General features: G+C 38.2%; 1 protein-coding gene and 1 pseudogene across 1 annotated transcript; both read left to right on the forward strand.

Moving 5' to 3' along the window:
- Positions 1–36,689: 36,689 nt before the first annotated feature.
- On the forward strand, positions 36,690–37,292 carry LOC145121873 (F-box/kelch-repeat protein At3g06240-like). The gene has a single exon (XM_079057561.1). It carries the CDS (start codon positions 36,690–36,692, stop codon positions 37,290–37,292), a length of 603 nt encoding a protein of 200 aa, XP_078913687.1.
- Positions 37,293–37,944: 652 nt separating this feature from the next.
- On the forward strand, positions 37,945–39,604 carry LOC145121874 (uncharacterized; annotated as a pseudogene).
- Positions 39,605–72,089: the final 32,485 nt, after the last annotated feature.

Here is a 72,089-nt window from a genome sequence, read left to right on the forward strand (position 1 = left end):
CCACGTGTATGCCTTCCTCGCTAACCACGTGACTGAGGAATGTTACTTTCCTGATCCAGAATTCGCACTTTGAAAACTTTGCATAGAGTTTCTCCGCCCGCAGTGTTACCAACACCTGTCTCAAGTGCTGTTTATGATCTTCCTCACTCCGAGAGTAGACAAGTATATCGCCAATGAACACGATTACAAACGTTTCTAGGAAAGGGCGGCACACCCGATTCATCAGGTCCATGAATACCGCGGGTGCGTTGGTTAGACGAAAGGGCATTACTACAAACTCGTAGTGTCCGTAACGAGTTCGGAATGCTATTTTGGGAACATCATTCTCATGAACTCGCAACTGATGATACCCTGATCTTAGGTCTATTTTTGAGAAGTAACTGGCTCCCTGAAGTTGATCAAAGAGGTCATCGATTCTTCGTAAGGGATAATGGTTCTTGATGGTAAGCTTGTTCAGTTCTCGGTAATCAATGCACATCTGAAAGGATCCATCTTTCTTTTTCACGAATAAGATCGGGGCTCCCCAGGGTGAGGAACTCGGTCTTATGAATCCTTTGCTTATCAGCTCGTTGAGCTGGCTGGATAACTCTTGTATTTCTGCCGGCGCTAGACGATATGGGGATTTAGCTACATGAGTAGCTCCAGGAATTAAGTCGATACGAAACTCGACTTGGCGCTTGGGAGGGATCCCTGGAAGATCTTCGGTGAAGACATCAGGAAAGTTGCAGACTTCGGGGATGCTCTCGAGGTCCTTAACTTCCTGCTTTTCGTCAACGACGTGAGCTAGGAATGCATGGCACTCCTTTTGCAAATACTTCTGGGCTTTGATGCATGAAATGATACGAAGGTTCGAACTGAATTTATCCCCGTAAAGTATGAGAGCTTCGCCCGAGGGTAGGTTGAGACGGATGGCTTTTTCGTAACAAAGAATATCGGCACGATTGGGGCTCAACCAATCCATACCAATGATAACGTCAAAGCTTTTTATGGAAACTGGCATAAGATCGATGGGAAAGGAATGATTGTCTAGGGTTAGAGTACAGCCTATGAATATGTCGTTAGTGCTCTCTTTCTTTCCGTTAGCCATCTCGACGGTAAATGTTTCGGTTAAAGGTTGGGATTTAAATTTGAGTAGGTGTTTGAATGCATGACTCACAAAACTCCTCTCTGCACCAGAATCGAAAAGAATGCATGCATAAGAGTTGTCAAGGAGGAACGTACCCGTAACAACTATGGGATCAGCAACTGCCTCCTCCTGGCCCATCGCCATCACTCTTCCTGTGTTGCCCGCTGTTGTTGCCTTGGGGTAATTTCTTTTGAAGTGCCTAACTTCTCCACAGCCATAACAGGCCTGACCAGCGCCCGCTCCAGGATCCTGGTTGGTTGGTTGGACTGATGCCTTGCAGAATCGGGCTGTGTGTCCCTTCGTACCACAGCTATTGCACAACATTTCCTGGCACTGTCCTCGATGGTGGAAGTTGCACTTGTTGCACTTTGGAAGAGTACCAGCATATCTACTGGTAGGTGCTTGGGTGTTTGGAACAGCAGCAGGAGTAGTAGCAGCGTGGACTGCCACTATTTGCTGTTTCTTGGAGGACTCCTGCGATGACTGGCCCTTTCGTTTGTTCCAAAACTTCTTCTTCCCACCACTCGCCTTCGGTGGTTCAGGAGCGGCTGTCGTCCCATCAAGATCGACCCCGTGATCTATCACAGTCTGCGCCAGGCACTTGGCGCTGTCAAAAGTAGTGGGCCTAGCGGCCAAAACATTTCCTTGAGTTGGGGGCGTCAATCCCCAAATGTACCTCTCAATTTTCTTGCTTTCCGGGGTGACCATTACCGGACAGAGGAGAGCTAGATCGCAGAACCTAGCTGTGTAGGTAGCAATGTCGGAACCCTTCATCTTCAGGGTCCAAAGCTCATGTTCCAACTTCTGCATCTCGCCCCTTGGGCAGTACTCAACAAGCATGAGTTCCTTTAGATTCTCCCAACCCATGGCATTTGCTACCGGCAGGGTTAAGGATTTGACTCGACCGTTCCACCAGGTTAGTGCTCTGTCAGTGAAGGTGCAAGCTGCAAACTTCACCCTAGTTGCCTCAGAACAAGCACAGATTTCGAAGATGGATCCGATCTTCTCGAACCATCGGGTTAAGTTAATAACTCCTCCATTGCCGTCGAAGTATTTTGGTTTGGCATTCATGAAGTCCTTATAGGAACACTCTTTTTGATGTCCCTGACTTCCACCATAACTTTGAGAATCGGGTCCACCTCCAGATCCACCAGATCTGCCCTGATTTGTCTGCGACATAGCAGCAGCCACAACAGCCGTAACTGCCGCCTGGAACATAGTTGGGTCGAACTGAGGAGGTGGTGGCGTTGGATCAGGTGGGGGATTGTTGTTCTTCCTGACGGGTCTCTTTCTGGGAGGCATCTTCTTCTAAAATAATCAGGAATAAGAGGATGGTAAGTCCCCTAGATTTTTAGAAGCAAAAGATATATAAAACAGGATATATCTCAGGTTGATAGATAAAGTGTTCTACTAAGCGATAAACAGAGAATGGTTACTAATGCAAGTAAACTATCGCTAAGGAAGAATATGTAGCAACACTTGGAATGAATCCATGTACTGTATTCGGCTCTAGCTAAAATACTCCTATAGTATTTTAAGTTGTATGTTTTTGTTTTACCGATATCAGATGTATATATTCTTGGTAAGTTTTAGGCTTGCTGCAACATCACAATCACTCCCAAGCACATGTTGGTCATATCTCGAATAAATATAGTTGATCAGGCTATATTGAACCTAGACATGATTACATAACGGCCCAGGTTCAACCACAGTGTCCAACATCCAAATACTTTTGTTTTGTTCTACCCATGACTCTGGTTCTGGTATGTATGTATACTTGTATACTTCTTATAAAATACTTATATTTTAAAAGTATACTTTTAGTTCAGAGCGCTTCAGCCCCTTAGTGTTTATAGTTGTATACCATGTAAGGTTCGGTATACATAGTTCACTATAAATAATAGCTCTGATACCAATCTGTCACACCCCCAAACCGAAACGGCGGAAACGTTCGGGGGCGAAGGACGTCATGTAAGTATCACAACACATGCATTATAGTAATCAAAGTACAGCCAACCATTGCATTAATAAGTATAAGTTTTACATAGGTATTTTAAATATCTCAAATTCGAACATCAAAGTAGATACAGAAGACAACAGGAGTCGCAGTACGATACTAAGCAGTCTTCTCAAAAGCTTCGGGGGTGTACCTGTCTACTAGAGCCATGAGAATACAAGTAAGTTTTGAAAGAGTATCAGCATAAAGCTGGTGAGTTCATAAGCATTTTGTTTTAGAAAGACGGTTCTCGGTTCTTTTGAAAAGTGCAATATCTTTCCCAGAAAACCTTATGCTATATGGTGTAATAGATGTATAAACCTTAAGTAAAATAATCTTTTGATATCTGTTGAAAGTGTTCCTCAAGAAAAGCTTGTATTTTCTTATGGAAAGCATGATTAAACCCATTTCTTCTATGACTTCTTGGTTCATACTAGTCACGCATAAACCAAGGAGTTATGGAGGAAATATGGATATTCGTTAGTTCATTAATAAACTATCTGTTTATAAAATACTGATGTTTACCCTAGGAAATCCTGCATTTCCCTTAAGTGAAGGTTATTGAAATACTCGTTCTAAATCAGAAAGTTCAAGTATCTACCATACTTATATCGTTTAAGCATTATTCCTTTTGAAAACCCTGGCTACCCCCAGTGATGTATATTAGTCTTATTACATAAATAAAACTAATTGAAAACGTGGTGATCTGAATCCTGAAAGTATTAGTAATACCCTTCGGTGATCACTTAGTTATTAACTCTTAAAGTTAGTTCGTTCGATTTTATTATTACGTAAATACATCGTTGTTATCTACATTGTGAGCTTTATGACCATACATTAACTTGATATGGCGCGAATCGGGCACCAGTATCCTTTATGACTTTGTCACCCGTAGACCTGCCGGTCCTACTGTAGCTAGCAGCAAGGTGCGGGATAGTTAGTCCCGTATAGATCTATACACAAAAATCATGCTATCCCTCCAGGAGATTCTTATTCTTAATGGGGTAGTCCTCCACTTAGTTAAGTTTGTAAGCGCCTAAGGACGTTTCTCCAATTAGATTAACGACTTTACGAATAATAATAATGGAAAACCCTTTTTGTTAATAACATGAATCCTTATAAAATAATATCTTTTGTTTCATGATTCATAAGTTCATTTCCTTAGTTTTGAAAACTACTTTTGCAAGGTTAGTATCTTAACACTTTTTGTAAAACTGATTTCTATATCCGATGTATCTTATTAATGGAAATATATTAAACAAAATAATATATTTGAACACAAGATTACTTGTGCTTTTACTTGTATTCCCCCCCTGAAAACATTAAAAACTCGGAAAATATAGGGGTATGAACTCACTGTTGTTGTGTGAAAACGTCGACTGGAAACGAAGATCCTCGGCTTGTTGTCATTTTCAACATTCAACACAGTCAGTCATATGTGTAATCAAACAATATTGTTTCAGCTTCTAACTCAATCAGGCTCTAGAAACTATCAAACAACTCGTTACTCCGTCTGTGGATCAAGCTTTCTATAAGATAACTGGAGGGTGAATAATGATATCCCAGGTGTACCAACATGCACGTGGGAGACTACTAATCATCTATAATTTTCCATTTTGAAAATTCGTACCGACAAATAATTTAACTGTAACGACATGCACAATAATTTAACAACTGTACCGACATGCACAATACTACTAATCATCTATAATTTGCCATTTTGAAAACGCATACGTAAAATTCTTTTTTTTTTCGCCTCATCAAGTTATCATGCTACTTTATCATTCATCTCTAGAACCCCAACCCTCATTCCACGTGCTTGCTTTGAAAGAGGAGTAAATTACACGAATGGTTCCTATGGTTTAGGGTGATTTGAACGTTTGGTCCATAACTTATTTTTTTAACTCGGAAGGTCCTTACTAATTGTTTTTGTTATACGTTTGGTCCCTGTCTTATATAAAAAGACTATTTTGCCCTTGATTTTTTTTATTTTATTTAAATAAACACACCCAACCCCAGCCTCTCACCTTACCTTACCTATCCCATCATTTTTCCCGATTTAAATACTAGTCGTTTTAGGTAAAAAAGGACCAAGTGCGTAACATAAACTAATGTTATGACCAAGCGCGTAACAAAAACAAACAGTAGGGACCTTCCGAGTAAAAAAAAAGCTAGGGACCAAGAGCGCAAATTATCCCAAAACATAGGGACCATTCGTGTAATTTACTCTTGAAAGAGATCCTTTTGTATCCTGTATCCGATCTTTAGTTTTCATTATTTCCTTTTTTGCATCTTTGTTCCATATCGTTTTTTCATGTATTTGAGCTTTTTCATAACTCACCCCTCTCTCTTTCTAAACAGATATTATGATAATGTGTTTTCAATTTCTTTTCCTTTTGCTAGTATTGTCGCCTTCACCTCATTAGAAAGTTCAAAAGAAAAAATTATATTAGATGGTGAGATATAGCTTGTTTCTTACCTATGATTTAACGATAATTACCCTTAGGATATCACAAAGATTGAAAAACTTAGGTAAAAGTAGTTTAATCTACGAAGATTGTAGAGTTGCTAAGGCTCCTATAGTTTAGGTTCCTTCTTTAAGTTTCTTATTTACAAGATGTATAAACACTTGTATTTGTGAAGAAGATGGTAGAGTTTGCAACTATAATCTGGGTACTTTTTTAAAGTTTTTTTTTTTTAATATTTTTATATGCAAGATATAAACATCAGTCGAATATATATGCAAGATGTAAACATTAATTGAAATATATGAATTGATTAATCAAATGTCTTGATTAGACTTTATCTCATCTACTTACCTACCCTACATATGACTTGCCATTGACAAAACCATTTTGTTTAGAAATATTTAATGGTGACATTTCTTGCCATTACGTATAAACCTTGGTATAAATACAAAAACATGGTTGTTCCTAATCCATAAATTACTCAATAGCCTTGGCGTAACTATCTTTCAGGTTGTAGTCTTTTGGAATTTAATTTAGGTAGCTTTCGAATTTCGGGGGTTTGACTAGTCACGACACGATGGTAGAGACTTATCACGATGCGACCACTTCATTTAAATTTCGGCACGGTCAGGAGTCGGTGCGGTCTGGAGTTGGACCTCTGTGCAGTGGCAGTTGTGCACAAAACCATAAATCTCGGGCCTTGGCCCTATATAATGGTGCTAATTCTCTAAGGTTTCTCTCTACTGCAACCTCCATCCTCAGAAATGAAACCCAAACCCTAGTGTATGAAAACCTTTAGTGTTGTTTCCATTTTTGGTGTTTTGGTGGTCTCTTGGTGAAGAAGGTGGTCATCCCAGTGCTTGTTGAGGTCTTTGATTTTGAGATATGATATTCTAAGTATTTTCCAGGCATCCTAAAGGCATAAATGTAACATCCTGTGTCCTACCATTTTTCAGCCATGGACCGGAAGTCTATTGTGTGAGGTTTTGGGCCGTACGAAGGCAAAGTTTAGTCCTTGTGGAAGGAGGTAATCGTAGTTAAGAGATTTTACCCTTGAATTGTGTTTAGGACCGAAGGGTAGAAAGGGAAAAGTCATAAACTGGATTCTTGCGTGAAATATGAATTTTTGTTCAAGAAGTTTTTAGTCCAAGATATTTATATAACATCGTAGAGCTCTTCAATACCTTTCCGTGGATATAAAGAACGTCGAAAATGGAGTTGGAACGAAGAAGTTATGGTCGTTTGTAGTTTGGATGACTTTTGGGTTAGCCGCGTATGCTGGGCGTAATTTGAGTACGTTGGGCATACTGAGTATGCCTGAGTATGCTGGGCATAGTTTGAGAACGTTGGGCGTACACGATCAGTGCCCAAACCCTATTTTTGTGGTTTGGTCCTTATTTAAGCTCCTTAACTCCCCCAAATGCATTTCATTCTCAGCCTCTACCTCTCCAACACCCTCTATTGAAACCCTAACCCTAGATTGAGCTTTATGAGCAAAAAGAAGGTGTTTTTAGGTGCTTTGGAGTATTCTTGGTGCACCTTGGAGAAGAAGGAACTTATTGAAGAAGTGTTAGTTGCATTGGGACTTGTAGATCCAGACTTTGTTCACCTTGATATTTCTTCTAGAGGTATAAAGTTTGAATCTTGATGATGAAATTGTTAGATCAAGCTAGTTTTGGGTGTTATGAGCTTTTGGTCACTTTAAGTGCATAAAGTTTAGATCTTGAAAGTCTGTGACCTTGTAATGGATAAAGTTGGAAACTTTATCCATCTAAACATCATTTTGATTCAGATCTGAAGGTTAGAGACTTGGAATTAATGGATTAAGTTGAAAAGATGCACTTGTTGGGTCTCTTTGAGACATAAAGACTAGATCTTGTTTGTTGGGACCATTCTAATGGATAAAGTTGGAAACTTTATCCATTATGGAGCTATTATGAACCATATAAATATGATCTTGAGTGTTGTATGTAATCCATGCATGTGTTAGATGGTCTTAATGGATTAAGAACATAGGGTTTTGGACATTAAGTACTTAATAGCCCTGCAAAGTCATAAATTTGGAAACTTTATGACTCAGGACATCGCTTTGGGCTTAGACCTGTGTTTTGGACGGAAGGGATTAATGGAATAAGCTGTTAATGGAGTTTTGGGATTGGGTTGCGTATGTTGGGCATACCTGGAGGTACGCTGCGTATACGCGGTCAGCGCCTCGCTTTTTGGTCAACATCAGAGTACGCTGGGCGTACTCTCTTAGTATGCAGGGTGTACTCCGTTGGGAAGGGATATTGAATTTTGGGACCTTGACCATTGACTTCGACTTTGACCAGGGTTGACTAAGTTTGACCTATGGGTATTTTAGGTATTTTTAGATTGTGTATGAGAATTTGTCATTTGGATGGATAAGTGACGGTAAGAGTTGAGATTCGGAGTCGGGACCTCATTAGCAATTGTTCAAAATAAGAGGTGAGCTTTCCTCAATGTACTCATGGGTCTATGGCACCAAGGCCGACCCAGTGGATTGATATCCTAGTTTACCGTATGTTACTATGTTGTAGTGATCGATTAGATCTATATCCTGGTATATAGGATGTTGATATGATGTAGTGATCTATTAGATCTGCGTGTTATCTGTTTATTGGCTATATGTTTATCGGTTGTATATGCCGACATAGTATGGTTGGGTTGAGATTGTACTGCTTTGTCTTGTTAATCAACAAACCCGGTAATGCTTATATTGATATGTTGTATGTGTATCCGTTATGTATATGTCGACATGTTGTGTGTGGTTGGGTTGAGGCGGACCAGTGTAGGCTAAAGGCCAAGAGCTCCAGGGAGTCCCAGATAGACTGCAACATGAGAGGCGTACCAGTCAGGCCGAAGGCTCAAAGAACGGTCCAGATAGGCTCAAGGATCGGTGAGGCCTTCCAGCCATGATGAAGATTCTATGAGCATTCCAGATAGTCTGTAGGCCGGTAAGGCATTCCAGTCATGCTGAAGGCTCTATGAGCATTCCAGATAATCTGTAGACCGGTGTGGCGTTCCACTCAGGCTGAAGGATCTATATGCATGATGTTGTTTGTTATATGTGTGTCGTGGTACTTTAAGGGTACTCCCTAAGCTTCGTGCTTACAGTTTCAGTTTATTGTTTCAGGTAGTTTAGATGATTGTGGCAAGGCGAAGGCGTAACCATACACATCCTTGATTTTCTGACTAATTGGATCTTGGGAGACTCTGATTTTAAATAATGTTTTGGAAACAATGGTTTTGTAAACACTTCTTTTAGTAAATGGGTTGTTTTGAAATGTTTAAAATTAATGTAATTTTTATGGATGTTACAAGTTAGTATCAGAGCCTTGGTTTGAGTGAATTGGAGGAACACTCATGTGAATCCAGTCTCAAACTAAGGAAAAACTTTTAAAAATGATTTTCAAATTAATCAAAAGAGGATGTGAAGTGTACGATCAGCCGGAGCCAATAAGTAGACCCCAAATTACCACACTGTTATTTGATATTGTGATATGTTAGAACAACATGCTAGTGATAGGCTAGGGATCTTCAGGAATTGCATGATAGAATTGCCTGATTATATGATGCATGATAGCCTAGGGTTTCCTTATATGAATTTGACATCATTATTGTAGTTACTTTGTGCATGCATCAAAATTATACATAACTAAGATCATATAGCCTGAGAATGTTTGATTTGGCCTTATTTCCTGTTCCTTGTTTGGTTTTGGGCTTAAGGTAGAATCGAGTATTCAAATGTCTAAAGGATCCAGTGTTATGTATAATTAGCATACATAAGTGTTGCAGGGTTGGTGGAAGTTTCATGGATGAGTTTTGTGGGGTCAGCCGACTAGCCGAGGAAGCCAGATTATGTGCAGGGTCCAGAGGGTTCGGGAAAGAGGCCCACGGTTGTTGATTCGAGAGCGAAGGGCCAGTAGGGCCAGGGCGATTATGGCAAGTGCAGAAGGACGCATGAAGGGGCATGCATGGAGGGTGGTTCTGGCTGCTTCAAGTGTGGTCGGACAGGTAATATCAGCAGGGATTGTACTGCTACTACCACCACCACCCCGGTATCTTATTCGATTTGCTTTCATTGCAACCAGAGGGGCCACAAGAAGGCCCATTGTCCGAGTTTGACTGCAGCAGGACCAGTGTCAGCGCCCGCTCCTGCAACTCTACCGATTACTGATGGCCGCCAGGGCAAGGCGGATGCACCTGTGGTGAAGAGCAATACTTTTCAGCTGACAGCCAAGGAGGCTTGTGCAGCTCCCGAAGTGGTGACGGGTATGCGCATTCTTCTTATCTCTTTATTTATATTGAATTGCATGCTTATATGTATGTGTTTTAATTTAGGATCGTTCCTCGTGAACGGTATTTCTGCACTAGTATTGTTTGATTTGGGGGCTACCCGATCCTTAGCAAGAGGTTTGCTGGAGCTCCGGGGGAGCTGGATTGTCCTTTAGATGTTGAGATTGCAGACGATCGATCTGTCCAGGCAGCGAGGGTTCATCGAGGTTGTACTCTAAAATTGTTCGGTGTGCAATATCTGGTCGATTTGGTTCTCATTCCTTTGCGTGAGAACAAGGTTATCGTGGGCATGGATTGGTTGAGCCCTAACGGGGCAGTGATTGATTGTAAGAAGCAGTTAGTTCGGATTCTAATCCCAAGTGGGGGAGAGTTAGTGCTTCAGGGAAAGAGAGCACAACGTAGGCCGATTTTGTATTCAGCTGTGAGGGTCAGACTCTATATTCAGCAAGGTTGTTTCAAATATGTCGCTTTATGTTATGGATACCTGTGATAAGGGTAAGGCGACAGTGGATGACGTGCCTATCGTGCGGGAGTATCCGGATGTGTTTCCAGAGGATTTACCTGGGGTGCCTCCGGAGTGGCAGGTTGAGTTCAAGATTGATCTAGTTCCTGGTTCGACTCCGATTGCCAAAGCACCATATCGGTTAGCTCTTCCTAAGATGAAGGAGTTGTCTACACAGCTGTAGGAGCTGTTAGACAAGGGATTCATTCGACCGAGCAGTTCGCCATGGGGAGCAGCGATCTTATTTTTGAAGAAGAAGAGTGAGACTCATCGTATGTGCATTGACTACCGGGAGCTGAACAAGGTAACGGTGAAAAACTGTTATCCACTCCCGAGGATTGATGATCTGTTCGACCAGCTTTAGGGAGCATCTTCGTTCTCCAAAATTTACTTGCGTTAGGGTTATCATCAGATGAGGGTTAGAAATGGGGATGTGAAGAAGATGGCCTTCCAGACTCGTTATGGTCATTATGAGTTCGTGGTGATGCCTTTTGGGCTCACCAATGCTCCAGTAGTGTTGATGGATCTCATGAACCATGTGTATAGGCCGATGATGGATCGGTTTTTGATTGTATTTATTGATGATATATTGGTCTAATCCATGACCCAGGAACAGCACGAGGACAATCTGAGGGAGGTGCTGGAGACCTTGAGGAGGGAGCGAATTTTCGCAAAGTTCTCCAAGTGTAAGTTCTGGTTGCGCGAGGTGCAGTTTCTGGGGCAACTTATGAACCATAATGGTATTCCGGTCGATCCGGCCAAGGTCGAGGCCGTGATGTAGTGGGAGGTTCCGAGGTCTTCATCTAAGATTTGGAGTTTCCTTGGGTTACCAAGTTACTATCGGAGATTCATCTAGGATTTCTCCAAGATAGTTGTCCCTTTGAGTCGTTTGATAAAGAAGACTGTTACTTTTCGCTGGGGGCCGGAGTAGCACGCAGCTTTTGAAACATTGAGACAACGGTTGTGCGAGGCACCGATTTTGATCCTACTGAAGGGAGTTAATGATTTTGTGGTTTATTGTGATGTGTCATTCACGAGTTTGGGGCAGTGTTGATGAAGAGGGGTCACGTGATCGCTTATGCTTCAAGGCAGCTAAAGCCTCATGAAGCGAATTATCCGACGCATGATTTGGAGCTGGGGCTGTGGTTTTTGCCCTTAAGATTTGGCAACATTACCTCTACGGGGTCTCCTGTACTATTTACACGAACCACAAGAGCCTGAGGTATTTGATGGATCAACCGAATCTGAATATGAGGCAACGCTGATGGTTGGACGTGGTGAAGGATTATGACTGTGAGATCCTTTATCACCCGACGAAGGCCAATGTGGTGGCCGATGCTCTCAGCCGCAAGGCGGTCGCGACTTCGATAAGAGACATATGTTTGAGGATGATAGTGGTTACTCCGCTTTTGGAGCGGTTTTAGGAGGCTCAGATTGAGGCTATGAAGGAAGAGCACCGAAAGAGTGAGCGTATTGTGGGTTACGTGGCTTCCTTTGATTATGATAACTGTGGATTGTTGACTCTTCATCAGAGAGTATGGGTTTCGTATTGGGGCGGTGTGAATCAGGTTCTAATGGAGAAGGCACACAAGTCTAGGTTCTTCATTCATCCTGGGGTGACGAAGATGTATAGAGATCTTTGTCGTGATTATTGGTTGCCCTGCATGAAGCAGGATGTGGCTTGGTATGTGGAGCGGTGCTTAACTTGCAGGAAAGTCAAGGTCGAGCATCGGCGACCTCATGGCAAGATGCAACCATTGGAGATTCACGTTTGGAAATGGGAGGAGATCACCATGGACTTCATTACGAAGTATCCCCAGACTGCACGTGAAGTGGATTCGATTTGGGTCATCGTGGATCGGTTGACCAAGAGCACGAATTTCATCCCAATCTACGAGAGTATCTCCTCGGAGAAGTTGGTGGAGGTATACATCAAGGAGGTTGTGGCTCGGCATGGGGTGCCGTTTTCCGTGGTTTCAGACGGGGAAGTCAGGTTTACTTCCAGGTTTTAGAAGAGATTCCGTCAAGAGTTGGGTATTCGTCTCCATTTCAGCACAACCTTCCATCTGCAGACCGATGGTCAGAGCGAGCAGACCATTCATACCCTAGAGGATATGTTACAGGCATATGTTTTGGACTTTGGTGGGAGTTGGGATATGTATCTTCCATTAGCAGAATTTTCGTATAACAACAATTATCACGCCAACATTGATCAACCACCTTTTGAGATGCTTTATAGGAGGAAATGTAGGACCTCGATATGTTGGGGTGAGGTCGTTCAGCGGATTATGGGGAGTACCGAGGTGGTACTTAAGACGACCGAGTTGATCCAGTAGGTTCGGAGTAGACTTCAGACAGCTCACAGTCGGTAGAAGAGCTATGCCGACAGGCGCCGATTAGATATAAAGTTCCAGCTGGGGGATATGGTTCTTCTGAAGGTGTATCTTTGGAAATGTGTCATCCGATTCAGGAAGAGGGGCAAGTTGGGCCCCAGGTACATCGGTCCTTTTAGGGTTTTGGCCCGGGTAGGCCGGGTTGCTTATCGTTTGGATCTTCCAGATGAGCTCAGTCAGATCCACAACACATTTCATGTCTCTCAGTTGCGGAAGTGTTTAGTGGATGATTCCGTAGTGGTTCCATTGGAGGATATTCAGGTGGATGACCGCCTGAACTATATTGAGAGACCAGTGATGATTCTTGACCGAAAGACGATAACCTTGAGGAACAAGGTCGTTGAGTAGGTGAAGGTCCAGTTGCAGCATCACAAGGGTTCAGAGTGGACTTAGGAGCCGGAAGATGAGATGAGGGAGCACTATCCGAAATTATTTGTAGCAACGGACTTCAAGGACGAAGTCTGATTCAGGTGGGGGAGAATTGTAACATTCAAACCTTGTAAGTTTCCATTTTAACCCTTGTTAAGCAAAATGTTTGTTTTTTTGGTCCTCTGGCTAGTACGCGGGGAGTACTCTATGAGGACGCCTGTCGTACTAGCTGAAATCTAATCGCGAGAATCGACCACATAAGCTGGGCGTACGTGGGTTACGCTGGGCAGGGGCAAACCCTAATTTTTAGGGTTTGTGCCCTATTTAAGCATCATTAACCCACCTCTTGGACATTTTTAGACCAACCTCCACATCCTCAAACCCTAATTTCGTCCCATAGCCTTTGTGTGGTGCTTTTGAGCTCTAATGAAACATTTTTGGTGTGTTTTGTGCATCTTAAAGAGGAAGGAGAAGACTGAAGACTCATCATTTGGAAAAGAGCTTAGGGATCTAGATTTAGCTTCTTCATTTAGTGACTTTTGGGCGCGGGGATTTGTCGGGCCAGCAGCCAGAGATTTATCAGTGTGTTTCAGCAGTTCGAGGTGAGTCTCCTTACTGGGTTTAGCAGGTCTAAGGCACTAATGCCGACCAATGATTTGTTATGTTAGGATGCTAGATGTATGTGCAACTCTTGCATGTGTTAGTGCTTGTATGCTTACTGGGCGGGGGCCCGATGGTTATTCTATATACTATTATCTTGGTATGCTTATATGATTTGTATGTTGGGCGGCACCCGTTATGCGAGTTAGGGTGAGACCCGTTATACTCAGTGGGCGGGGCCTGTTATGCGAGTTAGGGCGAGACCCGTTATACTCAGTGGGCGGGGCCCGTTATGCGAGTTAGGGCGGGGCCAGCTACACTCATCGGGCGAGGCCCAATATATGTTTGGCATGTGTAATATGTGGTATTTGGGGGAAACTTTTTAAGCTTCGTGCTTACGGTTTTTAGTTTATGTTTCAGGTACTTCTGTTGCAAAAGGGAAGCACCACTACAAGAAAAATGACTTACAGCACACCAAAAAAGTGTGACCATATGCGTATAGTGACATTTTATTTTTTCACTGAAAGTGTGACGGAAGGTGACGCCATCGTATGGCTCTTATGGTCACTTTAAAATGTAGTGTCCGTATGATATGAAAACATGTGGCCGTATTATAAAAGTGTGGCAAATGTGTACGGAATTTTGTTCCTTAAATATCCAATATTGTAGCGTTAAACCGTCAGTAGTCACATATATTTAGTAAACGTTGTGACTGTATATCACCAACTTGCGACATTCATGATGTTTTAGTGTAGTTGTTTTCTACTATATTGTCACACAGTTTAAATTTTATTAAGACTATTGTGTATCTTTTGTAAACATGTAATTATGGTGAGTGTGACCATGTTTGCTAAATGGCCACATGTAATTACTTCCATAAGTGGCGAATTGGTAATTATTAGTCACAAAAAACAATCAATTTTTGTGACTATAACTTATCATATAGAGACACACAATTAAGTGAAATACAATCATAAGTATTATAAAGACACACATTTTGTTAAAATTAAGGACTATTTGGTATCGTATTAAGACTATTGGGTATATTTTAGACACATATAATTACGGTGAACATGTCCATGTTCGGTAAATGGACACATATAATTAATGATGTAAGTGACGATTAGCTAGTATTTAGTCTCAACAACAATCAATTATGGTATTTATTTGCCACATAAATTGTTTTTCATGTTGTTATTGTTTAACTTAGTCACAAGAACTTTAGAATAAACATCATTTTAAATCAATTGTAGTCTCAAAATTCTTGTATATTATGGCTATTGTTAACCATTTAGCCACACGCTAAAAATTGATGTAAAGTAACCATTGTATATTTTTAGAGACATTAAAAACCTATAAAACATGGCAAAATTTATATTACAGCCACTTTAACTTACTATTTATTGTTACTTTTTATTCATTGTAGACACATCAAAATAATTTAAATTAAAGTAACGAAACCCAACAATATGAAACAAAAACAAAATTCATAATTTGATATTACTAATAATTGAAATCCAAATCCATACATTACATTCCAAATTAAAATATCAAAGAAAAGAAAATTGTCCTCATTTCAAGAATTTAAATAATTGTTAAAAAATCAAACACATCATAAACGAAAACCTAAACATAACTAGGCATTCATCTTGTTTGTATTGCTCCTTGTCTTCTTGAGAAGGGCATCAGATGAGGAAGCTTTGTGAACGGGTTGATAGCAATTAGGATGCTTCCTGTGTATGTCTAACATAAACACCAAGAACAGATTCAAAATGAAGCAATGCAAAAATCAAGGATAATGTGGTATGAAGTAAGGTAAAAGAACAAAGTTCACCAGCCTCACTAAGCAAATTAGCTGATCCCTTTGTGAAATAATTCACTTTACTCAACTGTCTTATGTATCACTATCTCCTACTCTAAAATGAAAGATAATCACGACATCTTGGGCAACTTTAAAGGAGAAGTATGTATGTATAACAAATAATAAAAATACATATAGAGTTATAAATGATAACTAGTCAAATGAATCTTCATAAATTTATTTGTATAAAAATACATATAGAGTTATAAATGATAACTGATTTTACCTTATCAGGGAATACCTTCTAATGGGTACCTTTTGGAAATCAATCAAGATAAAACTTCCTCTGTTTCATTCAGACCAGTATCAACTATCAACCAATTGTTTCATTCCTACAAAGTTTTAACAAGTGAGAAGGTTGGAATTTTCATAATTAAGAAAAAGAGTTGTGATGTGATAGCTACGTTTGGGAAACTTGCTGTAAGAGGAAGCGTAAGAGCAACACCATCCCTTGCAATATTTTTCCAGACACCACCACGCTTACCTTCCTGCATGGTAAACTAAGAAACACAACATATATACAATAAGGACAAAGGAATCCAAAAGGCAACTGAAATAATCAACAACAATGTTTTTACCTCGACAGTTATCCACCATGTTTTTACCTCGACAGTTATCCAACAGTGGTAAGGTCGATGAACCAAGATGCCCCACCAGTTTGAAAAGATGGAACCTTTTCCACCATGTTCTCAATCTGCACATTACTACTTACTCAAAACTTACAACACATTCCAAAAATGTAGTATTATATATTATTAAAAGATTGAAGCTGCCATTTGGGATATAATATGTTTTACTTACAGCAAGGAAAAAGCTGACAAAGACAGGGACTTGGATGAAAAGCCTGGTCAATTGAGTATACATAGCAGCGGAATACCTGCACAAATATTCAGTTCCAATTATAACATTATTATCATGCAAAAACAAAGGCTTAACATTGATCATGTCAAGCAGAAGCTCACACTAAGGAACAATGGAAAGTGCTTACTCCATATATACTCTCTTCTTTTGTGCCTCAACTTCAGCTACAGCCGTTGGACTCATGCTCTGAAAAGGTTACTAATAATTTTTAGTAATAAAAATAATCAAGGGCCAAAGAGTTTCATCTTCTTAAAAGGATAAGCATGTCGAATTCAATAAACAAACATTAAGATCACTGCACATGCAAGAAGTCCCCGGCCTTCTATTTGCATCAATAATTAATTATTCATGACCAAAAGTTATATGGTAGCATCAAATTAAGGATATTGATTCACAACATGTTATTCAATAGCTTTAACTTCCGTTTTGAAACAATATATTATAATTTAGACAAAGGTGGCTCTTTATACATAGTGCACCAGCATAAACATGAACTTTTCATCTATGTAACATGTAAGATGACAAATGACAGAAGAAGTTTGATGATGGGCATACCTTATCTTCCATCTTTTGTTGAATCTGCTCCAATTCTGGCCCCAAAATCTGTATGCAAAATGTCAACAAATCAATGCTACCTCTGAACAATATAACTCAATATACTATTATACTCAGGACTCAGGAGTCAGGTCACACACCCAGAGAGAGATGGGGACAGATGTTGACTGATATTTTACATATATTGGCTTTCAACTTCAAATGTATGAACTAATAAATATGTTAGGCAAATTAGTAGAGCTCACAGTTAACTTTGAGGCAACCTTGTGTTGATTAATCATGATTGGAGCCAACAAGGTTCTAATAGCAACAGTTGCTATTACTATGCTTGCCCACCTGAAAGTGACAGAAAATGAATTGATGTTAATTCTTTCAATAATCAATATACATATGCATCAGAAGTATAGCACATAACATGATCGATCATGGAACTGTAACAACTTCAACTAGGCATTCACACTTCATTGTTATACATGAGTCATGACATACAAACTACGAGCCAGCAGATGCCTCTGTCATTAAAAGCCTATTAATTACGTCAGAACAGAGTATAACATGGTGTTTGAATACTTCTACACCATAAAGGCACCCATTAGAAGGTATTACCTGATAAGGTAAAATCAATATTATTTAAAATCAATTAATCAAATGCTTTTAGAATGGAAGAAGAACTTACCTTCACAAATGACAATGATAGATGTTGGAGGGATTCCGGAGGAGCAGACGATGTTGGAGGATATCTGGAGGAGTAGAAGGCGTAGCATCGACTGGAAGGCGACCACGGAGAGCCAGAGAAGGTTGGTGAAGGTGGCTTCTATTCATCGGAGGTGGCAGAACAACAAATCTATATACCACCTCCTATCGGTCCGACAATAACTCATCGATAGAGCAAGTTGCTCTTGAATTTCTGGTGACAGACGGCCTAATTTTACCCGCGGTTCCTTGAAATTCACCTACATGTGCGCCGATTAAGCAAGAAATTAGGAAGGAAAACCTACACAATCTCGTTCAGCGGCTGAAATCAACTCAATCGAAGACTAATCACCGAGTCAGTAGCGTAGATCGTAGAGCAAAAGCAGATTTTGAGCGATTCTTGAGCGTAGAAACACATATGAGAGAACGACGATTCTTGAGCGTAGAAACAGATATAAGAGAACGGAGCCCTCGCCCTTGTATATTTGGGAAGAATTCGAATAAAAAAAAAGAAATTAAGAGAAAATAAAGATAAAATGCATTAATATTTGGGAGGGAGTTTAAATTTAATGTGTGTGAAAGTGAAGTTCAAATAAAATCTCGAGTGGGAAATTGAAATTTTCATTTGAAATTTTGAATGATGGTGTTTAATATATATATATATATATATATATATATATATATATATATATATATATATATATATATATATATATATATATATATATATATATATGTGTGTGTGTGTGTGTGTGTGTGTGTGTGTGTGTGTGTATAGAAAGGTTCGGAATTCTGAGAATCGTGTATAATACTTTCAAATTAAAGTATTTGGGTGGTACTCCCAATCTTTAATCGGATAAGACTCATAATTGAGAGAAAAAAACAGAAGAGAGAATGTTTTGATGTTATGAAGAAGAAGTGTACCAACAACAAATTTCGGATATGATCATATAACAAAAAAACTTCATGTCTTAAAACTGCCACATGACAGTTTTATGTCCTAAAACTGTCCACAAACGGTCATATACCAACTTAAATCCGGGTCTAGAATATGGATCACAAAACCGGGTACATTTATCAAAAACCGGGAACAAAACCGGGTCTAGAACTCGATCCCAGCCAGGGGCTCTGCCCCTTGGACCCCGCTCCCAGGGGCGCTGCCCCCGGGCCCCCGTTGGTTCAGGGGCTTCGCCCCTAAATAGCAGTATACTTTCAACAAAGACAAAATTAAACAATGTGCACTCCGTACTATACCGATTTGTTCAATGCTTAAGCCCTTAGTCCTATACATCAAGTCCTAACTCATAATAAATAATTCATACACCAAAAGTCATATGACTTAAACCCTAAGCCTTGGTACATAATCCATAAGCCATGAAATATGAGCCATAAGCCGTAAACCATAAGCAATATGCCCTAAACCCTGACTTATAAGCACTAAACCATAAGCCATGACATATGAGCCATAAGCCATAAGTCATAAGCCATAAGCCATGACATATGACCCATATGCCTTAATCACTTAAGCCCCAAGCCTTAAACCCTAAGTCATAAGCCTTAAGCGTTAAGTTATAAGCCATAAAACATAAGCCTTAAGCATTAAACCATAAGTTGTAAGCCATAAGTCTTTAAACACCATAAGCATAAGCACTTATCCTTAAGCCTTAAGCCCTAAGCCCTAAGTCATAAATCATAAGTTATAAGCCATAAGCCATAAGTTATAAGCCCTAAACCTTATCTCCTAAGCCATAAGCCTTATTCCCTAAGCCATACATCAGAAGCTACAAACCATATCCCCTAAGCCCTTAGCCCTAATACATAAACTATAAGCCTTAAGCCCTAAGCCATACCACCTTTAACTATAAGATATAAGCCACAAGCAATAAGCAACAAACCATAAGACGTAAGTTGTAAGCCCTAAGCGTTTAGTTACAAACCATAATCCCTAAGCCCTAAGCCCTAACACATAAAATATAAGCCTTAAGCCCTAATCTATACCACCTTTAACCATATGCTATAAGCCATGAGCGATATTCCATACATCATAAGATTTAAGTTGTAAGCACTAAGCCTTTAGCCATAAGCCATAATCTATAATCCTAAACCATAAAACCTAGGCCATAAGCATAATCCCTACACCTTACGCCTTATGCAAGGTGCCATAAGAAATATCTAGTAACCCATAAACCATAAACCATAAGCCAAAATCCCTAAGTCCTACAACATAATCCCTAAGTCGTACACCTTAAGCCTTAAACCATAAGTATTAATCTATAAGCAATATGTTATAAGCATTAACCAAACCCTAAACCATTAACCAAAAGCTACAAGTTTGGTCCAAAATAGGTTTGGCTTGCAAGGATGGTCCAATAGTTTCGTTTTGTTGCGAGTTTAGTCCAATGGCTTGTACACTTATTCCCACAAGCTCATAACTTCTCATGTATGAATTGGGGTTTTAGAGTTATATATGTCGTAAGGTTTATGACTTAGGGCTTCGCTTTAATTTATTTAATATTTCCATTTTTTTTTGCATCCAGAATGAATAGTCACAAAACACATCCTTTGTATCATAATATTGCATTGGTCTCAAAGAAACTCACACACACATACACGTACACACACACACACACACACATATATATATATATATATATATATATATATATATATATATATATATATATATATATATATATATATTCTAAACTATTTTAAATTTCTCCTCAAAATTTTAGTTTCCCGGTATAATTTCACTCTTTCCACAAAAAATTAAAAGCCCTAATTATATTTCCCACCTAAAAATTGGCTCTAACATTCCAATCAGTTCGTCGGCCTCTCCATACAAATCACTCGTCGCCGACATCTCCACCATACGATCTCCTGAGTGCTAGCACCTCTCTGTGAATCATCCGCCACCACTTCTCGCCTTATTGCAACCTGCATGTCTCTAAATACTGAAGCCATATACTACCTCCCATGCCCGTGTTCCCCTTTACGGATACTGATGGCCGACTCCACCTTCCTTACCAACGATTGACGTTTCTTGTAGTCACCCTACATGACGCCCATCGCCCTCACCTTCACCAGATGGCCCGTTACCCCGCCTCCTACCTTTTTCACATACATCTCCTTCAATAACCATAACTGTTCAAAATCAGATTGAAGCAATAGATTGCAATCGATATGTATATATTCGATTATTATAGATACTGTATTCACGGAATCACAAATCACTGTCTCATTACATCCTCAGTTCCTGTCTCTTCACGCAGCCATTGGCAAATCAATTTTATCTTCCTACTTCTGTATCACTACACCACCATAGCCCCACATCACAGTGACACCTGCCCCCAATTACAGTGGTGTAGCCACCATAGCAGCGGCACCAGGTACCACCTCCACCATTGCATTAGCTACAAGTTATTCTTTCTTTCCTTTCAGACTTTTAGTTGTGTTTTCTTGCTACTAGTCAATAGTTCACTTTGTATTTGGAGAATATCCATAATTGGGATGCTGAAAGTTGTGTTTTCTTTCTTTCTTTCCTTTCAGACTTACCATTTGTCGCCTCTCCATTTCAGGTATGCTTCTTGTTCTTAAGGTCTTTCTCTGTTTTTGTCTTGTTTGTCTCTATGTGACCTTATCTCTATTTTTTTAGTCTCATTGTTGCGATTTGAAGGGGCTAAAATGTAGATAGGAACTTGTGACAAGTTATTCTTGGTCTTATGGGATAGACTTGATACTTAGATTATTATAAAAAAACAATAGTTGCAAATTATTATTAGAATCTGGAATGATGTGTTTGATTGTAGAATTTCTTTACATGTAGTTAGCATATGGGAATTGTCTTGAAGAGGTCAAAAGCAATATGGTTTGGGAGAGATACACTTGGAAGGCAAAGCCTTCTTCTTTATTGGCCAAGTACAAAAGAGCCCTGATTCACACTTTCTTCTGAATCAACACCTGGAATTTGATGAACTGCATCGTTGGGAAGAACTACATGTAGGGCCTATAACCTGTCTATGAATTCACCAATAATGGATGATAATCTGATGGGTGAAGTCAAAAGGCATAATTGGGCGGACCCCTTGCTGGAAACTCATTGAGTGGGATAAAACTTTTGTTGAACCCAAAACTAAAGATTTTACCGAATATCTTTTTACCATATTATACCATCAAACTTTTCTGGTGTAATATTGTTATAACACAAAATTAATTTTTCAGTTTTTTACTGTAATGGTAGATGACATGTTATAACATAAACTACATATTATAGCAATGTACTTTCGTTATGCAATGTTAGACAAAGTTGTATTCTTTTCATTTATTTATCATACTTTTCTGTTAAAGAAAGTTGTATTATTTTCATTTTTTAATGGTGTATGATCTGGTGCAATTAAAAGAATAGATGACAAAAAGGGCAATTTGGTCCTTTCTTATAGCTGTTATTCAATACAACTATATTGTTATTTGTTTTTGTTTTTATTATTTTTTTTTTTGGTTTTTTCAGAAATTGTTTCTGTTGAGGTAACTTTACAAAACTGTCATTCAATTTTTTTCATTAATTTATACAACCCTTTAATTGCAAATAAAGCAATGTAATTTTGTAACATGGCGTGATTGACCTTTTTGTTCATTTTTAATTCTGCCAAATGATATCAAAGAAAAAAATAGTCAAATTTACGAGTCATCCAAAAAGTCTAAAATTGTCATTTTTTTGTATAATAACTTAACTAGGAAACAATTTCAATTTTACATCAACAAATTTTCATTTTATGAAGACTATTCATTAAACTGACAAATACAATAGTTCAACCAGAATGAACATTACATAAATATAGTAACATATTCAATAAACGACCCATAATTATACCGATAAGAAATTATTGTTCTTTTATAACTATATTTACATATAGACACATATAATAACTGTAATCATAACTAAATGCTACCTACACTCACAATATTTGTTTCTTCTCAAAGCCAATTCATCATATTTTGACACACCTAATAAAAACTAAATGACCATAAATAACCAATACTAACTTGTTTTCTTGCGTTTACTAAGTACAACTAATACATAACCGCAATATGGACACACAAATATTTAGTGTGACCATATATATCACCGTTTAGCTACTTTGTCTGTTATGTGGCTAAAAAGAAACCAGGTTATAGACACACATACAACTGACTCATGTGACAATACGTTTATCTATTGTCTCTCATAAAAAAGTATGACAATCTTGATCGATATCTGTGGCTGATTGTGACCTATGGCCTCAGTGTTCGAGTGTGACTAATATTTGTCACATTTAGTATAATTAAGTGTGGTTAAAGTTCTGATTATCTATATAATGGCCACACAAACTAATTTAAATGTATCCAAAAATAGTCTCTAAATTTTTTTAGTGACCTTTGGCCACACTTTTAATAAAAAGTGTCACAGGCCGTTTTTCGGAAAGTGTGACCGTAGGTCACTTTTGTACTAGTGCACTCAGGGTGATTACAATACACACACGTTATTGTTTTGCATTTCATGATAACTTTGATATTTGTGATGTTTTGATACGTTTGTTCCATTTGGGATTTATGATGATGTTTTGAATATTGTTTTTATTAAAATTAAAAATGAAATTTTTGGGTCTTATTTTTGGGACTTTACAGAAGCCATGACAAGCACAACTAGCACTCGAGACACCCATCCCGCAGATTCCGTCCATTTGGTAAAGATGAGTCCCGAAGCCATCGAGCTGAGGTTCATGTTGTTGAGAAAACACCTCTAAAGGCGGACAAAGAGAAAGGGAAATACTATGAGTACCACAAGAGAAAAACTCACGATACCGGCGAGTGCACGGTTCTGAGGAAAGAAATAGATGAAGAACAACTAACAGGAAAACTCTCGGAAATCGCATAAGATTTAAGGTCCAAGTTTCATGCCGACCAGAGGAATGCCCGAGATCGGAAAGATGCCAGCAAGCACCAAGTCAAAGAGGAGATCCTTACCATCACGAGGTGTTGTAAGAGAAGCGAGTGCTGCGAAATAGATGACGACATTGAGGTACTCCCTTAAAACATCCTCAATATTAGTTTTTTGTTAGAAGATCCAAGGATGTCGGGCTGGAACCCTAGGGACCCACTCTTTATAACTGCCCGCATACGTCAAATACAAATCAACCGTGTCTACATAGACAACAGTAGTGGTACCGAAATCCTTTACGCGCACCGTTTCCAATAATTTTCGACCTCCTGGAAGGAAAGCTTGGCACCTCAGCTATTAAAAATAAATGAAATGACCAACGATTGAGAATGCATTGAAAACTAATCCACTGATGCAATACATGACTGAACAAAGCCCATGTGGAACAACACATACCAAAATCTAAAGTTGATTGATAGATCAACAACTGCTTATCCTAAACTATACATAGCAATATATACAACGAGCTAACAAATACATTAACAACTGATAGTTAACCTGAGGGACCCAAATGCCTCAAGACCTAATCATCAGTGATCCCGAAAAAAACCATTGGTTATAACGAGCTCCTTGTCCAATAACCTCCTACCGCGAAGACAACTCTGTTGAGCATCAACACTACCGATTGATATAAAACTAATTGGTGTTAGAAAGGGAACAACTTTACCCATATAGCACATTCAGCCCTCTACGACCAGGCATTCGATTCTGACACTCCAGGCCATTGTGCAAGGACTTGGTGGATGCCATTTCTGATCCCCAACAATCCCCCCTCAGAAATCGCTCCCTGAGAGAATCGAACCCTCGCCACTGGCTCTGATACCACTTGTTGAGCATCATCGCTACCGGTTGATCTAAAACCAATTGGTCTTAGAAAGGGTGCAACCTTACCCATATAGCACATTCATCCCTCCAGGAGCAGGCATTCGATTGTGACACTCCAGGCCATCGTGCGAGGACTTGGTCGATGCCATTTCTGACCCCCAACAAACTCATGCATTCCTGAGCACATACATCTGATGGCAACTTTCCCTACACCCCGTTTTCACCAAATCTTGAACCAAAAACTCGCATACCCGAACCACAGATATTTGTGGCCCATTCTTCTAAAACCATAAACTCTAACAGATCGATGATCCTCCAAGCTGAATACCCAATTCTCTCCCACTTAGGGTTCGAGCTACCACCAACTGGCATTGCAAACATACCAAATCTCAAACCGGCTCAACCATACATATATATATATATATATATATATATATATGTATATATATATATATATACATATGTGTATATATATATATATATATATATATATGAGTAGGATCAAATGAGAACACTTAAAAGGTTGAGAACGCGAGAACAGATCACAACCTTGTAAATAATTAGATCTGTGGCTATTATTAACTAGACCATTGATGAATATTTATAAAACTAATGTGCTAAATATGTAACTTTGAAATGGAAAGAAGGGTACAATAGGAAATGCATATAATTTAATTAAATAGAAATTCCTATAATTTCTCTCTCTCTCTCTCTCTCTCTCTACTTAACTAGAAAACCCTAATCTAATTATTTTGAAAAAACCGGCCGCACACCCCACCTTCTTCACCACTGTTTTCGTTCATCGTCTTCCGCCATCCTCTATCGTCGACCATCGTATAGCCACCATCGAGCCTCCTCCTTAGTCTAAACGTGGTCATTTACACGGTTGCTTCCCTCTTTGGATCTTCACGATTTCAACAACAATAGAGTTCATTTTCTCTTAAATGGGCAAACATAGGGGAGAGCACGAGGGGGATTCAAAGTGAGATCGAAAAGGGCGAGGGGATAACTGTGGTGTTAGAGTTGAATCCCCTATCAATTAGCAGTGCTAGAGCTCAGGTACATGTTTCTGGCTCCCAAGACAATTCTTCTCCTTTTTTTATTCTTCTTATTGTGGTGCTTAATGATGATGATGATTTAATTATGCTTCAGAGACGTATACTGGTCGAATTTCTTATGAACACTCGAAACATGGAACTGGTAACCAAAAGGACGAAATTTATGCGTTTGGAGTGCTGCTTTTAGAGATTTTGACCGGAAGGAAGCCATTCGATGGGTATGTTACATTCATCTTCGTCTTTTTCTGATGAGATTTGTTTTGATTTTTTTTTTGAAAAAATAGAGATCCACTGAAAGACGAGAGTTCGCTAGTGCATTGGGCTTCTTCCAGACTTCATGATAGTGAATCATTGGATGGAATGGTTGAAGCAGGCATCAGGAAGACAAGTACCCCAAAGGTTCTTTTGCGATTTGCTGATATTGTGTTGCTTTGTTCTCAGGTATTAACTGATGCATATATGATTATGAAGATGAACTAAAAGGAATTGATTTGTTTGTAAAAGACAGTTGATGATTGTTATAAAGTTATACAATTGATGATTGTTATAAAGTTATAATCATTTATGATTATAAACATGGTTGTACATATCATTAGAAGACACCGATAGTAATCATTTATAATTATAACTATCAGTAATATAAATGATTAGAAAATCGATTATAATCATATCATTTATGATTATAACACCACATGATTTTGCTACTAATCATTCATTTTAATATTTTGTTGATCTTTTTATTGTATTTACATGTTATTGGCATTTTGTAGGTATTTATCAAAGAAAAAGAAATGATATGACTTTTTAGGTATCGTTGGTGCTCGTCACACAAGCAGCCATTTGATCCAAGTAGAAGGAGGTTACAACCGACTCAAGAAAATGGCCGGCATATGGATGAATTTTTCAATATTTGTTTTTCCTTTGGAGTGGTTTAATCATTGTGAATATAATCATGTATAAATGTATGAAACTAGTATTGGCATATTCATTTATGAATATATTCCTATGGAGTGAGTTAATCATTGTTGAATATAAATCATGTATAAATGTATGAAACTAGTATTTGGCATATTCATTTATGACTATAAGTATATAAATGTATAAACTCGATCTTTAGAAATTCTATTTATGAATATAACAAAGTTTAATAATAAGTCGAGTTTTTTTTTTTTTTTTTTTTTTTATTTTTTTTTTATGAATTAAACTCAATCTTTAAATTGTGTTTTCTTCATTTATGATTACAACTGTATAGTTTTATAATTACAAACATGTTTTACGCATTTATAATTAATAGTATCTGATGAATGATAAATTATAAAAATTGACTTTTTTAACAAAAAATTAATAAAAATTATTTTTGTCATATATTAATAAAATAATAAAATAAAAATTGGTTAATCTGTTATTTTAAGTAACTATAATTAATATTGCTAAAATTTAGGAGATTAAGATTTGTTATAATTTATATTAAATACGCAGTTACTAATATACCCCTATAAAATGATTGGTCAAGAACTGTTCTCGCGTTTCAACATTTTAGGTGTTCTCATTTGATACTTACCCTATATATATATATATATATATATATATATATATATATATATATATATATATATATATATATATATATATATACCTTTGGAATATATTACACAATGCAATATGATCTTCCAGATGAAGATCATCAAAATCAAAAAGATTCCAAATCTCAGATGGGGACCTCGAAAACTCCCTAATCATAACTGCCTCTAACATCAAGAATCTCATGTAGACGCACAAGCAATAATTCTGAAAGTCCATTCATAACACTGATTTTGTATCTGCAAACGAATGGACTACCACACACCTTGCTTATAAATCCCCAACCATCAATTCATCGTGGGAATCATTCATAAATTCAAGAGGCATCATTCTCATAGTTGGGATACACATGGGACAACAAAAGTTTTTCGTTCCCGATTCACTTCCCTGCTTCCTAAAACAATCAACTAGCACCTAACCTAACTATATCTGAAGAAAACAAACCCTTGACCTCATCTCTAGGCAACTATAACACAAGTATCCTCTTGTTCATTCCCACACTTCCATACATGTCGCCAAAGAAAACCGTAATAATCTAGACTCATGTTGGGTCTACACCCCAACTATGAAAATCAAATGTCTGATCTCTCTTTCCTCCAAACGCGGAAAACTGGAAGTACATAACCCCTGTCGAAAATAGTGACATCCCAATCCATCTGCCAATTATTCAGCCTGCGGCTACAATCCTCGAGCCACTCATCACAATCGGTTCCTTCTTTAGTCCCGCGACTCAACTGCTACTACCTCGAGCAAGGCCCTCGAGACCTCAAAATCAACTAACTCATCTAGGTATGCACCATTCAAACTCAGACTGACATAACCACTAAGGCCCAAGCAATCACCAGAACCATCCCCAGTCTAAACAACCGTAACCGTTAAACCGAATAAGGCGGGAATACATTGCAATGAATCATGGTGCCAAACCATATAATCTACCCTCCATCAACTCCTTAGAATCCCCGAAGTCCTCCTCGATTTGACTACGAGTCCTGTACTTTCAGTAATACGAGCCGAATACTAACTTCGACACATATTCGTACTTTCTTCAAGAATCTTTCTGGATCCTCTAAGTAACTACTCATATCCACTACCGCCTGATTCAATCACATATACCCTCTTTCAAACAAATACACACCGCAAAACAACACACCAATTCCTTTGAAGTACTTCCTAGTATTTCTTAGGATTCCCACCTCACCCTGCCATCAGTTGTTGAAAACCCCCTACTAATATCAGCTAACTACTTCATGAATATAGTTACCTTTAACAAAACTCAAATAATATTGCAAATAAAATACCCAACCCTACAACGGTTAGACTCAAATCAATATGGGCCAAATCAATCATTCTAGAACTATTTCACCTTTGCAGCATGTAACTTAACATATTCATTTAATAGTTAGCTCACATCAATATGGGCCACACAAAGCACAAAGCAAGCAACATTATGGCAGTAACACTCTATAGGCCACAAAACATAAAAAGGCATCCTTCAACTAACTTGCTTCTATGATGCTAGGAACTTCTATCATCAATGCTGGTTGCCTTATGCATACAATTTATACACAAAAGGGATCACATAGACTGTCGAATGAATGATTCTACCCTAAGACCACAACCAGACAATACACAGGAAATAAGGCCAAATCAGTCCTTTTAGTACTATATGATCCTAATCGTATACTATTTTTAAATCATACACTTATCAATCAATTCCAGCAACATAGATTCCAAATCTGACATAGCTATGTATTCCTTGGAGATTTTCCGGTAGTGGCATAGTGTGCTGGGAGGGGGCTAGTAGGCGGTAATGAACTGTTCGACATGTATATTTATGTAGATAGTTGTTTGTGCTTACTTGTTTACTTGATTTCTTGTTTGATCATATATTTCGACAAATCATGGTGTGTTAGGTTGAGGCAGTCCTACTTCATGTTGTAGGCCAAGATACCAGGTGCGGGCCGACTCTAAGTTGTAGGCACGGAGGCTAATGTAAGTGGTTGGGTTGAGGCGCTAGGCCAACATACCCGAGGGCAATCCAATCTTTGTGGTTGTGGGCCCAGGGCACTCTAGTCTTTGTGACTGTGAGCCCGATGTACATGCATTGTATGTATATTATGATGTGTGGTATTTTGGAGGAACTCACTAGCAGAGCTATTAATATGACCATTTTATGCTGAACTTTGAACATCTACATGTATTTTTATGAACAACCAGATAAACAACCATAGTTGATGATGACGTAAAAATGCCCCTTTATTTTCAAATATAACCTTACTTCCTATCTTCACAAATTGTAGTTCTTCATCTTCGATGATTAATCAAGGTTCCTCTAAAAATTTTCAATTAATTCCAAAGTTATCAATTGACCTACAATTTGTGTGCACAAAGTAATCCGCAACCATGAAAAAAAAGTTGATAGCCATAGTCGGCTTTTTTTTTTTGTGTTTGTGTGTTAGTGTCAGATTGATCTAGTTATTGTCTTATTTTTTTCTGTTCTAAAACATGATGTAAAACAAAACCAACAACTTTTCAATCCGTTCATATATAATTAATAAAAACCTTTTAATAATAATATATTAATTATAATAATAGTAACAATAATATTAATATTAATAATTTAATAATATTAACAATAATATATTAAAATTAATAATATATGGGTCACGAAGAAATTTAGAAAAAGGAAGGGTATATGATCACCTCTGAAGAAATATAGATATTCTCCTATCTCGGGGAGCGATGTTGATGTTTATGTGCGACTCGTGAGTAATTTCAAACCCTATTTATGGTCGAAATCCGAGGCTCGGCATTACAAACTACACAAAGTTACCTTGACGTTATGTTCAGCCAGATGCTATATGTTATGGATGTCACTGAACTGCAGGATAAGTGTTTGATGAAAATCCGCACCCACTTACGTTGGATACACAAAGTTACCTTCACGCCATTGATTTCTGAGCCATGCATCTCTGATTTAAAGATGGTTATTAACGCCCAGGGGGGCAATTGGAGGCGCTTATTTATTGAATTAACTGCAACATGACATGAGTTCCCTCAGTATGTTTATGTGGTCTGAGTATGCACATCCAAACACCCCTTCATTCATCCACGGGTGATACACGTTAGATCGGTTTTATTCCGCCTCTGCAAATTTGTCACCAATTCAGGTAATTCCATTTATGTTTCGGATTGGATTATGTTGCCTTTTAAATTCTTTCAAGTGCACTGTAAAAATTATAATAATCAAACCCCTCTTTACCTGGTGTATATGTAGTTTTATATGAGACCAAATAGCCCGAAAACCTATAGAGTACGTTGTGTACCTTGTACACTTTCTTCTCTTAAGCCTTTACTTCGAACCCTTGTGGTTGCTCAAGCCTCAACGTACACATCTTCATTCAGCTTTCTATCTAGAAACAGAGATTTGACTTCTAGCTGGTAGATATTCCACCTTTTTTGAGAATCCAATCCCATAGTAGTTCCTACTGTTTCCACACGAAGTGCATAAACTTCAAAATAATCAACTCCATACCTCTATGAGTCTCTTTTTGCAACTAGTAAGGCCTTATGCTTCAGCTTGGTCTGATAGATTCACTAGTTTTAGCTCATTTTGGCAGCCCAACTAGGCTACATTAATGGTCTTCTTAATGGGCTTGATCTCATCTGTCACGGCAATTCTCAAATGCTTCATTTTAACAACTTCATTGTATGAATTTGGATCAGAATTTTATGCCACGGTCATGTTTTCTCAAACATCTTCCGGTTCATTACCCGAGTCATAATCACTCATCCATGTAGGAGGTTGTCCGATTCGTTGCTTATAGTATTAGCTTCAATAACATGATACGTCTTGCAAATTTGGACAAGTCTATAAGCATCGTAGAAACAAGTGAATTAATTAATAGGGAGATTTATCTTTTTATCGTCTAAATAGGGGTTAGATTTGGATTAGGTTTCTTGGCACATTGGTATTTATAGGTTCATGTGTTATTTTGATGAATAATGAGAATTTTCATTTGAGTCTAAGACTTCCTGAGACCTTCTTGTTTCTAGAATTATAGTAATTCTACCTGGTTCATTTTAACTAGCATCAGAGCACCAAGAAAGCGAACCATGGGATTGAAGAAAATCAACAACTTGGAAGTAGAGATCATAAAATTTAGAAGTGAAGCCGAGGAAAAATAGAAACAACACAACTAGAAGATTGAATAACTCCTCCGGGCCATCAACCACTTAACCACGAAGGTTGGTAACTTGCCCACCAAGGAAGAATGCGAGCGACGCACGACGAAAGACCGTCTCTACGATGATATGGGTTTCCATTATCTGACAACGAATCGGGTTGGGAAAAAGCAAGAAGGCGAAGGTGCAAAATGGGAATCGCATAAGAATAGGATGAAAGAAAAGTTGGTTCGAAGGGGCTCAAGTACATAAAGCAAAAAAGGTCCTTATTTGAAGGAGAAGATGTATGTGTGTAAGTCTACCACATTGAGCGTTCTTTTAATAGATTCAAGGAATCAAGGAAGTCGAACAACTCAAGGCTGCAACCTTATATATGGATGGAGCAGCCTTGGTATCGATGGAGTGAGGACACGTCACCATTTTGATAATGAAGAGGACTGAAACGGTATCTCCTTGATCATTCCAGCTATAGTATGAGCGTAGCCGATATGAGCAATTCATAGCTATCCGAAAGGAGGGGACATCCCACGATTACGTTAGAAATTTTGGGAAAATGGTGGGTCTAACTACGGGGGTTGTCGGAACAGGTCTTGGAAGGAACTTCCATCAACCAGCTAAAATCGGAACTCTGAGGATCATATAACAACTCAGTCGTTGGTGAGGATCATACAACCCTAGGAACTTACCCACACAATACGATTGGTGGTAATGAGAACTGTGTCGATGGAAGAGGGGCACGTTAGGGGTGGGCCATTCCGATCAACAACACCAATGGGCTGTGGAAGCAATATGAAGCATTGGAAACCGGTATTGGAAGGAACTTCCATCAAGAAGCTAAAATCAAAACACAGATCTTCGGTGAGGGTCATACAACCCTAGGGATTGACCCGCACAATGCGATTGGCGGTAACGAGAACCGTGTTGATGGGAGAGGGGCATGATCGAGGGTTGGTCATTCCGATCAACATATAGAGATATGGTAACCTCCTATAGGAAATTTAGAGGTGCATGGGGATAGCTGAGGACGTTCGAAAGATTTTCAAAGGATGAACTCGCAGCTAAAGGGCAAAAGAGTTATGCTTCAAATGCGATGCCAAGTTCGCACCAGGCCATCAAGTTATGTACTGAGAGACGAAGATGAAGAAGAGGATCAGGAAGAACCGTCTAATACAAACTAGGATCATGCTCACTTAGATACAATGGAAGTCACATTAAACTCAGTTATAGTGTTAACGCCCCCATAGACTATGAAACTACACAAAAACATGGGCGGTCTTGAAATAGTGGTACTAATTGATGGCAGGTAACTTTGTCTCACAAGGCATTGCATGAACTACTAGCAAAAAAAATGATTCTCGTGTTTCACGATCTACTAGTCGTAGACGATTTCTTCCCTCTAGAGTTAGGTCACCGATGTGATATTAGGTATTAAATGGATGCAAACATGGGGGATATGATTGTAAATTCGAAAGATCTTACAATGATAGTATGGAAGGGGAACGGAGTGTTACACAGGTAGGAGATCCGAGCTTGTCTAAGAATCCGGTCTCTTTCAAATCATTCTTCACGTCGTTATTACATTATGAACTAGATGCGTTTATAGTATCACCGAACTGGTTAGCATCGGAGGTCACTGAATCGAGTGAGGGTTCCGAGGCCGTCAAGGCCCTTATCGCAAAATTTGAGGACATGTTTAATCTTCCAGGCGAACTACTGCTCCATATGGAGACATTCTTGTTTCTCGAGTTATAGGAATTCTACCCATTTCTTATTATAAATCTCCCATGATGTATATCATCCTCAACCGTTCATCTTCTTCGTTGGTGTTGTCATCCTCATTGGTATTGTTCTTAGTGACGACCTTCTCTACTATGTGATTTGCTACAACACTATCCTTTATCTTCATAAAAAAATGACATTCATTGTAATTTTTATTTTGTTAATATTGGGATTGAGCAAATTATAGGCCTTAGATCCACACTCCTGTCATGGAGCTTCATTCTCTATTGTTATGGTACATGAACATTTGTTAAACAACCAAATACACATAAATATGAAACATAGGGGCGATTACTACTCCACGCTTTTTCAGGATTGATATCAATCAAAGTTATATTGGTAGATCTATCCATAAAATAGTTTATTAGTTGTTTACTTATTCCCAAAATTCTTTTGGCATTCATCGTTAGATAAAACAACTCCTAGCCATTTTAATAATGATCGTTTTTTTTTCGTTTAGATATTCCATTTTGCTAGTCCATGTAAGCATTTGTACGCAAGTTGTATTTCTATTCCCTTTTCCTTACATGTTTCCTTAAATTCATCAAGTCGATTTCAAACCTATGTTATATCTTAGACACTTCACTAGAAAACATGTTCCCTTCTTAACTAATTTCTTGAAACATTTGAAGTAGTAATGTGTCTTCATTTTTCTATATAAAAAAGATATGCTCAAAAGTTTCTACTAAAATCATCAATAAAACAAAACTTGTAACTCTTATTATTGTTTGACGTGGTCTGCAAAGATCTGCATGTACAAGTTCCATGTACAATTTAAGTTCCACAACCATCTGTGCCAAAGTTACATCTCAATTGTTATCTTTTTGTGAATGGTGATCAAGCAGTCTTCATTTCGACTGGGTTGAGGTTGTGATTCAAAAGACAACATAAACATGCTACTTGCACCCATTAAGGTCTTAATAATCTAACCTTTGTTGGGATGAAAAATCTTACACATTCCTTTTGTCAAGATATCTTGACCACTTTCTTGTAGCCGTGACATATTAAGATTTGTTCCTCAACTACAAAACATTGTACATATCACAAACTATATGATTGATTCCATTCAATTTGATCTTAGCATTACCTTAAGCATGCACGTTCATTATCATTTTGTTTCCAAGTTTAACTATGGTCGTGTGAATTTGAGAACCATGATCAATCTCCACTCATGTGGTTCGAATATCTCAAATCATGTAACCATCCATATCCTTTCCTAACTTCTTCTATGTAGGCCATAAGAAGCAGTTCACTGTTAGGGTGTGAACACTTGATCAAATTCAATGGAGCATCTAGATATTTCATTGGGGCATTTGGAATGTTAATGGAACACTTAGATAGGGATGTCAAAAAGTCTCGTAAGACACCGATCCCATACGTGAGGTATTTGTTTAAAAAAAGTGGGGGCAAGGACGGGGGTAAGAGTAGAATTAACCCCGTTTTAACTTCAGGGCAGGGGTGGGGGTGGGTAGTCCCGTCCTGAAAGTCCCACGGGGTCCCGTTGAGCTGCCAAAATTCAGCAAAAAAAAAGTTTTTAAGTTTCCATTCTAATGTTTTTGAGATGTCATAGCATTTTTGTTTTTAACATTTAAAATTTTGTTATAAAGAACTATTTTCTTTTCCAAAAAATTAGTTACAGCCCAAAAAAGAACTTCATTTAGCGTAAAAAAAAGGCAACATAAAATCAATTAGGGGCGAGGGCGGGGCGTAATTCAGGAAATCGGGGAGTGGGGCGGGAGCGGGGAAACATGGCAATTTTGGGGGCGGGGGCAGGGGATGCAACCCCCTACCCGTTTTCCCCCATTGACATCTTTACACTTAGATATATGTGTGAGCATCAAGAATCAACATTGAGCACTTGGAGCTACTGGGTACATGGAGCATCTGGGATCAATAGAGCACATGGAAGCTCGGGTGAGCAACATGGATCACGTATCACGTGTGAGCATCAGGTGTCATATGTTAAAGATGCTCAAGGGGGATGCTCATAAGTTGAACATGCTCATCGACGATGCTCATGGACGATGGTCATGGATGATGATCATAGACAATGGTTATGGATGATGCTCATGGACGATGCTTATGAAGTCAAAGGTTTTAGAAGCTCCCACATGCATTCCGTGATTTATTGGAACTTAGGGCATCCTCTTCTTGAGCTAATTATGGATGAGCCAGACCCATCTGAATTAGGGTTTTCCATGCTTGCCTATAAATAGGCTCATATCCTCATTCATTATTCCTTGCGTGATTGTGTGTGTACACAGTAATTTCAAGAGAGCAATCATTGTGAAGTTGAGTGCACATCTTTTGGAGCAGTTAGTAAGCAAGAAAGATTATTTTCTTTTGAAAGCTCAAGTGAAATGTAACATTTATGTGTGATTATAATTGTTCTTGGAAGTTTAATAAAATCCTCTTTCTCTCGTTCGCTCGCGGACGTAGGTCATCTCAACTTAACCACATTAAATTTTCACAAGTTTAATAAATATTGTGTTCAGTTTTGAATTAAGTTTTTTCAGAAGTTTTATTCTGCAAGTATCACTGAAGTTTGTTTGACATTTGTCTAAAGTGCTTAACTTGTTCTATTGTTATCCCAACATTCACTTTCTCCTCCTGGCTCTTCATGATGGCGGTATAATTTGTCTCCCTGTTCCACAACCTCTACCAACTCATGATAAATACATGTCAGTTGACTTTTTAAAGGAAGCACAAGAGAAATACTCAAGAAAGAAGGTATGTTATTAACACTGATTTTAGTTGTTATAGCAAATCAATTATCAAAGATCATGATCTAGATCGCATTAGTGATCTTATGGGTATTGAAGTACTAATCATATATGACAGGTTTGTAACAGCCATCTCAGTAAATGAATCTCTCTAAATGGTAAAATATCGTGGTAATAATTTCATCATATCATGTTTTGCATTTATGAGTGTTGATAACTAAAATCCCTAATAAATACACCATAGAAATAAATTTCTCGCTATCGTCTAGGTACAACCCCCCCCCCCCCCCCCCGGTTTCTTTCCTTTCGGATTGTCGACTCTAGGGTTTCGATGGCAGAGCTTCACGGTGATGTCCTTCCGAATATATTGAAAAGATTGAATGTGAGGGATCTAATCCGATGCAAAAGTGTGTGTAAGTCTTGGGAAAAATTGATCTCTGACTCTGGTTTCATTAAATTCCATATGAACTATAGTTACCAAATTGATTACAAAAACAATGATATAGATAGGAGGATTGTTATGTCAAGGGTCTCTTATCGCAACGGGTCGCGTGTTTATGATGTTGATGACAGATTCTTTGATGACCGTGATTGTCATCTTCTTGGTTCTTCCAATGGACTTGTATGCATCTCTTCTTTTGCTTCTCAACTTGTAGTAGCTAATCCCTCAACTAGATAGGTTCAAACACTACAAGACCCTCAAATTCATGATACCAAGCATTTATGTTAGGGTTTTGGCTATGATTCATCTACGGATGATTACAAGGTTGTATTAGGGTTCCGTAAACGTGTTGGTTGGACATGTTTTCAAGTGTTAAGTATGAAATCAAATGTTTGGAAACTAATTGGAGATGTAAAGTATTCGTTTCTTAGTAGGATTGGTATCTTATGCAATGGGGCACTTCATTGGATTATGAAAGATTCTTCATCCCCAAATAAGAAGAGAGTCATTACTTCGTTTCGGCTATCTGAAGAAAAATTTATCAAAATTCCCCAACCTGATGATGAGCTATATGAATCTGGTGTTGCTAGCCGCCCAAATATGAATTTAGGTATTATGGAAGATTGTTTATGCGTATTTCCTTGTGATGGGTTTAATGATAACTTATGGATGCTGAAGAACTACAATGGAAAGTTGTCGTGGGGAATGTTTGAAAAGGACTGTGATATGAACTTAGCTTTACAATGCTTGAAAGAGCAAGAACATTACATTCCTAACAAGAGAACATTGTGTCATGATATGCTGTTCTACAAGACTAGGGAGTATATTTGTGCCCCTATCAATATGGAGAGTCTTGTATCTCCCTATGTTAATGGGAGTCCAAAGAGAAAGACAGAAGAGAGTAATAGCAAGAAGAGTTGTAAGGTGCGTTCATTTTGTTTATCATATAATACAAACTATGGAATTATATATGGATTCTGAATTCTTATTAATGTTTATAGTGATTCTTGTACATCCCTAAAAAACTGTGTTGATCTTGGCCTCATAGCTCAATCTTCATGTTTACTCATGCGATGCTTTCATTTTCTTTTGTAATATATGAGGTCTGCAAATGGACATTATCTATAGTTTAAAGTTTTGATCATGGAGCATACTTAAAGTTTTGATGATGGAGCATACTTAAGTTTACTAGCATTCAAGAGGCTAGGAACTCTTCCCGAATTCACTTATATTCTGTTATGACCAAAGATACCAACTACTAACACTAACCGCTCAACTAAGCCTACCTAACTGATCTAACAATAAAAAGACCTTATTTCCCTCACTGCTCTACTTAGGCCACAACTGACAGAACGAAACGTAAGCCTAATAAGAAGTGTAACAGACTCATTACCTTCACCCAATATACATTTGGCCTTCATTTATTTGTATTCTTGCAATGTACTTCAATTGCAACTATTATTTACTCTTTGGAAGCTAAAAGACCAAATCTATATTGGACACCATGTGCCGCACATTGCCTAGATTTGATGTTGGAAGATATTGACAAACAAGTTCTAAAGGTGAAAAGTGCATTAAAAAAGTCAATTTTAGCAATTGGGTATATATATATAGCCATGTGCCTCTTCTGAACATGATGAGAAAGTTCACAAACCAAAGATACTTACATAGGCCGACTATCACAAGATTTGCAACATCTTTCATCACTCTTGCCCAAATCCACAAATAGAGAGCCAATTTGAGGAATATGGTGGTTTCTAAAGAGTGGGAAGCATTTAAGTGGTCTTCAGACGGGAGGGGGATAAAAGTTAAAAGCTACTTTATGCAAGACATGTTTTGGAGAAATGTGCATTATGCTCTTAAGTTGACGGGTCCCCTAGTGACGGTTCTTAGGATTGTTGATGGAGAAAAATATCCGGCCATGGGCTTCATTTATGAGGCCATGGATAGGGCTAAGGAGGCCATTCGTGATAGCTTTTCCAGACTGGATGACTACAAGACAACTTTTGAAATTATAGATCGTAGGTGGGAATGTCAATTACATAGACCTTTGCATGCGGCGGGACACTTCTTGAACCCGGGAATCTTTTATAAAGATGTTAGTGGGGTAGGTTGTGAAGAAGTGGAAAAAGGTTTGTATGATTGCATTATGAGGCTTGTTCCCGAGCAACAAGTTCAAGACAAGATTTCGGAAGAGTTGGACAAATATCGGAATGCACAAGGACTCTTTGGTAATCCTATGGCTGTTAGACATAGGGAGACAAAATCACCAGGTAAATTCAAATTTCCAACATATTTTTTTCTTCTAAATTCTAATTTATAATCTGACTTTATGTTTTTGTTTTTGTTTTTTATAGCTGATTGGTGGGGAGCATATGGATCTTCAACTCGTAATCTAAAAAAATTTGCTATAAAGGTTCTTAGTCTCACTTGTAGTGCTACAAGTTGTGAAAGAAATTGGAGTGTTTTTCAACATGTAATTCTTTTTTTACATGTTTTTTAATTTTTACAAATTAATCTATTTTTTACAGGAAAACGTTTTTTATATAAAAAAAAGTTTTTTACAGAAAAACTGTTTTTTTTTACACAAAAACTGTTTTCTTTTTTTCAGAAAAACTGTTTTTTTTTGCTGGAATATGTTTATTATTAGTGGAAAATTCTGGAAAAAAAAGTTTTTTTTGCAGAAAAAATATTGTTTTACAGAAAAACTGTTTTTTTTTTTTTTCAGAAAATCTGTTTTTTTTTTGCTGGAATTTGTTTATTATTGCTGAAAAATCTGTTTTTTTTATAGAAATTCTGCTTTGTGTTCTTACTTTCTTTGATTCTCTTACTTGCAGCTTCATACAAAGAAACGAAATAGATTGGCACAAGAGAGATTGAATGACATGGTATTTGTCAAATTCAATCGGTCCTTGGAGCGACGGGCAAAAGACAAAGAGAACGATCACCTTATCCTACAAGAGATTGATGAAAGCAACGAGTGGTTGATGAGAAGAATGGAAGATGAGAGTGATGATGAGGCGGTATTTGTTGGTGAAGATTTAACTTGGAGAGATGTAGCTCATGCCTCAGGTGCTTATTAGCCTAGTTATCGAACTAGAGCATCAAGAGTACAAAATGATGGAAACGGAACATCGGCCGTTAATAAGGGAAAAACAACCGTTCAACCATCTCATAGACATTTGGTAGATGAAGATGTGGAAGAAGATAGCGGTATCTATAGTGATGATGGAGGAGGAGATGGTGTCGTCCAAGTTGACGACGAAGATGTTGATAGTTTAGACGATCTCTAGTTATAACTTATTAGTATTTAGGATCTAATATGATACTACGCAACTATGATTTTTGGATATTTTAAGTATTTACATACTTTTTTATATTTTTTTAAAATTCTTGGCGCATCATGTGCTCTAGGCGAGCGCTTTCGCTTAGCGCTTAGCGCATCGGCCCGCAAAGGCTTTTACGTTTTAGGGCGCATTACGCTTTTTAAAACCAAGGTATATATAATGTTGACTGTTCACTGAACTTCCCATTTTGATTTCTCAGTTGATTAAGCAAGACCCTTCGGTTCTAGGAGCAAGTGGAAAGTTTGAGGCTGTTGAAGCAGTTTGGATGATATGGCATTGCTTGTTCTCTCTGCCATAAAGATAGCTTCTGATAGTTTTTAGTATCTTATGTTAATAAATTGTGTTTGATGGATTTCAAAAGCTTGTGCTTGATGGATTTCAGAAACGTATGTTTGATGTTTTTAAAGCATCTTGTGGAAAGCTTTTAACAAGAAAAGTTGGGATAGACTTTCTCATAAAAGTGTATGCCTTCATTTAGATTTCTGTATTTCTTTAAATCGCATTAATATTATTGATGCATGTTGCTATTTTGATTCTTAATTTGTTATGCAGGATCTTCTCATTTTCATATTGTTACTACATCCTGGTTCTTGATTTTTATGTCATTTCATCTTCTAGATCTTCATTTTCTTAAATTTCTTATGTGTGATCTATTTATTTTCTGCAAGTATACTTGGTTTTCAACAAAAGTGGCCCTTCACTCATTTCCAGCCTAGTCAACAAACAATGGAGATTTTTTTTATTAAAAATAAGTCCATAAATAAAGAATATGTTTGATTTTTTAAATCTCGACTTTCATAGTTAATTTTGCACTAAGTTGTCTTATGATCTACCTTCTTTAAACAAGCAATTAAATAAACTTCAAAAGGAAAATTATTGTAGATTTGCATTTTTTTTTGTTACGTTAATGTATGTAATACTGTTTTAATTGTTATAAAATCTTTGGCTAGCTCAAACGGAGCAATGTATGGGGCAAATGTAAAATGTTTTTACATGCTTACCATGGAACACTTGGTTCTGAAGTTACCTAATCCTAATGTCGACCATTTTCGTAAAATAAAGCAAAGTATAAAAACTAAAGGAGTTGAATAGAAAAGAATATTACTCTATTTCTGGTGGAGAATGCTTTCATGGAAGAAAATTACACAAGTACGAAATGGTTTGATTAAATGAGGTTGTCCTCTTTAATAGGCTTTCACCTTTTCATTGGGAAGAATTTAACCCTTATAATAGAATTCCGTGACACATTGTAAATACATGATATAGGAAGATTCTCATGATATATACTATTTTCATATGAAGTCTTTATAATCCCTTTCACTACTACTGCTCTCCCCGCTAATCTCATCCTAGGCTTGCCCTAGGGTAATCACCAACCCACTCTCCGCCATCAGCTGCAATAAGAATTCCCTGCTACCTCTTGTGACAACCCGGAACTTCTATCTTGTTAAACTATTCAATTCAATCAATGTTAAACTCGTTTCTGTTATCTTTTAGCACTGTTTAAGGGTTCGTTTAAGTGTTCTAAGCTTGAGTACAACCAAGGTTGAGATTAGGGATGAGTTATCAAAGTCGTAATGTAGCATTTCGGGCCATACACTCCTTTAGGAGGAGTGTATGGCCGTACACATGGGTGTACGACCGTACACCCCCTCATGGCTGCACACCCAAGGTGGTGGGTCACCCACCCCTATATATATGAGTAGACCTCACTTCCTTCATTCCTTTCTTCCCTTGGCTGCACACCACTCCATTCTCTCTCAAGTTTCTTCAACCGTGAACGCTCCAAGGCTTCAGAAAACGTAAGTATTCCATCCTTTAGCTTGTTATACTTGAAAGACCTCTTGATTTAAGTTTGACTCTTTAAGTTTCATCATGTTCTTCATCCTTTGAAGGAGTACGGCCGCACACCTTCATAAGGTCATAAGGTTGGCCGTACACACCTTAAAGGCCCTCCAAAGTGAGAGTTTGACCCCTATCTTCTAGTTAGACATGGTCCTAGCCTTGATTCACCTTAAAGTCGATAAATTTGGCATGAACACGAAGGGTTAACGGCCGCACACCCCTTGTACGGCCGCACACACCTCTTAGGGCCGTAAACCCACTTTGATGATCATTTTAGGCCTCAAACTTGCATTACAACTAAGCTTGGTACCTAGAACACTTCTTGGGTGCTAGTTAGAACCGTGGAAACACCTCAAAAGCACACCTCTTCATGAGTGTACGTCCGTACACTCATGGGCCGCACACCCCATGGTCGTACACACCCTTAGGGTGGCAGTACACCTCCCTCACTCAATCACATATGGTTTTGACACTTAGTTCAAGTGTTTCCAAGTCCCTAAAGTGGTTTCCTATCATGTCTAGTAGTGAAATACCCTAATTTGACTCCTATATGTGTTACTACATGTTAAATAGGATCCAATTGTGTTCGAGGCTTCACTTGACATTCGGCATCTCATATCGATCTTTCATACTAACCACTCACTCGAGGTGAGTTCATACCTCTACATTTTTCCGAGTTTTTAATGTTTTCAGGGGGGGGAATACAAGTCAAACATAAATGATTTTATAAAAGTTATACAAAATGATTTCAATAAACTTAAAACGAATGCAATCATTAAAACACATAGTTTCTACAGTTTTACAAAATATTTAGATATTTTATCCCTTCTGTATTATGTTGAGCATAAGGGACGTTTGCAACTTACAAGTTAACCGCACAGTTTTTAGACCAAAACAATGTTATACATATAGAAACACACAAACTATAATAGGTATAGTTTGGGAATTTATACAAGGTTATACATATACAAACACACAAACTATAGTAGATATAGTTTGGAAATTCATACAAGGTTATACATATACAAACACACAAACTATAGTAGATATAGTGTGGGAATTCAATACAAGGTTATCCAAATACATACACGCATCTTTTATGAATAATATTTAATAAAAGGTTTTCTCATATTATTACATGAAATATCGTAAATCTAGCTTGAGAAACACGTCTTTAGGTACAATTACATGTACAAGTGGAAGACTACCCCTTCTGAACCAGAGTCTCCTCGAAGGAGAGCGTGATTTTTGTGTATAGATCTATACGGGACTGACTATCCCGCACCTTGCTGCTAGCTACAGTAGGACCGACAGGTCTACGGGTGACAAAGTCATAAAGGATACTGGTGCCCGATTCGCCCCTTATCAAGTTAATGTATGGTCATAAACTCGCAAATAGATAACAATGATTTACTTATGTAGTAATATACTATACATGAACAATGATTATTTTACATAAGTATGGACAAATACATGGTTTCTTTATGAGAAGTAAAACTACTATACATACTGGTAATAACCAGGGTTTTCAAATAGAACATTCAATACAGAGATTTTTCATACAAAATTTATCATACAATACATCTAGTAGTGATCCAATCATACAAACATTTTTACTAATACTACCTCACTTTTACTAAAGAAAATATTAGATTTTCTTGGAAACATACAAAACAATTTCACTGATTCATTAACATGTTTTTATTATAAAAGATGCTTATGAATTCACCAGCTTTATGCTGATACTCTTTGCAAAACTGCTTGTATTCTCAGGAAATCATTAGACAGGTACCTCGACAGACTTTTGAGAAGACAGAGCACCTAGAGTCACGTCTTTTACTTTTATTATACTTTTGGATGTATAAGAATACGAAGCAAATTAATGTAAACACTTATTATATATATTTAATGTAATGGTTGTGTTTAATTTGATTACTATGATACAATTGTTGTGATACTATACATGAAGTCATCCGCCCCAAACGTTTCCGCCGTTCCGGTTTGGGGGTGTGACAGATTGGTAACAGAGCTATTGTTTTTAGTGAACTAAGTATACCGAACCTTACATGGTATACAACTATAAACACTAAGGGGCCGAAGTGCTCTGAACTAAAAGTATACTTCTAAAATACAAGTATTTTATAAAGAGTATACAAGTATCCGTAAGTACCAGAAACAATATCATAAGTAGAACAAAACAAAAGTATTTGGATGTTGAACGCTACGGTTAAACCTAGATAGTTATGTAATCATGTCTGGGATCAATATAGCCTGATCAATTATATTTATTTGAGACATGACCAACATGTGTGTGGGAGTGACTGTGATGTTGCAGCAAGCCAAAAACTTACCAAACCATATACATCAAGAGATCGATAGAACATAACATACAACATTAAAAATACTATAGGAGTATTTTAATTACTATAGGATAACAAGAAAGTATCAAGCATACAATTATAATACTATAGTAATATTATTATACTCGACATTTATTAACTATCCCTCTCACCTCTATTCTCGCGTAAATAGCATGGCTGGATTAAATCTTCCTGGCGACCCGTACTTTCCCAACCAAGGAAATAATGGATGGCTCGAGGAAGAGCCAGAAGAAAATCATGAAATTCCTTTGGACGATGACCTCGCAGAACAAATTCCTGAAGAGGCTGACTCAGAACCTGAAGTCGAAAACCTACCTCAAGTGGCCCCAATACCAAATCCTAACCACCGACTTGAGTTCCAAGGTCCAACGCCTATGTGGGTTAGGAGTTTGAATTGGTGGAGCCACGAGCAAGGCCAACCCCTCCCATACGACAGAAACCGCAACTTCTACAATCTGGACGAAGGAGGTCCTGCAGACAGGGCCCTTCCAATTCTGATACGCCGAATGGCTCGCAATGTTGAGCTGGGTGTGGCAACCCTTCAATGAACTGTGGAACTCGAAGCGGATTCAAGCGCCAGCATGGATCGCGTTCATCGCCTTGAAAATTTTCATGGGAGAGCTATGAGAGACAATGAAGCGCTGCAGCGACAGCTAGCTGCAACTCGAGCTGAAGTCATAGAGCTCCGAGCACGCCAATCAGTATACGAGAGACGCCTGCTTGGTGTGGAGCGTCAGCTGGCCGAATTAAGGATTCATCTGAGGGGTGCCCGTCGCCGATAGGAAATACCCTACTCATCCTTCCTTTTGGTTTAAAAAATAGCCTTCATATCTATGCTCTAAGTATCTCTTTTGCCTATAGACATTCCTGTCTTGCAAGTACTATTTCACTAGTTCTTTATGTTGTCAATTTTCCCTCTGTTGGTATGCTGTAGACCTACTCCTGGGTCAAATTTTCCGAACTCTTTGTAATCACAATACCAACTATAGTAACAACAATCTTATTTCAGTTAAGGATCATCATTATCAAAAATATATCTTAGATAGGTAACATGCAAACTAAGTAACTCTATCAAAGTCATACCACTACTTCATCTTCGAAACGTATATCTAGGAAATGCCATCTCACAAACGTCTCGACAGGAATTCATTCATGAACAGTCACTTCAAATCCAAAAGTTTATTTTATATAGACTTCCTTTACGGATGGTTATCAGAACACTATAGGAATCGGATTACAACACTCTCGGAAGCAAGTATAATATAGCTTAATTAACGCTCGTACAATACCCACTCCCATAGAATACACCTCAGGAATATTATCAGAACCATTCAGGGTAGTCCTCCAAGGCGTGAAATTTATAAGTATATAAATTCGTCAAATACAACTACCGATGACCATCGTTACTCACTAAATCGTTTCTCGTCATGCCACAGAACCATGTCTTCACAAGGAGGTAACCAACCAACTGGTGAGACACCAATTCTACAGATAGACTCCGCTACATTCCAGGTCGCGGTCACAGCAGTCGTAACAACTGTCATGGCACAATTCAACACCAATAACCCAAATGGGAATGGAAACAGTTTTAACACTTCGAACCGTAGCAACACACAAGGGAACCAACAGGGTCCTAGTCATGATGATACTCCAACTCACAAACCTAAGAACAATAAACGGAAATTCTGGAACAAAAATGAGCGCAAGTTATCTCAGAAACTTGCCAAGAGACAACAACCTGTGGCAACTTCTGCAGCCACGACATCTGCCACTCCAACACCAATGCCAGTACGGCGATACGCTAGAAATCTACCAGATTGCAAGAAATGCAACTTCCACCACGTAGGAAAGTGTTGCGAATTGTGATGTGAGAACTGCAACAGACAAGGACACACCACTCGTTTTTGTAGGGCACCGTCACGATCAATCACCCAAGCTCTTGATGTGAAAATGGGTCAGGTTTGTTATAGTTGTGGCGAATCTGGACATTTCAAAAGAAATTGTCCAAGGACTAAAAATGGAGACGAAGCTCGCTCCCATAGGACCCCGACTCAACACATCACTTCAACTTCCGATGCTAGTAAAATTCAAGTATGTCATGCATGTGGTGAAATGGGGCACTTCAAGAGAAACTGTCCGACGGAGAGAAATGACGGAGGAGAAGGAGGAGTGTAGCAGCATGACATATAAGAGCAACGAGGAACCCCTCTCCCTTTTTTTGAGGTTTTGGTAAGTCTTCTAAATAAAAATTTCCTCAAAGATTTAATCTATTTTAATATAAAAATTTGGGGAAATTAAGAAGTAATTATAAATAACTCACTCGTCCGAACAAGTCACGACATCCATATGAAAACTAAAGATCCGTTCAGGGAAGCTATGATGGCTTAGTTTATACATCAGGGTTGTGTATAGCCGAGATGTTGCAGACTTAGAGTGAGCAATTCCACCTTAATTCTTGTTGCTTGTCTGGTTTTGGATTTAGGGCAGAGTCGCTCAGTCGACCGTCTTATTCATCTTAACAATAAATAATTTGTATATGCCCAGCGATCATAGAGATACCAAAAAGAATCATAATTTGAAGTATCTTCACTAGTTATCCAAACACTTGCACTATTTGTACTCGCCCATCGCGGTACAAGTGTGATAGGGGTAGCATCAAAAAGAAAACAGAAAACACTAGAACGTTTACACAGAGTACATTTTCGAACACACTAAAGATACACCGTCGTATAGCAATCATTTCTTTCAAATCGGTCTAACTTTCGTCTCTGTAAAGAGTCCGCTATCATCATTCGTCATGGGTTGGTATGGTTCTCACCATACTAAATTCATACGTTTCCAACGTCTTGACCGTCAAATTCATGAAACCCTCTTCATTTATAAGGACAACCCGACATAGATCTCTGAATCGCCCTTCTCATATTCTAGACCCCGAAGTACTCATGCGAAGAGTACTTTACCCTCCGAGACCCTTCCGAAGCATACCCAGCGAACCCTCCAGAACTACCACTCGTCCGTGGGGTCGAGTTCAAGCTTAGAGACTAACACAAATCCATATTCAAAAGTTAGACAAGAGAGTCATGCTGATAAGAGACGAAAACCTTTTGGAGTTCCAAGTTGGTAACCGTGTTCTTTCGAAGGTCTCAACCAGGAAAGGCACGATACGCTTTGGAAAGCGTGAAACGTTGAATCAGAAATACATAGGGTCATTTAAGATTCCCACTAGGATCGGTCCCATAGCATACAAATTTCGTTACCCCGAGAACTTAGCTGTGTACATTCTTACTCCCACGTGTCGAACCTAAAGAAGTGTCTGTCCGATAAGACACTTGTAACTTCCCCTCGATGAGATCGAACTAGACGAGAACACTAACTTCGTGGGGGAACCAGTAGAGATCATGGACCGAGAGGTCAAACAAATGAAGTAAAGCCGTATCTTGATAGCGAAGGTTCGCTGAAATGCCAAGCCAGGACTTGAATTCACTTTAGAGCGTGAAAATTTAATGAAACAGAATTACCCTCATCTTTTTCCAAGTTCATAATTTGTATCTCTGTTCTTGAATTTCGGGACGAAATTCCCTCTAACGGGGGGGGGGGGGGGGGATGATGTTACAACTCGGAACTTCTATCTTGTTCAACTATTCAATTCAATCAATGTTAAATTCGTTTCTGTTATCTTTTAGCACTGTTTAAGGGTTCGTTAAAGTGTTCTAATCTTGAGTACAACCAAGGTTGAGATTAGGGATGAGTTATCAAACTCGTAAAGTAGCATTTCGGGCCTTACACTCCTTTAGGAGGAGTGTACGGCCGTACACATGGGTGTACGGCCGTACACCCCCTCATGGCCGCACACCCACGATGGTGGGTCACCCACCCCTATATATATATATGAGTAGACCTCACTTCCTTCATTCCTTTCTTCCCTTGGCTGCACACCACTCCATTCTCTCTCAAGTTTCTTCAACCGTGAACCCTCCATGGCTTCAAAAAACGTAAGTATTCCATCCTTTTGCTTGTTATACTTGAAAGACCTCTTGATTCAAGCTTTGACTCTTCAAGTTTCATCATGTTCTTCATCCTTTGAAGGAGTACGACCACACACCTTCATAAGGTTGTCCGTACACACCTTAAAGGCCCTCCAAAGTGAGACTTTGACCCTTATCTTCTAGTTGGACATGGTCCTAGCCTTGATTCACCTTAAAGTCGACAAATTTGGCATGAACATGAAGGGTATACGGCCGAACACCCCTTGTACGGCCGCACACACCTCATAGGGCCGTAAACCCACTTTGATGATCATTTTAGGCCTCAAACTTGCATTACAACTAAGCTTGGGACCTAGAACACTTCTTGGGTGCTAGTTAGAACCGTGGAAACACCTCAAGAGCACACCTCTTCGTGAGTGTACGGCCGTACACTCATGGGCCGTACAACCATGGCCGTACACACCCTTAGGGTGGCAGTACACCTCCCTCACTCAATCACATATGGTTTTGCACACTTAGTTCAAGTGTTTCCAAGTCCCTAGAGTGGTTTCCTATCATGTCTAGTAGTGAAATACCCTAATTTGACTCATATATGTGTTATTACATGTTAAATAGGTTCCAATTGTGTTCGAGGCTTCACTTGACATTCGGCATCTCATATCGATCTTTCATACTAACCGCACAGTTTTTAGACCAAAACAAAGTTATACATATACAAACACACAAACTATAATAGGTATAGTTTGGGAATTCATACAAGGTTATACATATACAAACACACAAACTATAGTAGATATAGTTTGGGAATTCATACAAGGTTATCTATATACAAACACACAAACTATAGTAGATATAGTTTGGGAATTCAATACATGGTTATACAAATACATACACACATATTTTATGAATAATATTTAATAAAAGGTTTTCTCGTATTATTACTTGTAATATCGTGAATCTAGCTAGAGAAACACGTCTTTGGGTACAATTACATATACTAGTGGAAGACTACCCCTTATGAACCAAAGTCTCCTCGAAGGAGAGCGTGATTTTTGTGTATAGATCTATACGGGACTGACTATCCCGCACCTTGCTGCTAGTTACAGTAGGACCGGCAGGTCTACGGGTGATAAAGTCATAGAGGATACTGGTGCTCGATTTGCGCCTTATCAAGTTAATGTATGGTCATAAAACTCGCAAATAGATACCAACGATTTACTTATGTAGTAATATACTATACATGAACAATGATTATTTAGCATAAGTATGGACAAATACATGGTTTCTTTATGAGAACTAAAGCTACTATACATACTGGTAATAACCAGGGTTTTCAAATAAAACATTCAATACAGAGATTTTTCATACAAAATTTATCATACAATACATGTAGTAGTGATCCAATCATACAAACATTTTTACTAATACTACCTCACTTTTACTAAAGAAAATATTGGATTTTCTTGGAAACATACAAAACAATTTCACTGATTCATTAACAGGTTTTTATTACAAAAGATGCTTATGAACTCATCAGCTTTATGCTGATACTCTTTTCAAAACTGCTTGTATTCTCAGGAAATCATTAGACAGGTACCTCGACAGACTTTTGAGAAGACGGAGCACCTAGAGCCACGTCTTTTACTTTTATTATACTTTTGGATGTATAAGAATACGAAGCAAAATAATGTAAACACTTATTATATATATTTAACGTAATGGTTGTGTTTACTTTGATTACTATGATACAATTGTTGTGATACTATACATGAAGTCATCCACCCCCGAACGTTTCCGCCGTTCCGGTTTGGGGGTGTGACAGATTGGTACCAGAGCTATTGTTTATAGTGAACTAAGTATACCGAACCTTACATGGTATACAACTATAAACATTAAGCGGCCGAAGTGCTCTGAACTAAAAGTATACTTCTAAAATACAAGTATTTTATAAAGAGATGAAGGAGTTGTCTACACAGCTGTAGGAGCTGTTAGACAAGGGATTCATTCGACCGAGCAGTTCTCCATGGGGAGCACCGATCTTATTTTTGAAGAAGAAGAGTGGGACTCATCGTATGTGCATTGACTACCGGGAGCTGAACAAGGTAACGGTGAAAAACCATTATCCACTCCCGAGGATTGATGATCTGTTCGACCAGCTTTAGGGAGCATCTTCGTTCTCCAAGATTGACTTGTGTTAGGGTTATCATCAGATGAGGGTTAGAAATGAGGATGTGAAGAAGTTGGCATTCCGGACTCGTTATGGTCATTATGAGTTCATGGTGATGCCTTTTGGGCTCACCAATTCTCCAGTAGTGTTAATGGATCTCATGAACCGTGTGTGTAGGCCGATGATGGATCGGTTTGTGATTGTATTTATTGATGATATATTGGTCTAATCCATGACCCAGGAACAACACGAGGAGAATCTGAGGGAGGTGCTGGAGACCTTGAGGAGGGAGCGAATTTTCGCAAAGTTCTACAATATTGCAGTTTCTGGGGCAACTTGTGAACTGTCGCACCCCCAAACCAGAACGGCGGAAACGTTCGGGGGCACAGGACTTTAGGTAAGTATCAAAACACATGCAATATTGTAATCAAAGTACAAACAACCATTGTATTAATAAGTATAAGTTTTACATAAGTATTTAAACATTACATATTCAAACACTAAAGTAAGTACATCAGAAGACAAGAGTCGCAGTACGGTACTAGGTAGTCTTCTCAAAAGCTTCGGGAGTGTACCTGTCTACTAGATTCCTGAGAATACAAGTTATTTGGAAAGAGTAGATCAGCATTTAAGCTGGTGAGTTCATAAGCATTTTAGTTCTGTTAAGTATACCCTAAGTTCTTTGAATAAGTTCACTGGTTTCTCCAGGAAATCCTATATTTCCTGAGGTGATTAACTGATAACCTCAATAGTTTCCCTCTATAATTACCTAGTTTATACTGATTATACATAACACAATATCGAATGGACAGTTAAATGGGTGTATCTGCCCTAAGCCCACAACCAAACAAGGAACAGGAAGTAAGGCGGAAGTCACACATTTCACTGTCAATCGGACATTACTTATGTACAACTCTGATGTAATAACTAAGGAATTATAGAATTAACCACTAAAGGTCTTTTATGTTTTACTAGTTTACAAAGATTGAATGACTAAGTTTCATTTGATAAGTGGTTTAATCCCATAAACCGTTTCCTTTGTATAAGTGGTTTAATCCCATAAACTGTTTCATTTGTAAAGGTGGTTTAATCCCATAAACCGTTTCATTTGTAAAAGTGTTCTTAGTTATATCTGTTCTACAGTAAAAACCTTAGTATTAATCCTGGAGAGTATTGTGTTATCCATAATACTGCCTTGTGGTTTTAAATGTTCAAAACCAGAAGTACAATAGTTGATTTCATGATACGTAGCTCTTACTGTAAGTAAAAGCTACTGAAGGTATATCTGGTCGGGATGTAATTAACTTTTCTTACTGTTATAAGAGAAGTATATTACTTTGTAATTCACTCGTTGTTTTATCCATGTGAGTTCTATTAACCATACTAATATGACGGATATGCCTGCGGCGACGTTCTTCAGGCTTCGGAATGGAATGATATTTGACACCCTAGGCCTGCCGGCCAAACTGTAGCGAACAGTAGAGGTGCGGGATTGTCAGTCCCATATACATCTATACACAAATTCACGCTCTCCCTACAAGAGATTTTGGCTAATAGTTCAGGACTTAAAAGGTCGTACTTAGATAAGTACACCGTGAAGGGTCTCACAAATTTATTGTTTCAACGAGATTTACAATGTATTATTATTACCCTGTGAATGCTAACTCGGGTACTTTGTATCGTACCCTTGGTTAATGCAAACCCGGTATAATGTATTATTACCTCGTGTTTGCTAACTCGGGTACTCTGTATAGTACCTTTGCTAATGCAAACCCGGCAGAATGTATTATTACCTCGTGTTTGCTAACTCGGGTACTCTGTATAGTACCTTTGCTAATGCAAACCCGGCAGGATGTATTATTACCTCGTGTTTGCTAACTCGGGTACTCTGTATAGTACCTTTGCTAATGCAAACCCGGCATTACCTCATGTTTGCTAACTCTGGTACTCTGTATAGTACCTTTGCTAATGTAAACCCGGTATGATGTATCTTTACTTCTTTAATATGTTGTTCGTATATTAAAGTATTATACATATCTTGTTATAGTTGAATGTATTTTGGTAATTTCCTTGGAAAGTATACAGTCGTGAATCATACTTGTATCTTTAGTTTTGAATCATAAGTTATACCTATTATAATTTATATGTTCTAACTGATTAGCATGGTTTCTCATGGATGAACACCTTTGCTCAGCCTGATACAAAGGTGATGATACCAAAAGGAGTAACCTTTTGTACTCATATATGCATAATATATATATAATTAAGAAGGAAACGACCTTCGGACAAATAATACAACCCTAATTTCACATCCAAACAAGGAAAATGATATAAGATAATTCATTAGTCCTAAGCCCTTCAAATCTTATTTATATATTTATACATATATAAACATGATTTTGGCATTTATACTTTGAAATAGCTTATAAAACATTTTTCAAAGAATTTAACAGAGTTTACATGACTTTTAAGATTTAACGTGGCTTTAAGTTATTTTGGAAGTATTTGATAATTCTTAAAAGCATACGGAAACTTTTTGTGTGATTATTATCACATACAGTTATTAACACAATTTATTATTGTGTTATACTTGTATTCCCCCCCCCCCTAAAAAGCATTTAAAATCCATTGAAAAGGTAAATTATAGGGGTATGAACTCACTTTGATAGGCGGTGATTCGGGCAGCGTTTCGTTTCCCGGAAAAGAGTTTGTTTGACGAAAAACCGGCTCAAAACGGGCAGAGTTTCGACAGGAGAGAGGATAACTTCTCGAGAATTCCGGGGCTCCGGGGCTTGCTTCGGGCTTTAGACACGATACCGGGACCTTGGGGGGTTGTGAGAAAGTCGAGGGGGTGAAAATGTGAATTTTGGGAAGTTTTGGGGTGAAAAAGTCCTTCCATCCGAGAAGGCTCCCACCCTTTATATAGGGGTGCGAGGGTTCGGCCGAAGCTGCTTAGTCATCGGACATGTGGCGAGGCGAGGGAAGAGTCAGTAGCCACGCGTCGGTCAGCAGCGAAGGGCACCTGCGAGGCTCGGACAGATGCGGTCTTCGGATTGGGCTAGGCTTCGGTCCAATAGGAGGAGTACACGTGCGAAGGGGGTATCCGAGGAGCGTGCGAGGGTGATGTCCGGTGTGTCTCATGCGAGGCTGTCCGAGTGGGATTGGACCGCGGAGTTGGTCGAATCAGGAAGTGCCACGCAAGGCTTCGGTCCAATCAGCAGCCGCCACGTGCGAGGGTGACGTGGCATGCGAAATTGCCCGGTTTTTCCTATTTTTCTTTATTTTTGTGCCAAAACTTGCGAAAATCATAACTTTCGCATACGAGCTCCGTTTTTGTCGTTCTTTATTTGCACGCGTAGGCAAAATCATACTCTACGACTTTCGTTTAGACTTCGTCGGCTAATTTTGACTTTATTTTTTATATTATTATTTTAAACAGATCGGGACGGGAATCCGTTAAAAATTCATAACTTCTTCATCCGACGTCCGTTTTCGTCTGTCTTTTTACCGTTGTGGTACTTTTGACGAGACCTTCGATTCTCGTTTAAGTTGCGTTGGCTAAATATCGATCGATTTATATTTCGAATTTTTAGCTATCTACTGCTAAACCGAAACTTCGAAAAATCATAACTTCCTCATACGAAGTCGGATTTTTACGTTCTTTTTATGAACGTTCTCGGTTTAACATATTCTACAACTTTCATTTAGATTGTTAAGTCTAAAAAGTCTTTTATCGAAAATTCGCTTCTTACACTAAACAGTGTTTTGCTGGTTTTATCGCGGATTTTCGATTGGTCATAACTTCTTCGTTATAACTCGGATTTCAGTGTTCTTTATGTTTTTGGAAACCTTGTTACAAACTATACCACTTGGTTCATCTCAATTATGATTATTGATCAATTTATTTTTTACCAAACTTTGACTGGTGTCACATGAACCATAATGGTATTCTGGTCGATCCGGCCAAGGTCGAGGCCATGATGCAGTGGGAGGTTCTGAGGTCTTCATCTAAGATTTGGAGTTTCCTTGGGTTAGCAAGTTACTATCGGAGATTCATCTAGGATTTCTCCAAGATAATTGTCCCTTTGAGTCGTTTGATAAAGAAGACTGTTACTTTTCGCTAGGGGCCGGAGCAGCACGCAACTTTTGAAACATTGAGACAACGGTTGTGCGAGGCACCGATTTTGATCCTACTGAAGGGAGTTGATGATTTTGTGGTTTATTGTGATGCGTCATTCACGAGTTTGGGGGCAGTGTTAATGAAGAGGGGTTACGTGATCGCTTATGCTTCGAGGCAGCTAAAGCCTCATGAAGCGAATTCTCTGACGCATGATTTGGAGTTGGGGCTGTGGTTTTTGCCCTTAAGAGTTGGCAACATTACCTCTACGGGGTCTCCTGTACTATTTACACGAACCACAAGAGCCTGAGGTATTTGATGGATCAGCCGAATCTGAATATGAGGCAACGCTGATGGTTGGACGTGGTGAAGGATTATGACTGTGAGATCCTTTATCACCCGGCGAAGGCCAATGTGGTGGCCGATGCTCTCATCCGCAAGGCAGTCGCGACTTCGATAAGAGACATATGTTTGAGGATTGTTGACTCCGCTTTTGGAGCGGATTTGGGAGGCTCAGATAGAGGCTATGAAGGAAGAGCACCGGAAGAGTGAGAGTATTGTGGGTTACGTGGCTTCCTTTGATTATGATAATTGTGGATTGTTGACTCTTCATCAGAGAGTATGGGTTTCGTACTGGGGCGGTGTGCATCAGGTTCTAATGGAGAAAGCACACAAGTCTAGGTTCTTCATTCATCCTGGGGTGACGAAGATGTATAGAGATCTTCGTCCTGATTATTGGTTGCCCTGCATGAAGCAGGATGTGGCTTGGTATGTGGAGCGGTGCTTAACTTGCAGGAAAGTCAAGGTCGAGCATCGGCGACCTCATGGAAAGATGCAACCATTGGAGATTCACGTTTGGAAATGGGAGGAGATCACCATGGACTTCATTACGAAGTATCCCCAGACTGCACGTGAAGTGGATTCGATTTGGGTCATCGTGGATCGGTTGACCAAGAGCACGAATTTCATCCCAATCTACGAGAGTATCTCCTCGGAGAAGTTGGTGGAGGTATACATCAAGGAGGTTGTGGCTCGGCATGGGGTGCCGTTTTCCGTGGTTTCAGACGGGGAAGTCAGGTTTACTTCCAGGTTTTAGAAGAGATTCCATCAAGAGTTGGGTACTCGTCTCCATTTCAGCTCAACCTTCCATCTGCAGACCGATGGTCAGAGCGAGCAGACCATTTATACCCTAGAGGATATGTTACAGGCATATGTTTTGGACTTTGGTGGGATTTGGGATATGTATTTTCCGTTAGCGGAATTTTCGTATACAAAAATTATCACGCCAACATAGATCAGCCACCTTTTGAGATGCTTTATAGGAGGAAATGTAGGACCTTGATATGTTGGGGTGAGGTCGTTCAACAGATTATGGAGAGTACCGAGGTACTTAAGACGACCGAGTTGATCCAGTAGGTTCGGAGTAGACTTCAGACAGCTCACAGTCGGTAGAAGAGCTATGCCGACAGGCGCCGATTAGATATAAAGTTCCAGCTGGGGGATATGGTTCTTCTGAAGGTGTATCTTTGGAAATGTGTCATCCGATTCAGGAAGAGGGGCAAGTTGGGCCCCAGGTACATCGGTCCTTTTAGGGTTTTGGCCCGGGTAGGCCGGGTTGCTTATCGTTTGGATCTTCCAGATGAGCTCAGTCAGATCCACAACACATTTCATGTCTCTCAGTTGCGGAAGTGTTTAGTGGATGATTCCGTAGTGGTTCCATTGGAGGATATTCAGGTGGATGACCGCCTGAACTATATTGAGAGACCAGTGATGATTCTTGACCGAAAGACGATAACCTTGAGGAACAAGGTCGTTGAGTAGGTGAAGGTCCAGTTGCAGCATCACAAGGGTTCAGAGTGGACTTAGGAGCCGGAAGATGAGATGAGGGAGCACTATCCGAAATTATTTGTAGCAACGGACTTCAAGGACGAAGTCTGATTCAGGTGGGGGAGAATTGTAACATTCAAACCTTGTAAGTTTCCATTTTAACCCTTGTTAAGCAAAATGTTTGTTTTTTTGGTCCTCTGGCTAGTACGCGGGGAGTACTCTATGAGGACGCTTGGCGTACTAGCTGAAATCTAATCGCGAGAATCGACCACATAAGTTGGGCGTACGCTGGGTGTACGCTGGCCAGGGGCAAACCCTAATTTTTAGGGTTTGTGCCCTATTTAAGCATCATTAACCCATCTCTTGGACATTTTTAGACCAACCTCCACATCCTCAAACCCTAATTTCGTCCCATAGCCTTTGTGTGGTGCTTTTGAGCTCTAATGAAACATTTTTGGTGTGTTTTGTGCATCTTAAAGAGGAAGGAGAAGATTGAAGACTCATCCTTTGGATAAGAGCTTAGGGATCCAGATTTAACTTCTTCATTTAGTGACTTTTGGGCGCGGGGATTTGTCGGGCCAGCAGCCAGAGATTTATCAGTGTGATTCAGCAGTTCGAGGTGAGTCTCCTTACCAGGTTTAGCAGGTCTAAGGCACCAATGCCGACCAATGATCTGTTATGTTAGGATGCTAGATGTCTGTGCGACTCTTGCATGTGTTAGTGCTTGTATGCTTACTGGGCGGGGGCCCGATGGTTATTCTGTATACTATTATCTTGGTATGCTTATTGTTAGATGCCATTTTATGCATCTTATAGGGTAGTTTTTATCATCATTTTAGCATCATATTTTGTACATTTGCATGTCATTTAGATAAATAATGTTCAGCTCATGTCTTTCGTTAGAATTCTCGTACTGCTCATGTTTTTATGTCAATTTCAGATAGTTCGAGTGGAGCAGTGCTTTGGGAGCAGTTGGATGCGTGTTTGGAGCTTAAAATGGAGCTTGGAACTTATGGAGTATGTTGAGGAATGTTTGGAAGATGCTTTGGTCAAGAAACATTCGATCGAATTGATCACACGAAGAAAGAATCTACAATCTAAAGATAAAGGATGTTACTGGCAGCTTTGACCCCCTGTCAGTATTTTGACCATATCTTGAGAACCGTAACTCCGATTGACGCGATTCAAAATGATCTGAAAAGTAGACGAAATTTCGGACGTCATAGGCACAACCTGCGATTGCAGGTTGTCTCCTTGCGATCGCAGGTGACCCTTTTTGCGATCGCAGGTTTGGTCGCAGGTTGCCTTCGAGGTTCTTTTGTGCCCAAAATTCATCCGGGAGTGAAAACTCAATACCTGCGATCGCAGGTTGTGTACATGCGATCGCAGGTTGGATAAAAAGTGTCAAAATAGTATCCTACTTCATTAAAAAGGCATCAGACGCGTTTATTTCAAAACCTGCGATCGCATGTTGTGTACATGCGATCGCAGGTGCGCCGTTTTTGCTGCTGGACGTATAAATAGACCCTGATAGCATTCTTGTAACCTAAGTTGGAGATTCCAGAGGTACCAGATGACGAAAATACAATTTTGGAGGCGTTTCTTCTCCGATTTTAGCGATTTCTGAAGATCTGAAGACTGTGGATCATCTCCTACGTTTAGTTTAGGAAGATTTAGTAGTTTAATGTTTCTTTTTATTGTTTTAGATAAGATTTTAGCCATGCCTGGCTAAACCCTAGTTTTCAGTTTTGCAAAGATAAGTACTTTTCATGTGATTAATCATTAGATCTTGTTTTTGATTTGTGTTTCTATCTAGATTCTTCAGTTTTGTTCTTAATGAATGTTTGATTTTGATTCTTGTTAGTGTGATCACCAAGCTAGGGTTTTATCATTCCAATTAATCAGTTAATAGAATCCGTAATTGTTCTAATTAATTGGTAATAAGTAACAAGTAATAAATCGGTTCCGTGTTTGGGATTTGACTTTATTATAAACTGTAAAAATCATACCTTTACGCTTCCGAGCTTGTGAAAAGTATTGGGTATTGCTGGGAATTTTACAAAGAACTTAATGCAACTTTTCTGATCTTAATTAAGAGCTTGTTTGATTAGACAGTAAAAATTTATGGTTAATTGAAGAACTTGTTTTGGTTAACTAAATAAGGTAAAAGAGAAATTACTAGAGCTTGTTAGTTTTTCTCAGTACCAGCTTAGATAGAACGCATCTCAAATAATTAGATCTGGATCAGTTGCATGAGTAGGAAAGTCACAGCAGAGCTGAAACCATTCTTATTATTGATTTTCGTTTACTTTATTATCACTGTATTTCTAGTTATTAGTTTTAATCAAAACCCCCCTTTTTATATTCTGTTTCTTGACTAGATGTGCCTGATGCAAAAAGGCATTGACTTTTAGGCTGTGTCCCTGAGGATTCGACCCTGCTTCCCTGTGCTATATTTTTAGTGCAACCAGCAGTGATAAATTTATTTGTTTAATACGTGCGCGACAGCGTGTTAACACTTATATGATTTGTATGTTGGGCGGCACCCGTTATGCGAGTTAGGGTGAGGCCCGTTATACTCAGTGGGCGGGGCCTATTATGCGAGTTAGGGCGAGACCTGTTATACTCAGTGGGCGTAGCCCGTTATGCGAGTTAGGGCGAGGCCAGTTACACTAATCGGGCGAGGCCCAATATATGTTAGGCATGTGTAATATGTGGTATTTGGGGGAAAATCACTAAGCTTCGTGCTTACGGTTTTTAGTTTATGTTTCAGGTACTTCTGTTGCAAAAGGGAAGCGCTCAGGGTGATTACAGTACACACACGTTATTGTTCTGCATTTCATGATAACTTTGATATTTGTGATGTTTTGATACGTTTGTTCCATTTGGGATTTATGATGATGTTTTGAATATTGTTTTTATTAAAATTAAAAATGAAATTTTTGGGTCTTATTTTTGGGACTTTACAGAAGCCATGACAAGCACAACCAGCACTCGAGACACCCATCCCGCAGATTCCGTCCATTTGGTAAAGATGAGTCCCGAAGCCATCGAGCTGAGGTTCATGTTGTTGAGAAAACACCTCTAAAGGCGGACAAAGAGAAAGGGAAATACTATGAGTACCACAAGAGAAAAACTCACGATACCGGCGAGTGCACGGTTCTGAGGAAAGAAATAGATGAAGAACAACTAACAGGAGAACTCTCGGAAATCGCATAAGATTTAAGGTCCAAGTTTCACGCTGACCAGAGGAATGCCCGAGATCGGAAAGATGCCAGCAACCACCAAGTCAAAGAGGAGATCCTTACCATCACGAGGTGCTATAAGAGAAGCGAGTGCTGCAAAACAGATGACGCCATTGAGGTACTCCCTTAAAACATCCTCAATATTAGTTTTTCGTTAGAAGATCCAAGGATGTCGGGATGGAACCCTAGGGACCCACTCTTTATAACTGCCCGCATACGTAAAATACAAATCAACCGTGTCTACATAGACAACAGTAGTGGTACCGAAATCCTTTACGAGCACCGTTTCCAATAATTTTCGACCTCCTGGAAGGAAAGCTTGGCACCTCAGCTATTAAAAATAAATGAAATGACCAACGATTGAGAATGCATTGAAAACTAATCCACTGATGCAATACATGACTGAACAAAGCCCATGTGGAACAACACATACCAAAATCTAAAGTTGATTGATAGATCAACAACTGCTTATCCTAAACTATACATAGCAATATATACAACGAGCTAACAAATACATTAACAACTGATACTTAACCTGAGCGACCCAAATGCCTCAAGACCTAATCATCAGTGATCCCGAAAAAAACCATTGGTTATAACGAGCTCCTTGTCCAATAACCTCCTACCGCGAAGACAACTCTGTTGAGCATCAACGCTACTGATTGATCTAAAACTAATTGGTGTTAGAAAGGGAACAACTTTACCCATATAGCACATTCAGCCCTCTAGGACCAGGCATTCGATTCCGACACTCCAGGCCATCGTGCAAGGACTTGGTGGATGCCATTTCTGATCTGTGACAACCGTCAATTTCCGGTCAAGTCAAAGTCAAATAAAGTCAACGAGTCAAACCGGTCAACTCATTTAACCCTTGTATATTAGGGTTTCCATTATGTTTCTTATTGTACAACTCGCAATCTTAATACAAAGTATCACTTAGAGTTTTCACGTGTTCGGAAAGTCTAAACCCTAATCAGGGCAAGTGATGAAACTACTCGATAAAACATTATTCATTAACCCTCGGGGGCATATAACAATCATATCGAGACTTAACGGGATGTACAAACCTTGCGTTGCGAAGCCGGACACTCAAAAAGGTCACAAAAGAAGCCTCTCCCAATCTCTTTCACTCTATCTCTCTCTATTAAAAATCTCTCCCAAATCTCTTCCAAATCTCTCTCAAAAGTTCCTTTAACTTTTTATAGTCTTTCGGGTCATCCCGACCCTTAACCGGGTCAAAAACCGCTTGAAACGTGGTAATATTTGGTAAAACAGCCTTAATATACCGAAGCCTCCCTTTAGGAAGCGAACCCTCTTGGACCGAAAGTGCTTAGAACCGAAGGTCCCTATAGGGACCGAACTGCTGAAGAACCGAAACCATGCGAACCGAACCGAACCGAACCTCCCTTGGGACCGAACCTTCCTTTCTCCTTCGCCCCATTTCGCTCCTGACCACCTTCGCTCCATTTCGGCCCATTTCGCCTTCGGGCCCAACAGCAGTAGGGACCGAACCTCGGCCCAGTACCGAGAAGTCTCGCAGATAGGACAAATTCATCCGGTTTTCGACTACGACTTCATTTTAGGCCAGTTTTACATGATTTTAACGCGGGATTTTCACCCAAAATCATATTTTAACATATAGAACCCCATATTTCATAATTAATCACGTTTTTGGGGTATAATCCTTATCCAAGAAGAGTGGGTGGGATATTATTGGTGGAGTGTTGACTTTACTTTAGTGTATGACACAAGCAACCACCCATGCCCACTCCATGACCAGCCCTTGTCCTTCCACCATACCTAGTCCTTTCATTGTACTCTTTCCATCATTTTTCCAGCCACATCCTTGATCAAAGGCTGGAAAACTCCCCTCTCTCCTCACATTTCTCTCATTTTCCACCAAAGAACAAACTTCATTCTCTCTCATTTTCTCTCTCTAAATTTCGAGTTTCAAGGCTATTCTCCAAGATTTTCTTCTACTTTTGGTAAGTATTATCATCATCCATATGATTATTTCACTCCTTTCTACTCAAATCATAGGTTTCTTACACAAACTTCATCATATTTGTGTTAGAACTTCGAATCTTCAAGCAATCTTCTAAGTGTTCTTGAGTTGAACACTTCCTTTCCTCAACATCCATCCACTGAAATCACAAAAGGTGAGTTCATACCCCTACATTTTCATGTTTTCTTCAAGTTTTAGGGGGGGGGGGGGGGAATACAAGTTAAAACACCAAAAACTTAACTAAACTCAAACAACAGCTTTCATCAGAAAAGTTGAGTCTTATTCACGGACTGTTTTGACTATCTTAAACTTAATATCTTTCAAAACTGTTTAATATGAAAATAGTTCAGGTTCATACCTTTACAATGACTACTTTCACATCTCCATACGTTTTTTCTACGATTTATGGTGATTTTTACAAAACTGCCTATCATTTCAGAAATGAATTCGGACCAGTCTGTGAATATGAACGTTTTCTCACAAGTTAAAGACTTCTAAAAATCATAATAAAAATTATGAATAAACTAGACACAATTCACGAACTCTCAGAATTTACGGATTTAGTTTTCGACTTCGTATGATTTTTCTATGATTTTTCTAAAACAGAGTAGAAAGGTCAAAGACTAGTTAACAGCTTATAACTTTCATCACACTTTGTAACATGTTGAGCAAAGTGTTAATCTTTGAGAATTTCATATTTTACATGAGTTTCTTGTTGTGGTATAATTATATAACAGAAAATACTCACTGAATTGTAAGAATCCTCCATCATTACCAATAGTACAAAACAAGGCATGATAAACATAGTTATATTTTTGCTATACATTCGACTTACATAGAAAAGGGTTCTTATACACCACAAATAAACATGCTAAACTATAATAGGTATAGTTAGGTTGCATATACATTACAAACATTTTGATAAACTATAATAGGTATAGTTAGGTTGCATATACATTACAAACATTTTGATAAACTATAATAGGTATAGTTTATGTTTCATTTACATTTCGAACTCATTACAAAGGACTTTCATTAACAGGGAACAAATACAAAGTACCGGGTTTACACAAAAAGGGATACATTACAAAGTACCGGGTTTACACAAAAAGGGGTACATTACAAAGTACCGGGTTTACACAAAAAGGGTTACATTACAAAGTACCGGGTTTACACAAAAAGGTGTATATTACAAAGTACCGGGTTTTCATATAAACGGGGTACGAATACAAAATACCGGGTTTACACAAAATGGTTTTATGGTATTAAAACTACATATCATTAGAATTGTTAGTTTTCATCTATAATTGCTAAGTGTACATGTTAGAGTTATATAAAATTGAATTGAAATCGACTTAGAATTGGTGGGCCCGCCTTATCTCCTGTTCCTTGTTTGGTTGTGGACCTAGGGCAGACCCATTATATTCAACGGTTTATTTAACTTAAATTTATATAACTTATATACGCTGGGTGATTATAGAAGGAACCTACAGGTCTTTCTAGGGTTCATTATCGCATAACATAGGAGCATTCATTTTACACTTAACAAAGAAAATATTGAATTTTCTGGAATCATACTCTATCGCTTTTACAAAGAAAACAGCTTCTTTCTCAAATAAAATTCTTATGAACTCACCAACTTAATTGTTGACACTTTTTCAAAACTACTTGTATTCTCAGGAAATCAGTGAAACAGGAAATCAACAACATTTTGAGGATGGGACGTTAAATCGTCAAACAGTTCATTTTGTCATCATAATGTAATTGATTTTGAAACATGTAAACATATACTATGGTGTAACCTTTTCAATTATATTTATGATGGTTGTATTTACTTTGAGCACTATTAAACTCGTTGTTGTGATACTTTACATGAAGTCCTCCACCCCCAGACGTTTCCGCCATCCTTGGTTTGGGGGTGTGACATGATCCCCAACAATCCCCCCCCTCAGAAATTGCTCCCTGAGAGAATCGAACCCTCGCCACTGGCTCTGATACCACTTGTTGAACATCATCGCTACCGGTTGATCTAAAACCAATTGGTCTTAGAAAGGGTGCAACCTTACCCATATAGCACATTCATCCCTCCAGGAGCAGGCATTCGATTGTGACACTCCAGGCCATCGTGCGAGGACTTGGTCGATGCCATTTCTGACCCCCAACAAACTCATGCATTCCTGAGCACATACATCTGATGGCAACTTTCCCTGCACCCCGTTTTCACCAAATCTTGAACCAAAAACTCGCATACCCGAACCGCAGATATTTGTGACCCATTCTTCTAAAACCATAAACTCTAACAAATCGATGATCCTCGAAGCTGAATACCCAATTCTCTCCCACTTAGGAGTAGGATCAAATGAGAACACCTAAAAGGTTGAGAACGCGAGAACAGATCACAACCTTGTAAATAATTAGATCTATGGCTATTATTAACTGGACCATTTATTAATATTTATAAAACTAATGTGCTAAATATGTAACTTTGAAATGGAAAGAAGGGTACAATAGGAAATGCATATAATTTAATTAAATAGAAATTCCTATAATTTCTCTATCTCTCTCTCTCTACTTAACTAGAAAACCCTAATCTAATTATTTTGAAAAAACCGGCCGCACACCCCACCTTCTTCACCACTGTTTTCGTTCATCGTCTTCCGCCATCCTCCATCGTCGACCATCGTATAGCCACCATCGAGCCTCCTCCTTAGTCTAAACGTGGTCATTTACACGGTTGCTTCCCTCTTTGGATCTTCACGATTTCAACAACAATAGAGTTCATTTTCTCTTAAATGGGCAAACATAGGAGAGAGCACGAGGGGGATTCAGAGTGAGATCGAAAAGGGCGAGGGGATAACAGTGGTGTTAGAGTTGAAGCCCCTAACAATTAGTAGTGCTAGAGCTCAGGTACATGTTTCTGGCTCCCAAGACAATTCTTCTCCTTTTTTTATTCTTCTGATTGTGGTGCTTAATGATGATGATGATGATTTAATTAGGCTTCAGAGACGTATACCGGTCGAATTTCTTATGAACACTCGAAACATGGAACTGGTAACCAAAAGGACGAAATTTATGCGTTTGGAGTGCTGCTTTTGGAGATTTTGACCGGAAGGAAGCCGTTCGATGGGTATGTTACATTCATCTTCGTCTTTTTCCGATGAGATCTGTTTGTTTTTTTTTTTTTTGAAAAAATAGAGATCCACTGAGAGACGAGAGTTCGCTAGTGCATTGGGCTTCTTCCAAACTTCATGATAGTGAATCATTGGATGGAATGGTTGAAGCAGGCATCAGGAAGACAAGTCCCCCAAAGGTTCTTTTGCGATTTGCTGATATTGTGTTGCTTTGTTCTCAGGTATTAACTGATGCATATATGATTATGAAGATGAACTAAAAGGAATTGATTTGTTTGTAAAAGACAGTTGATGATTGTTATAAAGTTATACGATTGATGATTGTTATAAAGTTATAATCATTTATGATTATAAACATGGTTGTACATATCATTAGAAGACACCGATACTAATCATTTATAATTATAACTATCAGCAATATAAATGATTAGAAAATCGATTATAATCATATCATTTATGATTATAACACCACATGATTTTGCTACTAATCATTCATTTTAATATTTTATTGATCTTTTTATTGTATTTATATGTTATTGGCATTTTGTAGGTATTTATCAAAGAAAAAGAAATGATATGACTTTTTAGGTATCGTTGGTGCTCGTCACATAAGCAACCATTTGATCCAAGTAGAAGAAGGAGGTTACAACCGACTCAAGAAAATGGTCGGCATATGGATGAATTTTTCAATATTTGTTTTTCCTTTGGAGTGGTTTAATCATTGTTGAATATAATCATGTATAAATGTATGAAACTAGTATTTGCATATTCATTTATGAATATATTCCTTTGGAGTGAGTTAATCATTGTTGAATATAATCATGTATAAATGTATGAAACTAGTATTTGGCATATTCATTTATGAATATAAGTATATAATTGTATAAACTCGATCTTTAGAAATTCTATTTATGAATATAACAAAGTTTAATAATAAGTCGAGTTTTATTTTTTATTTTTTTTATTTATTTTTTTTTATTGAATAAAACTCAATCTTTAAATTGTGTTTTCTTCATTTATGATTACAACTTTATAGTTTTATAATTACAAACATGTTTTACTCATTTATAATTAATAATATCTAATGAATGATAAATTATAAAAAACGACTTTTTAACAAAAAATTAATAAAATTTTTTTTGTCATATATTAATAAAATAATAAAATAAATATTGGTTAATCTGTTATTTTAAGTAACTGTAATTAATATTGCTAAAATTTAGGAGATTAAGATTTGTTATAATTTAAATTAAATACGCAGTTACTAATATACCCCTATAAAATGATTGGTCCATAACTGTTCTCGCGTTCTCAACATTTTAGGTGTTCTCATTTGATCCTTACCCTATATATATCTATATATATATATATATATATATATATATATATATATATATATATATATATATATATATATATATATATATCATCCCATACCTTTGGAATATATTACACAATGCAAGATGATCTTCCAGATGAAGATCATCAAATTCAAAGAGATTCCAAATCTCAGATGGGGACCTCGGAAACTCCCTAATCATAACTGCCTCTAACATTAAGAATCTCATGTAGACGCACTAGCAATAATTCTGAAAGTCCATTCATAACACTGATTCTCTATCTACAAACGAATGGACTAGCACACACCTTGCTTATAAATCCCCAACCATCAATTCATCGTGGGAATCATTCATAAATTCAAGAGGCATCATTCTCATAGGTAGGATACACATGGGAGAACAAAAGTTTTTCGTTCCCGATTCACTTCCCTGCTTCCTAAAACAGTCAACTAGCACCTAAACTAACTATATCCGAAGAAAACAAACCCTTGACCTCATCTCTAGGCAACTATAACACAAGTATCCTTTTGTTCATTCCCACACTTCTATACATGTCGCCAAAGAAAACCGCAATAATCTAGACTCATGTTGGGTCTACACCCCAACTATGAAAATCAAATGTATGATCTCTCTTTCCTCCAAACGCGGAAAACTGGAAGTACATAACCCCTGTCGAAAATAGTGACATCCCAATCCATCTGCCAATTATTCAGCCTGCGACTACAATCCTCGAGCCATTCATCACAATCGGTTCCTTCTTTAGTCCCGCGACTCAACTGCTACTACCTCGAGCAAGGCCCTCGAGACCTCAAAATCAATTAACTCATCTAGGTATGCACCATTCAAACTCAGACTGACATAACCACTAAGGCCCAAGCAATCACCAGACCCATCCCCAGTCTAAACAACTGTAACCGTTAAACCGAATAAGGCGGGAATACATTGCAATGAATCATGGTGCCAAACCATATAATCTACCCTCCATCAACTCCTTAGAATCCCCAAAGTCCTCCTCGATTTGACTACGAGTCCTGTACTTTCAGTAATACGAGCCGAATACTAACTTCGACACATATCCGTACTTTCTTCAAGAATCTTTCTGGATCCTCTAAGTAACTACTCATATCCACTACCGCCTGATTCAATCACATATACCCTCTTTCAAACAAATACACACCGCAAAACAACACACCAATTCCTTTGAAGTACTTCCTAGTCCTTCTTAGGATTCCCACCTCACCCTGCCATCAGTTGTTGAAAACCCCCTACTAATATCAGCTAACTACTTCATGAATACAGTTACCTTTAACAAAACTCAAATAATATTTCAAATAAAATACCCAACCCTACAACGGTTAGACTCAAACAAGAGCTACAAAATAGGCCAAATCAATCATTCTAGAACTATTTCACCTTTGCAGCATGTAACTTAACATATTCATTTAATAGTTAGCTCACATCAATATGGGCCACACAAAGCATAAAGCAAGCAACATTATGGCAGTAACACTCTATAGGCCACAAAACATAAAAAGGCATCCTTCAACTAAATTGCTTCTATGATGCTAGGAACTTCTATCAACAATGTTGGTTGCCTTATGCATACAAATTATACACAAAACGGGATCACATAGACTGTCGAATGAATGATTCTACCCTAAGCCCACAACCAGACAATACACAGGAAATAAGGCCAAATCAGTCCTTTTAGGACTACATGATCCTAATCGTATACTATTTTTAAATCATACACTTATCAATCAATTCCAGCAACATAGATTCCAAATCTGACATAGCTATGTATTCCTTGGAGATTTTCCGGTAGTGGCATAGTGTGCTGGGAGGGGCCTAGTAGGCGGTAATGAACTGTTCGACATGTATATTTATGTAGATAGTTGTTTGTGCTTACTTGTTTACTTGATTTCTTGTTTGATCATATATATCGACAAATCATGGTGTGTTAGGTTGAGGCAGTCCTACTTCATGTTGTAGGCCAAGATACTAGGTGCGGGCCGACTCTAAGTTGTAGGCACAGAGGCTAATGTAAGTGGTTGGGTTGAGGCGCTAGGCCAACATACCCGAGGGCAATCCAATCTTTGTGGTTGTGGGCCCAGGGCACTCTAGTCTTTGTGACTGTGAGCCCGATGTACATGCATTGTATGTATATTATGATGTGTGGTATTTTGGAGGAACTCACTAGCAGAGCTATTAATATGACCATTTTATGCTGAACTTTTAACATCTACATGTATTTTTATGAACAACCAGATAAACAACCATAGTTGATGATGATGTAAAAATACCCCTTAGTTTTGAAATATAACCTTACTTCCTATCCTCACAAATTGTAGTTCTTCATCGTCGATGATTAATCAAGGTTCCTCCAAAAAATTTCAATTAATTCCAAAGTTATCAATTGACCTACATTAGAATAAATTTATAAATTCGTGTGCACAAAGTAATCCGCAACCATGACAAAATTGATAGCCATAGTAGGTTTTTTTTTTTTTTTTTTTTTTTTTTTTTTTTTTTTGTGTGTTAGTGTCAGATTGATCTAGTTATTGTTTTATTTTTTTCTGTTCTAAAACATGATGTAAAACAAAACCAACAACTTTTCAATCCGTTCATATATAATTAATAAAAACCTTTTAATAATAATATATTAATAATAATGATAGTAACAATAATATTAATATTAATAATTTAATAATAATAACAATAATATATTAAAATTAATAATATATGGGTCACGAAGAAATTTAGAAAAAGGAAGGGTATATGATCACCTTTGAAGAAATATAGATATTCTCCTATCTCGGGGAGCGATGTTGATGTTTATGTGCGACTCGTGAGTAATTTCAAACCCTATTTATGGTTGAAATCCGAGGCTCGGCATTACAAACTACACAAAGTTACCTTGACGTTATGCTCATCCAGATGCTATATGTTATGGATTCCACTGAACTGCAGGATAAGTGTTTGATGAAAATCCGCACCCACTTACGTTGGATACACAAAGTTACCTTCACGCCATTGATTTCTGAGCCATGCATCTTCGATTTAAAGATGGTTATTAACGCCCAGGGGGGAATTGGAGGCGCTTATTTATTGAATTAACTGCAACATGACAGGAGTTCCCTCCGTATGTTTATGTGGTCTGAATATGCACATCCAAACACCCCTTCATTCATCCACGGGTGATACACGTTAGATCGGTTTTATTCCGCCTCTTCAAATTTGTCACCAATTCAGGTAATTCCATTTATGTTTCGGATTGGATTATGTTGCATTTTAAATTCTTTCAAGTGCACTGTAAAAATTATAATAATCAATCCCCTCTTTACCTGGTGTATATGTAGTGATATATGAGACCGAATAGCCCGAAAACCTATAGAGTACGTTATGTACTTTGTACACTTTCTTCTCTTAAGCCTTTACTTCGAACCCTTGTGGTTGCTCAAGCCTCAACGTACACATCTTCATTCAGCTTTCTATCTAGAAACAGAGATTTGACTTCTAGCTGGTAGATATTCCACCTTTTTTGAGAATCCAATCCCATAGTAGTTCCTACTGTTTCCACACGAAGTGCATAAACTTCAAAATAATCAACTCCATACCTCTATGAGTCTCTTTTTGCAACTAGTAAGGCCTTATGCTTCAGCTTGGTCTTATAGATTCACTAGTTTTAGCTCATTTTGGCAGCCCAACTAAGCTACATTAATGGTCTTCTTAATGGGCTTGATCTCATCTGTCACGGCAATTCTCAAATGCTTCATTTTAACAACTTCATTGTATGAATTTGGATCAGAATTTTATGCCACGGTCATGTTTTCTCAAACATCTTCCGGTTCATTACCCGAGTCATAATCACTCATCCATGTAGGAGGTTGTCCGATTCGTTGCTTATAGTATTAGCTTCAATAACATGGTACGTCTTGCAAATTTGGACAAGCCTATAAGCAGTGGCGAGTTTAGAACATAAAACAACATGATTCACTTTTTAAATTAAACGATAAGAAAAAAAATAGTTGTGCGTCAAGATCGAATCGGATCGTATAAGCAAAAAAAGATTTGAAGTTCTTATAATTGTACCGGGATGTGCTCTTATATCTTGATATAGATTTTCATAATTCAACATAGTGAACTTAAATCAACTTTTATATGCTTATGTTCCTCATTATCCTTTTTTACTATTTTTTATCATTCTTTAAAAAAAAGTTGAATAAAGACAATTTTTTTATCCTAATTTCTGAAACAAACACCAAGTCACAAATCAACAATCAAAGCAAAGAAATAAGGAATTATCAATGAAACAATGATTTTGTTTTTGGTATGATATTTCTTATTTCGTTAGCTATGAGATTTCTTATTTCACAATTTTATTTTACAAACAACACTCAAAATATCAAATAATCAAACAAATGAACTACAATCAAATAATCAATTCATATTGTGACAAATAAAAAAACATAGTATACAATCATGGAACAATCAAAATTTATGTTGTTAAATCATTGAAGAATTCATAAATCACCCTTCAATATTCACTATTAGTAAGAAAAAAAAACCCGACTCTGGAATCGATAGTCTTATATTCACAATTCATTATTAACAAACATTTAATATCAATTATATTAGAATAAATGAACAATGATCCAGTGAAGCAATAAGTTTAAAAAAATATATAATAATAAAAATTACATTCAGTGGAATTGTGATTTGTGAATTATGAATTATAGATCTTTGATGACTAATAAATCGATGGAATTAGAGTCTTGCCCTAGGAGTTCCTATTGAGCCGCTGCCCCTCCAAGTAGTCACTCACGTTTATTTTATTTTTTGTTTTGTTTTTAATTTAATTTTATATTGGGCTATTTAACTTTATATTGGACTATATATATTGACTTATATTTTAACTTTTTGGGCTATTAAAGTATAGAATACAGGCTTTAAAAATCTGAGTTGTATATCTTTTTCCAATAATATTAAGTAGTTCAGTTAATTGTTTTTAGATAGGTCACATTTTTTTAATTATATATAAGCTATTATAAAAAAAATAAAAAAAAAAGTAGGTCAAGTGACCCACCTTCAACCTATGTAACATCGCCACTGTCTATAAGCATCCTAGAAACAAGTGAATTAATTAATAGGGAGATTTATCTTTTTATCATCTAAATAGGGGTTAGATTTGGATTAGGTTTCTTGGCAAATTGGTATTTATAGGTTCATGTGTTATTTTGATGAATAATGAGAAATTTCATTTGAGTCTAAGACTTCCAGAGACCTTCTTGTTTCTAGAATTATAGTAATTCTACCTGGTTCATTTTAACTAGCATCAGAGCACCAAGAAAGCGAACCATGGGATTGAAGAAAATCAACAAATTGGAAGTAGAGATCATAAAATTTAGAGGTGAAGTCGAGGAAAAATAGAAACAACACAACTAGAAGATTGAACAACTCCTCCGGGCCATCAACCACTTAACCACGAAGGTTGGTAACTTGCCCACCAAGGAAGAATGCGAGCGACACACGACGAAAGACCGTCTCTACGATGATATGGGGTTTCCATTATCTGACAACGAATCGGGTTGGGAAAAAGCAAGAAGGCGAAGGTGCAAAATGGGAATCGCATAAGAATAGGGTGAAAGAAAAAGTTGGTTCGAAGGGGCTCAAGTACATAAAGCAAAAAAGGTCCTTATTTGAAGGAGAAGATGTATGTGTGTGTAAGTCTACCACATTGAGAGTTCTTTTAATAGATTCAAGGCATCAAGGAAGTCGAACAACTCAAGGCTGCAACCTTATATATGGATGGAGCAGCCTTGGTATCGTTGGAGTGAGGACACGTCACCATTTTGATAATGAAGAGGACTGAAACGGTATCTCCTTGATCATTCCAGCTATAGTATGAGGGTAGCCGATATGAGCAAGTCATAGCTATCCGAAAGGAGGGGACATCCCACGATTACGTTAGAAATTTTGGGAAAATGGTGGGTCTAACTACGGGGGCTGTCGGAATAGGTCTTGGAAGGAACTTCCATCAACCAGCTAAAATCGGAACTCTGAGGATCATACAACAACTCAGTCGTTGGTGAGGATCATACAACCCTAGGAACTTACCCACACAATGCGATTGGAGGTAATGAGAACTGTGTCGATGGAAGAGGGGTACGATAGGGGTGGGCCATTCCGATCAACAACAACACCAATGGGCTGTGGAAGCAATACGAAGCATTGGAAACCGGTATTGGAAGGAACTTCCATCAAGAAGATAAAATCAAAACTCAGATCTTCGGTGAGGGTCATACAACCCTAGGGATTGACCCGCACAATGCGATTGGCGGTAACGAGAACCGTGTTGATGGGAGAGGGGCATGATCGGGGGTTGGT

The sequence above is a fragment of the Lactuca virosa genome, chromosome 6 (genome assembly GCF_052849685.1).
Source record: "Lactuca virosa cultivar CGN04683 chromosome 6, Lactuca_virosa_CGN04683_v6, whole genome shotgun sequence".
Taxonomy (NCBI): Eukaryota; Viridiplantae; Streptophyta; class Magnoliopsida; order Asterales; family Asteraceae; genus Lactuca; species Lactuca virosa.

Coding starts and splice junctions, on each gene's coding strand:
- LOC145121873 (XM_079057561.1), top strand. CDS start 36,690: ATGAAATCAAATGTTTGGAAACTAATTGGAGATGTAAAGTATTCGTTT.